This window comes from Cryptomeria japonica, chromosome 7, assembly GCF_030272615.1.
Source record: "Cryptomeria japonica chromosome 7, Sugi_1.0, whole genome shotgun sequence".
Classification (NCBI taxonomy): Eukaryota; Viridiplantae; Streptophyta; class Pinopsida; order Cupressales; family Cupressaceae; genus Cryptomeria; species Cryptomeria japonica.
Window position 1 is genome coordinate 320,064,538 of NC_081411.1, and position 72,089 is coordinate 320,136,626.

At 35.2% G+C, this 72,089-nt stretch overlaps 1 protein-coding gene and 1 long non-coding RNA gene across 2 annotated transcripts; one reads left to right on the forward strand and one right to left on the reverse strand.

Moving 5' to 3' along the window:
* Positions 1-32,235: 32,235 nt before the first annotated feature.
* Positions 32,236-44,309, reverse strand: LOC131051587 (vacuolar iron transporter 1). The gene is made up of 4 exons (XM_057986167.2): positions 43,978-44,309; positions 34,262-34,347; positions 34,063-34,177; positions 32,236-32,589 (listed from the first exon to the last, which is right to left on the reverse strand). Exons 1-4 carry the CDS (start codon positions 44,211-44,213, stop codon positions 32,292-32,294), a joined length of 735 nt encoding a protein of 244 aa, XP_057842150.1. The 5' UTR covers positions 44,214-44,309; the 3' UTR covers positions 32,236-32,291.
* LOC131051588 (uncharacterized) lies at positions 32,586-34,445 on the forward strand. The gene is made up of 2 exons (XR_009107136.2): positions 32,586-33,838; positions 33,943-34,445. It is a non-coding gene; the product is annotated as an uncharacterized LOC131051588 (long non-coding RNA).
* Positions 44,310-72,089: the final 27,780 nt, after the last annotated feature.

Below are 72,089 nucleotides of genomic sequence, written 5' to 3' on the forward strand. Positions count from 1 at the left end.
TGTAACTGAAATATAAAATGTAGTTAGTCTTATTGAATTTTAACTTTGCTCTAAAAGACCAATAAGACATTTTGAAACTTTCCAACCAACCTCTCAAACTCATGCTCAAACTGGAAATTAGTCTCAATCACAATAGCACAAGATAGCACATTTATGCAATCTAATAAAATAGATTTATCACATGGAACTAATCAATCAATTGAAAAGGATATACCATTCAGAATGAAGAACACTTGAAATTTATATTGAAAATAGATAATCAAACCAGTTGATTTCAATATGTATCATCCATCAACTTTGATATTTCTAGAAAACAAACTGCATAAGTGTTGTATAAAATTGTCTTGATAAAATCATAAAATTTGAGGTATCTCCCCCACTTGTTTTAAAAGATCCTCAATTTATAGATGAGGATTCAATTTGAAAGTGAAAGGGAATACCCTTTCATTAATACTAAAACTAACAAAAACTAACTAGAAACTACCTTCCTAAAAATTGTCTTTATTCCAACGCCCGAACCGTCGCACGTACAACATCCTCGTTGATACGGATGCCCTCATTTCCATCAGAATTCCGACGGCTAAACAGTGACGGGGCCATCTGAATTCAGACGCCCGAACCATCGCACATACAACATCCTCATCAATGTGGATGCCTTGGTTATTGTTGGAATTCTGATGACTTATGGAGTTTTACCGACGGCTAGGTAGTGAGCAGGCCATCGGAATTCCAATTTATTTGGATGCCTAAACTGTCAGAACATTACCTGGAAGCCATTGGAATTCCGACGACTTATCAAGTTTTACCAATGGCTAAGCGTAGTCATGGTCATCGCCGGAAGAGTCTTTGATGTCATCGGAATTTCGACAGTCTTGAGCACCGTCGAAATGTCCAACGACAAGTTTTCAACGGCGTTGCTCATTGACAGTCCAGTGAATTGTAGTCAAAATCCCAATGAACTACCGTCAGAATTTAGGCCCAAATGTACTAGTGCCTAAACCCTTTATTGAAATAACCCTTACATAAATATCCTCACATACATAATCTCTCTGATATATTTCACATTATATCACATTCGCATATCCATAATCTCCTATCTGATGTCTATATAAAAATGATCTAATCCAACAGACCTATATACCCTACACAATTTATCATGTCTTATGTCGACTTACAAAAATTTATACAATATCAAATTACATGTCGGCTAGATAACATGAATGCATAAATATGAAGAACAATTGCCAATGTCGGATCCAAGAGATGTTAGCCTCCAATACCAATAACCATATTCTAAACCATGTCGGCCTGCATTGTCAGTAACCAAGGAAATCCTTTTGTCCTGCTGGTGCTAGTGTCAGTGTAGTGTCTATGAAGTGTCTGTCGGTACACAACTGAACCAAAACATGAAGTCCAAATAAGATACCATGTTGCCATCAATGACAACATAGTGAAACCAACCAATTGAGTGTCAATTTCCAACACTCGCAACATCAAAGGTGGGCACACTAAACTTGGATTGACTCATGGAAGCAATTTGTTGTTGTAAGGAAGACACAGTTTGGGCAAGATTGTTGATTGTCATTTCGGTGGAAGAATTCATGTTAGACATAGGTGATTGAGAAGGTGGTGTGATGTTATTGAAAGAAGGCATGGACTGAGAATAAGGTGGTGGGACACTATGATAAGTAGGCATTGGTGATGATTGGGTAGGAAAATGGACAATTAAAGGAGGATTAAAGTTGTTGAAGGAATTTCCCCCTTGTGTCACACTGATTGGTTGAGGAATAGTAGGAACACTTATGGAAGACATAGGTAACGATGGAGGATTAAATGAAGAAGAGGGATTGCCCCCATGACCTATGATTGTAGGAATGACATTTTGAGTTGAAGTAGCCATGATGTTAGGTGTGAATGTAGGAATACTAGTCATAGGATTGGTCAAAAGAAAAGAGGAATTGACTTGTGTTGAAGGTTGTGAGTAACCTAGGGTTTCGGCATAACTCTTGATAGGAATGACATTAGAATCAACAATTGTGCAATGCCATGCAATATACCAATTTCATTCTTATCACTTTGAAGCATGCGCTTAAGACCTTCAATTAATGGAAGAGCTTCACTATTAGGGTATTCTTGGGACATCCATTGTTGAAAGCTATCAAATTCATTATCCAATGTGGAAAATTGATCTAAAAAAACCCTAGTTAAAGCTTCTTCTTCATCATGAGATCCATCAATGGGGTGAATAGGCACATGATTAGGATGAGAAGAATTAGCATGATCCTCATTAAAGAAATCACCCAAATTAGGCTCCATCTCCTCGGTAATTAAACCTTGGGAAGCCTTAATTATAATACTTCATCTAACGAGGATAGGATAGGTAGGACTAATAGTGGTAAAGCTCATGCACTAGAGGGAAAATTTGAATTTTGAATTGTGGAACAAAGCCTACAAAATTGAGTAATGCAAAATGTAAGGAAATAATGATTACACAATTTCAACTTTGTTGGAGGAAGGGAATGACAATTTCCAAAAATGAAAGGAAATTGGATGTTTAAAATTAGGGCCAAATAAATACCACTTAATTTTAAAATTAGAATTTTTAAAACCAAGGCAGACAATAATTAACCTCTTAATTTTTAAAAAAATCTTGAAAGTTGAAATGTTGAGTTTTGAAGGTATTTCTGATTCTAGAGGGTTGAAAAATCGATAAAATCAACCAATCTTATGGATTTAGGATAATAAATACAGTCATAATAGTCTCCTGAAATTTCAAAAAAAAAGCCGAGGAGTGTGGCGGGAACACACCTGGTTCGACCAACTTTTTTCAAAATTTTCAGGGATGGATATTACGATGATTTTAAAGCTAACCCCCCAAAATTGGTAAATTTTACGATCTCTAGATGGGAGAAATGAAGGCACAAAGGTGAAAATAGGACCCTCAAACCTAATGGATAGGGACATCTTGGAAAATGTTTAAGAATCTGAATTTAACTGAAATTGATTTGAAATTCACACAAAATCCAATTAATTTTTAAAATTAGGGTTTGATAACCTAACCACTTAATTTTGAAATTTGAATTTTGGGAAAAGGGGGGAAATTGAAATTTTGAATTGTGGGATTGAAGACAAATCCAAAAATTAAGTTGAAATCCAATTTTTGCACAAGTTCACTATGATGTTTGAAAATTAGGGTTTTAACAAGTAACCTCTTAATTTTGTAAATTTTAATTGCAAATTGAATAAGACAATGAGGAAATTGAATTTGACAAACACAACAATTTTCAGATCTAAGACAAACACAAACATTTTTTACAAATCACAAGTTCAATTTTAAATTTAAAAACAAGGGTTTTAAATGAATTAAGCACTAAGTTTGCATAAAGTTGGAACTTGTAAATGAAAAATATGCAATGTTGTTCAAAGGATAGGATGCAAGACGTCAGGTTCACCAAAATGTAATGGTGGGAAAATGATGAGTGATGGATCAAGAGGAAAACTAACCCTTTCCCTCAAAGAGAGATGAGAGTTTCACTATTGATTATCCTTCAAGCACTTTTCACCATTACATTAGGGAGATAAGGGGTAATTCACTAGATTCAATCTCTACACAAAGATGATAGATTGAATTCTAAATGAATTAAGAATGTTATGATAATCCCCTTATTCCCTTTTGTTTAATTTAGAAAGAAAATTGATTGAATTATGTAGTGCAAAAGTGACAAAGAATCGATTATAACTTGAGATATGAATATAGGATGAAGTTGTGCACCTAGATTTGGCTGTAAAATGTCGAGATGATGTCACCCTATGAATTTGATGAAAAGTTGTCAGAACCGTGGCGGGAATGTACACGGTCCTCCGAAAAATCTGCGAAATGAAAAGGTTTTTTCCGCCTCTACAAATGAAGCCCAAATCCGAAAGTACAGTCGTGCACCTACAACCTACACACATAAAAGAGAGGGAAATGTGTTGGGATTGGCGGTTTGCCTTTAGGTCAAACCCCAGTTTTGGAATTAACCAAGTAATGAAAGAAAATACTTGCAAGTAGATGTAAATGAAAGACTGAATTGTAAATCACCTCAAGGGAGGTTGTAGTAGCAATGTTGATAAAAATGTTTGTGTGGAATTGAATGTTGAAAGCAATCTCCTCTTCAATGGTTGAATCCTTGACTTGAATGCAACACCTAGCCTTGAAGAGAGACTTGAGAATGCTCAATGCTGGAAAAGAATGCTTGAATGCTTGATCGCTTGAACATATCCAACTTCGACCAATCCAACCTATGCAAATGAGAGAGAAAATGCCCCTTAAATACATGTTTAAAGGATTTGAATTTCATCATAGGCCGACATAAGGGAGATTTCCCGCTCACTGTACAACCCACAATGTTTGCACTAGAAATGTCTTGCCCCAAAATAGGGCAAGGACAGGGTCACCATGCCCCTGTCTTGGGAGGACAAGGGCGCCACACCCCTGTCCTACCCCTTCCTCTAGGGCAGAGTGATGCAGACGCCAAGGAAGAAGCAGTTTTCACAGGCTAAGCACTCTTTAGTCTTCAATCAGGCTAGAGGATTTGATTTTGCATGCGTGAGGACCCAAATGCAGTCGTAAATTGCTAGGGTCACAATTTTATGACACTACAATGATATGTAGAAGGTACCTCTTGTATTTCATGGATCCAAGGACGACCCAAGAGTATGTTATATGTCAAGTCTTTGTCTAAGACTTGACAAATTGTGTCCTTCTGCACAGGTCCTACCTAAATGGGTAGCACCACTATTCCTTATGACGACCTTTCTTCATCATCATATGCCTTGATAGTGATTTTATTTTTGGGATCAATAGCTTTCTCTGAGAAGCCCAATGCATGGATAAGTTATAAGGTACATATATTTAGGCCAGCTCCTTCATCTATTAGCACACGTTTTACCTAGTGTTTGTAGACAAGAACTTTGATATGGAGTGGGGTGTTGTGTGGATGACTCAAAGAGACATCATCATGCTCTGAAAAAGGATAGGTTATGAGGTACTGTCATATGTGCCACCATGGCTTGGAATCGACTGACGTCCAGGTTGTTTGGAACTATAGTATCTATAAGAGCTTGTTCCAAAATGTCCTTGTGTTTTGGTGAGATTTTGAGCAACACTAATATCGATATTTGAGCCGACATCTTTTTCAATTGGTCTACCAAGTTGTATTGAGTCATAGGAAGAGTTGTTGCTTTAGATGTGCTCCCCTTCAAGACATATTTTTGTGCCCTTTTTGTCACATTCACCGACACGTGTTCTTGTTTATCCTTGATTTTTATGGCATTCACTTGGTTGTCATATGTCGATATGTGATTAATGGTGTTGTCATAAATGTGGTTTATGTGGGATCCTTTTTTGTTGTTGGATGTTGTTGCTCCTCCCTTTTCATAATTAGGAAGGGTATTTTTGAAGGCCTCTTGGTTACCATTGGTCTTATGGCCATCAATCGTTATATCACCCTTGTTTATCATGTCTTGAACTAGGTTTTTCAACCTTAGGAAATCATTCATGCAATGCCCCTTGTTTCGATGATAGTCACAATAGTGTGAGTCATTCCACCATGGTGGTTTGACTTGGGGTTCAAAATTACCTATGTTTGGCAATGTGATGAGTTTGTTTGCGAAGAGTTCCCGAAATGCAGATTCTAGAGTTTGTCCCAATGGTGTAAACGTTCTTCAATACTGGGGAGGTGGAGTGTTGGTGTTACTCCCTTGATTGTTGATCCCTTGATTGTTGTTGTTCCCTCGATAGGTGTTGTTGTTTCCTTGATAGGTGGTGCGTTGATAGTTGTTAGTATCTTGATTGGTATTTCTTTAATTATTGTTGGGTGGTGCCCCACCTAATAAATTTAGCACTAGTTGCTTGGATTTTACGTTGTTGGCATCAACCACACCATCATTAACAACATTCTTGTTCCTAGTCCAAAACTTGGACTTGTCCAAGTTGTTGTTGTATTGATTGTTATAGGTGTTGTTGTTTAATGAACTAGCACCTTCCTTAGAGAATTTCAAGGTTCCCTTCTTCATTGAGGCTTCTTCCACTTGAATGTCATTCTCAATTAATTTTTGGAAAGTAGGTAAACATTGTATTTTGAGTTGATAACTCATTTTGTCATTCAAGTTATGTATAAAAATTTCCATTTTCTCATTTTTAGGAACATCACATGGGTACCTTGAGACCATGTGCCTCCATCTTTGTAAGAACACCATGAAAGTTTCAGTTTTCTTTTGTTTTGTATTGCATATGTCAAGCATGGTAACCTCATGTTGGATATTATAAGAGTATTGTGAAATCAATTTGTTCACTAACTCATCAAATGACCTAATAGAGGGTGTAAGTTTTGAAAGTCACTCCATTGTTTTTCCTCCCAAACTTCTTGGGAATAGCCTCATCATGTAAGTGTCATTATGGGCAAATTCTAAGCTCATAGTGCAAAATTCCCTTGACTTGATCATGACGATCACTCTTACCATTGTATTTGTCATACTTTGGTATATTTGAGTTTGGTGGAAAGGGCACCATGTTTAGTCTCCTACCAAAAGGATAAGGACAAATGTCCTCTAAAGAGTACCTTGTCGTGAACCCTTGTTGCATATCTTGCATCTGTTGTTGGAGTTCTTGGAGTTGTTGTGTGATGTTGGCTAAGGGAGCATTTTCTTCATTGAACCTTCAATGATGGGCATCCCCTTGTTCACTAATGTTGTCGTAATTACAGGTATCGTCTCGATCGCGGGTGTTGTCTTGGTCATGGGTGACATCTCCTCCCAATTGCTCTTGATTTTGAGTATTAAATGTGTAGGTCCTTGCCCTTGTTCTTGGGATCCTTTCATTGGTATTCCTTGAATTCTCCATGTCAAAATCATTGGGAATTGTGATTCCTTTACTATTTAGCATGAGGAGGTATTTTTGCTTGTCCGATTCTATAAGCCTTTCCATGAGTTTTTGGAAGGTGGCACTTTGTTGGCATTATTGGATGAGCTCCAAGGTGATCTCCTCTTCCCCCATATGCGTGTATTCATCAAAAGGATTGGACTCCCTATGACTCATGCTTGATTCCGATTGTGGGTCCCACTCTTTGTTTCTCTAAGATTGAGTGACAACGGGCATTAATATACTTCTAAATAAGTGAATTCCTCTTCTTTTAGTGGGGTTGATATTTCTTCCTCTCTTGGTGGAGTTGGTGGTTCGGGTCGAGCTTCATTGTAAGTGATGCAAATTTTTGGAAAGAAGTTGGGATTGATTTTTCCCCCTTCATTGAGACTTTGGTTGAATGCTAACTTATGAGTAAAATAACTACTCCACAAAGGCTCTTCGTCAAACTCATTGGATTTTCCTTGAAGATATAATCACATGTGATGTAAGAAGATACGATGTGATACAAAGAGTTGATGATTAATGTAAAGAAACTTTCTCCTCTTGATAATCTCCCTAGGACTAGGTTGTCTCTTCTTCAACTTAGTCTTTTGATGAAGACTTCTTCTCAAAATACGGGGAGTGGTCATACAAATGATCAAAAAGTTGATATTGTTGGTTGATATGGATACTTTGTTTTGATACTCAAGCTTACTAGTCCAAATAAAGGGTTTGTTCGATAGGCCACTATGACAAAGTACGTCAAATGATATGGATCAAGTTTCCCAATATGGAAACCAAATTTGACAAACTTGAATACCTAGCTAGGTATTGTTGTTGAGATAGTTGGATGATAACCTTTGATCACTTGGTTTGATACTCCTCTAATCTTGTTGGATGAAAGTCTTTCCTAAAGATAGTTGAAAAATTGATAACCACCTCAAAAGGTGCTTTGTTGGATTTGAAAATTATAAGAGTTGAGAAATACAACCCCACAATAGCTTGAAGATCTTCTGCAAGCCGAATAACCTGTTACAAGGAGAAGCAATGGAGCAAAATATGAAGAACATACAAAACACAGAAAACTATTCTCAAAAGATAAGAGCTCCAATTTACCAAAAAAGTATTGTGAAAAGATAATATAAATGAAAAGAAAAATTAACCTTTAATAGGAAAATAAACCCTAAAAAGGGAAAACCCTAGGCGTGCACATAATAATTAATTAAAATAATTAATTATATGCACCTAATGTTAGCTTAAGTGTAAAAAGATAATTGAGAACTTAAAGAATTAAACAAATATTGTTTAATTAATCAAGTAAAGACCCAATTACTCTAACACCCCCCCTTAAGCTAGACTTAGGGAGAAGCTAAAACCTAGAACAACTACTGAAAACATGAAAGATGGGTCCCGACAACAAGGCCTAATCAGGTACCTAAATACACATAAATCTCTATGAAACGGAGACAAAGGAGAAAACCCAGTGGGAAAAAACTCCTCTCCAAAAAGAGATAAAAGAACATGCTGAAAGAAGAAGAAGGAAGGAAGGCCTCATAAAGACCCCCTAAGAAAAACTTCCTTCACCCCAAGCATAGAGCGCAACTAAAGATAGTGCGACGATGCAAAAGGTTTCGTGAAGATGTCTACAACCTGCTCGGAAGTGGGAATGTACTCCAGAATGAGAACACCATCCTGAATCAACTGACAGATGAAATGCATGTGAAGCTCAATGTGCTTCGTCCGCTGATGCTCTACCGACTTGCGGGAAATATGAATAGCACTCTGATTGTCACACCAAAGAACAGTGGGACTATCAGGAGGAAAACGAAACTCAGTCATCAACTGTCGAAGCCATAAGATCTCCAAGCACAGCAGCTCAGTACTCAGCCTCTGTAGATGATAATGCATGAGCAGTCTGCTTCTTGCAAGACCATGTGATAGGACTAGAGCCAAGATACAAAACAAAGCCAGAAGTAGACTTCTAATCAGTGACATCACCAGCCCAATCTGAGTCAGTGTAGCCAACAATGTGAGGGTCCCCTGAATGTACTTCAAAATACGTTTGGCAGCTTGTCAATGACTCTCATAAGGATCATGGGAGAATCGAGAGACAAGACCAACTGCAAAGGAAATATCAGGACGGGTGTGAGTCAGGTACAACAAAATGCCAACCAACTTCCTGTAAAGTGTAGAATCGATTGAAGGAGTGGGACAAGTTGTAGTCAAAACAACCCCTGAGTGAAATGGAGTGGGACAAGCTATAGTCAAAACAACCCCTGAGTGAAATGGAGTGGGAGCAGGCTTGCAATCAAGCATGTCAAAGCGCTGAAGCATGTCAAGAGCATACTTCTACTAGTAGAGAGAGATCTCATTAGAAGATTGAATCACCTGAAGACCAAGGAAATAGTACAAAAGACCGAGATCTGTCATCTCAAACTGATCCATCAAGGCATGCTGAATATGCTGAATCATAGAGGATGAGCTACCCTTGATGATAAGATCATCAACATATAGCACAAGAAACATGATGTCACCCTCAAGAAGCTGAATGTACACTGTGTGATTAGAATGACTGCGAGAGAACCCAATGGAGAGCAAGAAAGAGTCCATCTTCTCATACCAAGCCCGATGGGCCTCTTTGAGACCATACAATAAACGTCGAAGTCTGCAAACCAAAAAACTATCCTGCACAAATCCCTGAGGCTATTCCATGTAGATTTCCTCCTGTAAATCCCCATGGAAGAAGACACTCTTCACATCCATCTGAAAAACAGGCCAACGCCGAGAAGCTACAAGAGATAGTACAAAGCGAATGGAATTCATCTTGGCAACAGGGGCAAATGTCTCAAAGTAATCAATACCCTCAACTTGTGAAAACCCCTTCGCAACAAGACAGACTTTGTACTTATCAATGGAACCATCAGTAGCATATTTAGTGTGATACAACCAGCGACACCTAACCATCTTTCTGCCCTTAGGAAGAGGACAAAGATCCCAAGTATGATTCCTCATCAAAGAAGAATACTCCTCCTCCATAGCACAATCCCACTCAGGGTGACCTGTCACCTCAGAAAAATTTTGAGGATCATCTGAAATAGCATGACTCAAAAGACTGGAACCCACTATATGAGAACGAGTGCGACGAGTATCTGAAGGATCACCAACCATGGGACCTGTCGCCTCAATAGTAAGGCAAGCCCACTTGGGCATCTGAGGTGGAGCAGGAGGAGGTGAAGATGGTGGATCAGCAGCACCATCATCAGAATCATCCTCAAAAAGATCCTGAAGAGGTGTAGAGGCCAGAGGAGGCAGAGGAGTAGACACTGGAGTCAGGGTATCCACTGTGGGAAGACGCTCATCAAACTGAACATCTCGTCGAAACAAGACCTCTTTGGAATTAGGATCAAACAACTTGTATGCCTTAACATCCTCACAGTAGCCAACAAAAATAAGTGGTCGGCTCTTCTGCTCCATGGCGTGCCTCTGAGCATCAGGAATAAAAGCCCATGTCTCACTACCAAAAACTCTGAAAAAGGAAACATCAGGCTTGACATGAGATCAAGCCTCCTCAGGATTCATATGTCGAATAGCCTTGTGAGGCATCTGATTCTGAATAAAATTGGCACAATTGACTGCCTCAGCCCAAAAAAATGAATCCATGGACCTGGATTGAATCATACAATTCGCCATCTCTTGTAAAGTTTTGTTCTTGCGTTCAGCGACACCATTCTGCTGAGGGGTGTAGGGAACAGTAAACTGATGCTACAAACCATGCTCAGTGCAAAAATCTCTGAAAGCCTGATTTACATACTCCCCTCCATTATCTGTACGTATCCGTCGAATAAAACAGCCAGACTGCTTCTCTACATATGTCTTGAAGATCTGAAATGAATCAAAGACATCAAACTTATACTTAAGAAAGTACACCCATGTGCATCTGGAGAAGTCATCAATAAACGTGAGTACATACTTGGCCCCTGAAAAAGGAGTGGGAAATGACATGAGGTCACTGTGAATCAACTCCAACGGTGCCAAAGCACGAGAGGCTCTCCCCTTCGAAAAGGGATCTCTGTGATGCTTGCCAAGCACACAACCATGACAAACACCATCAGTGCAAGAAATCTGTGGGAACCCAAGAACAAATGCCTGTATACTCATCTGCTAAAGATATCTATAATTGACATGGTCCAATCGCTCATGCCAAAGCTTACTCACTGAATCTGTATGTGCTATGAGAGATAAACCTGTACCCGAAGAGGGCTCAAATTCATCAAATCTATAGAGACGAGATGCAGAATCCGCACTACCAATAGCCACAACCAAATCAGGGTCATGGAGGTCCCGAATTACCACATCATGTGGTGAGAACTCAACTATCTTACCAGAGCCAGAGTGGCAAATCTGATAAATGGACAAGAGGTTCATCGAGATGTCAGGGACAAACAAAACATCCTATAGAGTACCCCCATCCAAAGAGATAGAACCTGAACCCAAGATGGAAAGTTGAACTGATTCACCCACTGCAATCTGTGAAATACCACAAGAGGCAAAAGAAGTAACCAACTGCTGAGTGTGTGTCATATGGTGAGAAGCACCAGAATCTAGAATCCATGTGGACCCATAGGTCGAAGCTCTAGCAGTGAGAGCATGACCTTTCCCTATGGAAGGAGAAGACGCCTAAGGTGAGGAAATGTGATGTTGTTGCATGGCTTCCTCTAAAGCCTCTAATCGTTTACAACACCTGGAAACTGGATGTCCTTCCTTGCCACAAAAACTGCAAATGTCTGATGATTTCTTCTTAGTTTTGGAGGAAGACTCACCAGACTGTGAAGATTTCCCTTGTTTGGGAGGAAATGGTTTTGAATTAGACTTAGGAGCAGGCTTGGAGGAATTCTCACTACCTGCAGAAGACTTCTTCGGCTTCAGTTTCTGCTTCTGTTTCTCCTTCTCCTTAGAGGATTGAGCAACCAATGCTTTGTTCTTGGAACCTGAGAGTGTATCCAGCTGAAAAAGATGAGACTGCTCACGAGACAATCGCTCACAAAAGACATCAAAGGTAGGCATGTTAAAACGAGTACCCAAGCCATCCATGGTGGAGTAGAAAGCAGAGGCAAAAAACTAAAAGTGACCCCGAAGCTTCGAAAGAATCAAATGAATGCACTTTGTATTAGTCTTGTTCTTTCCACATCCCTGAAGAACAAATCTAGTAGTCTTGAATTTGTTCAAAAAATCCTCAATAGTGGGAAAGGAATCAAGTGACAAAGAAGTCAACTCTGCCTTAATCTGTAATGCTCGAATCTCATTGACCCTCCCGAAGAGAGAATCAAACTTCAACCACATATCCCGATGAGTAAGCAACTCATCAAGGTGAAACAGAAAACTATCGGAGACATGCAAAGAGATCAAACCCATGGCCTCATCCAACTTGTTCCAGTGCATAAGAATCTCATAAGGACGCTACAGTACTGGTTGAACCTCATCCAAAGTATCTCACAACCCTCATGCCCTGAGAAGCCTCATGATGTGGGGCTTCTAGGTGTGATAGTTGTGTGAAGTCAACAACTCAACTGAAGGATCTACCATGAGAATAAAAAAAACTCTGCACTTGCACCTGCTTGTTGATTGTTTTTATTATGTGATCTTTCAGAATAGATAGAAGATGCAGAAGGGTTTGTTTGTTTTGAGAGTTTTGGTGTTCTTGCTTTCTGATATAAATGGCAGAAAACGAGAAAAAAAAACCCCCCCACAATAGATAAACCCAAGCCCTAGTACAAACTGCTGAGAAGGAATTAGTGCATAAGCAAAAAAAATTCAAATTGATATTTCATGTACCTGGTGAAAATTCTGAGAAAAAAGATCACAAATCTGAATAGAGCATGCTAAGAGTTTTCCAATGCCTATTCGTTTTCGAAAAATGGAGTCCGTTTGCCCATTCTACGGCTCCGGAAGTGCAAAAAAGGAAGCCCGACTTTGACTTGTAAAAAATATAGTCAATCAACAGATTCAAGAAAAAAATCCACCACCACGAGATCCGGCTCGAAATCACCTTTCCGATGCCTATTTGTTCGCTAAAATTCGACTCCGGATGCGCAATCTAGGCCCAAAAAACCAACTCCCTCTCAAAAAGACTGAAGAAGGAGAGTTGGTGGTGATCCGGGCGGAGGTGTGGTTCAGGCCGAGCGGAGGTGGTGCGGCCCGGGCTAAGCAGAGTGCTAGCCAGGCGGAGGGGGCAGTGGAGCGGAGAGGCGGCGGCGCTGGGCTGAGCGGAGGGAGCTGTCGGAGCCGATAGGTGAGGGCGCCGAAGTTTGTAGCCGACAGCGGGGGCTGCCGGAGCCAGAGCCGGGGGCCGAAACCTGTAGCCGACGAGGCCGGGGTGACCAGAGGGCCGACGGGGCCGGTGAGGCCGACCTGACTGGCCTGCAGGCGCCATACGGCGCCGGACAGTCAAGTCCGATGCCCAAAAAAATGAAACACAAAAATTTTTTTCGCCCTCCCTTCTGCTGGTTTATTTTTTTTTTGTGCGATTTTTTTTAAAAAAATCAAAAATTCGGCTTGCATGTCGTAAAAAGGCAAAAAAAATTTCTCGATTTGCATGCCAAGGTCGTACAGCCTGGTGGGGAGAAAAAAAAATCACCCAGATGCTCAGGAGTTAAAAATGGACAAATTTTATGACTATAGGAGTTTTTGGGCCTTCTGAGCACGATGGTGAGGTCCGTTTATCCCCAAAGTGCTTAAGAAAAAGAAAATCTTAACCCTAAGCACACAAAAAATGTCTAAAACCCCAGATCTGCTTCAAATGCAAAATTCTCAAAAAACAAGAACAGGTAGCCGCAGATCTGAGCTCTGATACCATATAGGAGTTGAGAAATACAACCCCACAGTAGCCTGAAGATCTTCTGCAAGCCGAATAACCCGTTACAAGGAGAAGCAATGAAGCAAAATCTGAAAAACATAAAAAACATAGAAAACTATTCTCAAAAGATGAGAGCTCCAATTTACCAAAAAGGTATTGTGAAAAGATAATACAATGAAAAGAAAAATTAACCTTTAATAGGTCAATAAACCCTAAAAAGGGAAAACCCTAGGCTTGCACATAATAATTAATTAAAATAATTAATTATATGCACCTAACGTTAGCTTAAGTGTAAAAAGATAATTGGGAACTTAAAGAATTAAGCAAATATTGTTTAATTAATCAAGTAAAGACCCAATTACTCTAAAAAAAATCTCCTCCACTTGTGATTTCTCCTTGTTTGAACTGATTTTTTATTTGGTTGATTTGATATTTTTGCAAGATTTTTAACATTTGTGACAAGAATACATAGCACACATGAAGACAATGGTCATACTAATGCTAAACATTTAGTGTATGTTCTTTGATGATGTGTTCAAATCCCCGATGTTTTCACAGGTTTGGATACAAATAAGACACACCAAGTAGACTCTCTATTCAAGGATCATTGACAATACCATATACCACAGCTCGATACTCCTTCAGCTAAAACAACTGTGTCACTCCCTAGAGGGTGCCCATTTTTTTGCCTTTTTTTTCTAAAAATTAACCCAAAGAGGATTGCTCTTCAATTGAGTAGTTATCTCAGGAGATGTATGGTGAGTGATCTTGGGGGTAGATTCTTCCCCACCCTTGCACTATGATATTGCCAGTATATGGCAACTGACTCCGTTCAAATTTTATACTTCTATGGTTCGTAGTAAAGCTTTCGTTTGGCATGACAAATGGTAAACTCAATAGAGGCTTCCCAACCTTTAGAACAAAGGATTTTCGCATCTCAAGGATACAAGGGGAAGACTATCAAATACACACTTCCGTTGGAGGGGATTTTCATCAGCCTTCACATTTGATTATAGTGGGTTGGTAAACTTGGCTTTAGTCGTTGCCCACTTGGGTTGTACCCTTCTCACTAGCCCCATCAAGACATTCGGGAAGGTAGGCTCTCTAAAGGTTTTAATTTCTTGAAAGTAAATAAAGCATGAAAAGAATGGGTTGACTTTTTGGTCACCCAATTAAGGGGAGAGCATATACCTACCACTCAAGACAAAGAATACAATGTTCTTTTTATCTTTGAAAACAATTGTTTTCTAAGTCCTAATTGGAGTTGTTGCTCCAATCAAACATGATCTTCTTTTTAGTCCCACATAGCAATGATTTTCTAACTAGGAATTGGAAACCCTGGTCAACAAAATGAAAATTGTTGCAATAAAGTAAATCACTTTGCGAAAAGGACAAGTTGATTGTTCTTTTTAACTTGCAAATAAAGATGTTGATTGTTCTTTCTATTCTTGCAAGAAATGAAAGATAGTCTTGTTTTTTTTAGAGCCAAAATAAAATGTGAGATCCTAACTTGCAAAAATGAGAAATTTGAGTTTGTGGTTCTTTTTATCCTTTGCAAGTGTGGTTCTTTTTAAGCCCAAAAGACAAGTTTGATTTATTTTAAAGCACCAAAATGAAATTATGAGGTTCTTTTTACCAAGAAGAAAATATGAGTTCTTTTTAACCAACTTTGAAAAAGCTAAAAAAGAAAATCAAAATCCTAATTTTAACTCCAACCTGCAAGAATTTGTTAGAAACCTGCAAAAAAAAATAAGTTAGTGAAAATTTTAATCACCTTGTGGGCTAGACAAACCTAATTTGCCAAACGGATTACAAATTTTTTGTCTCTATGACACATGCACTAAAACATAGTGCAAATATGCTAGAACGGAGAATAAATGCACAGAATTGTACTGCAAATGCGCTAAATTGTCAGAAGCGAAGAAAGACAGAAGAAGCAAATGCGCTAAAATAGAGTGTAAATGCGCTACACCATACTGCAAATGTGCTAGAACATAGGTCAAAAGCACTAAAATAGAAGTCTAATGCGCTAAATCGTACTGCAAATGTGTTAAAAGACTCTAGAAATTTTCTTGGCCCGACCTGTGCAAAAACATTAAAATTTTGGTCAATTTAGGGGTCAAGCCCCACGGTGGGCGCCAAAAATGTGCACCTAGTTTGTTGGGAGCCTACAAGACAACAACCAAACATCAAATGCACCCATGAAACATTATATCAAGAAATTCAAATGAAGAAAACATGTTCATCAAATCAAATTGCTCAAAATCGTCCGATGGTCCTCTATCTCCAAGGATCTTCAAGATTGAAGGTGGCCCTCACTTGGAAGAGCACTTGATCTTTAAGATGACAACCTAAAGAATGAGATTGAAGGATATGATCTAGGATCAAAATGTATGCAACTAAGATCCTAATGATTAGATGAAAAGCTATTGATATGATTGATAGTTCTAATACTTAATGTTAAGTACAGATGCCAAGCTAATAAGATGAGAGGGGGGGTGAATCATACAACCTTAATCTTCCATAAAAACAACAGATTCAACCTCGGTAACATATACTTCAGTAATATAACCAAAACTGCTAAACATGCAAACTCAAAAGCATATAAACATCATAAAACTCATAACACCAGATTTAACGTAGAAACCTAAATAGGGAAAAACCACTGTGGGATTTCAGACCCACTAAGAGATATACTCTTCTAGAGTATGCTCGGTTAAAAGCAAATCCTATTAAAGATTACAAACACATTGCTAGATGTGACCCGGTTAAGGGATTTTCCTCAGATCTGTTAGGATCTTCACCTTGTTAGAAGTGACCTTGTTAAAGGATTTCAAACACTCAATCAGAATGTCACCTTGCTAGAGGGTTTTACAAATAAGACTGTTAAGTCCACTCGGTTAAGAGATTTTATGTCACTTTACAAAATAACAGTAATAAAAATCTATTTGCAACTTCACATCTAAAATGCTAAAGCAGATTCTTATTTGCTCAATACAATCTAGGACTTATCTTGTCCATCTGTTGGGCTCTATACTATGTTATTCAAACAGGTCTTCAAGCTTCAATGCTCGATAATCACTATGTAGCATCCCTATGCATACACTTGCCCGCATACATTGTTTATCAACAGTTCTTTATTTATAAACAATTCACCAACCGCTTAATCTCCTTGATCACATTTCCCATGATCAATCATAGCCATCAGATCTTAAATCTTGACTAGGTTCAATGTATCCTTCGATCTTAAAACGTTTTACCCCGCCTTGGAACTTTCATACATTTCTTGGAACTTGTGCTAGGGTATTGCGGTTCAATCTGAGCTATAGATCTTCCTGCCGATTTTCCTTTGCCATAGATTCTTTAACAAACTTCATGCACGACATACCAATCATTTAATCAATTCTAGCTCATCAGCTTCCTTTATTAAATAATGCTTTTATTCATTCAATGCATTATGTTACTACTCGGTTGCAACTCGATAAATACTAAACTTTACTCGGTAGACATTCTGCCTTCATTAACCGATAGCGATAACCTTAGAGTTTACCTACTAGGTTCCTTAGGGTTTACCGACTAGGTTCTTTGCTCAGTAACATAGTATAGTATTAACCTTACAATCAATAACATATGTAGGATATCAAAACAATCTAAACATCATGATCTCATCATTGTCTAACTCGGTAATAGTTGCCCATTAAATAACTTATTCCTCCCCTTATTCATCACATTCTTTCTGTGTCTTTTACCGACATCTTTATACTCATCAAATCATACTTCTTAAGATATGGCAACATCATATTGAATTAGAAAATCAATTTCTTGACATCAATGACAAAATAATAATATTAAGATAGTAAACATCCTTGATCACAACCTTCTCAATATCCTTATTGAAATGCCAACAATCTCTCCTTGTCTGTTATAATGCCACCAATGATATGCAAGATGGAGGTGTATTTCCAAATTAAAAGATTAAGTGATCTAATTAAGCTAAGATGAAGATGAGATGTGAGAATGCTATGGAATTGATATGAAATTAAGCTAAATGATAGTCAAAAACATGATATAATCTAAGCTATGATGCAATTAGGATAGCCTAGATGCTTGAAGATGAACAATTGGAGTTCCTTGATAACCTGCACAAAATAACTATAATATGGATGCAAAAGAAGATGGATTCATTGATTGAAGAAAGGGGCTCTATTTATAGAGAAAATAGAGAAATGGATGGTTGAGATTGAGCAATCTCAACAAGGACTAGGATTGAAAGTTATCAATCCATTAGGGGAATTCAATCCAATCTCAAGTTGACAAATGTCACCTTAAGATAGCTTGAGAGGATGCTAAGCAAGCATTAGATGTTAAGTAAGCATTAGGGGTAACCTCAAGAGATGAAATCATTAGATAATGCCATTATCCAAGGGAGTGTGTTATTGTCCAAGAGGTAAACTCTTGTGCAAAGTTGAGGGATGACCAAAGGGACAACCATCATAGGCTAGGATGTTGTCTTGTAAGAGGCATTAAATGCCCTTTGAATACTTTGGAGGTCAACTTGTCGAAAGTTAAATAACCTTACAAGTTTGGAAGACTCAACAAGTTACTTGTTGAAGAGGGTAGAGTCTTCAACACATTTAGAAGACTTTCTTCCAAATTTGGAGAAGTGACTCCCCCAAATTTAAGGATGTGACATGATTAAGGGAATTAGGCTAATTAATGAGGGCTTAGAGGGGTTCTAGAAGAATATTAGCATGCTAATGGAAAATGTAGGAGAATGAAAGTGGAGGAAAATATACTTTTTTAGATAAAATAAAAAATTTATTTTAGCTAAAAGGGGCGCAACTTGCATTTGTAGGATTTTGCAAGTGGGGGGGACTATTCACAAATAAATAATGATTTATTTAAATGCAAAGGGATTTTAATCAATTGTAAATTCAATTAAAAGAAAGAAAGGGGGTTTTAATTAAATAAATAAGATTTATTCAATTAAATGGCTAAAGGGAACTTAATCAAACCTTAGTTTAATTAATATGTTAGGCTAGAATAAATAGATTTTAGTCAAGTGTTCAATTTGATTAATAGGCTAATTGGAAGAATAGGGATATTAACTAAACCTTAGTTTAATTAATAAGCGAATAAATGATGACTAAATGAATAAAATTAATTTATTTAGTTGTGCAAGTTTTAGGTGTCTACAGTTATTATTCTGATTCATTAAATAGTGTAAGTGTTAATTATTGATGTTCTTGTTACGATTACTATAATTAGGATTACTTATTACCATGTTTTGTTTCCATTGTACTTGTTCTTTCTTTCAAATTTCATTATCAATCATAATAGTCTTTAACAATTGTTTTCTTGTACTTTCCTTAACTACAATCTTTGTAGTTAACAGAGGATAATAGCCTAGAATGAGTTCATAATGCACATATTGGGTTTTCCCATTTTAATTTATATGACCCCTAGTTTGACAAGTAAATGCAACCTCTAAACCATGATATATTGCTTAGTTTGGATGATTATCCTTGAGTTGTGGAAAGTCTTTAAGCCATACTCGAATCTCAATTGAAATTAGAAGCCTTGACAACTAATATCTTATCCTACAAGAATAAAGTCAATTCTAGAACAATAACAATAATGACAAAGAAAATCATATGAGCCTACATCACATGGATTTACCTTACAAAGCATAGACTCTCAAATGCTTTCATAGTTCAGATAGCTCAACCCATATCTAATAATACATTTCTGAAATCATAAACCCCACATACCAAGTTAGAAATTTTCTTAACTATAAAAAATTCATTATAAGAACTTATACTAATATTCTTAGCATATAAATCTAACTAAAATCTAACACAGGTGTAGAAATTGTGCACCTAGGAAGTAATCAAATTCCTTGAAACATACAATATGAAATGGACACATAATGCAAAAAACATGAATACTTCTTACATTGATTTACCAAATAGAATTTATAGTACTATAATAGAAATTAGACCTAGAACTAGACAATGATTATATTTAAGTAGTCATTTTTACGATTTTGACACTTTACGAATCTTAGACAATTATAGGTATGAACCTAAGGTTGGATTAAAAATTTCTAGTTGTCTTTCCCCAACACTCAACAACTAACATTTTCAATGACCAAAAATTATAATTTTATGAGAAGGGGGAGAAACCTAGATTGAAAATATTAATGGCATTTGGCACCATCTAGTTATTATTTTTTGCAACTAATTTAGGCATAATAAATATGCAATAAAATCTTCAAACCTCTCCTCTATTTTATCCCCTTCAAGTTGTAAACTTTAACTAACTTGCTCAAACTTTCATTTGCATTCACGTCCAAATTTTTACCCATGTCTAACAATGTTTTCCTAGCTACATTTTCACTTGGCAAGTGAAAAAATAAAACCTCATGAACTTACACTTTGACTTGCAAATGAAAAATGATTACTTGCAAAGAATTTGTCTTATTGAAACTCCTATTTTACCTACATCAACAGGTAAGTGCACCAAGAGGGGAAACCAAAAGGGGGTCCTAATATGCCATTCTTTTTATGAAATCCACAATGTTAGAACTTACATGAGAAATTGAAGATAGTTACACTCAAAATTTGAAGATGAAACAAGAACATGAGTTGTAGCGGTTTGAATCTATTTTTTAAAGTGCTACATTTTTAAAAAAATGGTAGAGATTAAGGGTTTTGAAAAGAGGGGCCACACAAAGTGGACATGTTTTTATCAAAAAAACTTAATATAGCATCTGTTGTGGCCCCCCTAAAATGTTTACATTTTTTAGAATTTTAAAAATCTCTCTAATGAGAAATTGGCTAACACCATGTAGTTTATGCCATATTTTTTGGATCTTTTTTTAATGAATGTGTTTCTTTACTAATTTTTGAAGTGGACACATCTTGAAAAACATAAATTTGAGTGTGCTCCCAAGATCAATTCTTTTTTTTTCAATATGTGTAGAATGGAGTCTAGTTTCTAAAAAGATAATTTGTTTCAAAATTTGATAAATGGTAAAAAAAATATACCCAAAATACCACATGTTGGTTTTTTCCAAAAATCAAACATACTAATAAAATAAATTAAAGACGAAAACCTTAACAAAATGTGAAAAAAAAAAATGGTTAGATAGTTAAGAGAGAGACTAACATCATCATGGTATTTTTTAAACTTTGCATTGGAACACATGCAAACTTGGTGGAGAGAACAACTAAAATTGTGTGAAACTCTTTTATCTTTTAAACAAAACACATCTTTAGTATGAAATAGTCATCCACTTGGGTTGGATACCAAGGTAAAACCAACCCAAAGGGTAAAGGGTTGAAATTTCCTAATGCAAAGCATTTGGTGCTCTCCAAATGGAAATGTATTATTTTGTACATTTTCTAACCCTCCATTTGTCTTCAAGTCAAACACAATGTGTCAACAAGAATATATACATGAAAATATTTAAGTACTTTAAGTTATATTTTATGTATATATTAGCAAGATATTTGAGAGTGATTTCAAATCTCTAGGAGCTATAATATAGATTCTAGGTTTTTAAAGATCATATAAATTTTTAGACAATTAAATTGTTACAGATATGCCCTTCATCTTGTCATTGATGTCAACTCTTTGGTTTGGAAGTAGTCTTGTTGTATATAGAGTAATCTGGTTGAGCATAAACAATGTATATATGAGTTAAATATTGTGTGGATGACCATAATCTATCTGATGGTATTCTGGATGATAAATCATGTTAGCATGATATGTCTTCAAAAGGTATGAGAACTCTATTTGGTTTGGATAGTATCAGAGTTGTGTTCAGATGAGTAAATGTAGAGTTTGTGTTGAGACATGGACCAACTAGGACTCGAACCTAGGACCTTCCATACGCTACTAGAGTGCTCTACCAATGAGCTACTGGCCCCTCTTGGACCAATCCATCGTTGATCTGGGTGTGGCTTATTTCCAACACCAACACCCCCCCTTAAGCCACACCTCTCGTGTGCTTGAGGCTCCTAGCTTGGACCTGGCTCTGATACCATGTTGAGACATGGACCAGCTAGGACTCGAACCTAAGACCTTCCATACGCTACTGGAGTGCTCTACCACTTAGCTACTGGCCCCTCTTGGACCAATCCATCGTCGGTCCGAGTGTGGCTTATTTCCAACACCAACAGTTTGTTTAGGTTCAGGTTGTTGTGGAGGAATGTGTTGCATTCTTATCTTGTCGGTAAGCAAAGAGTATTACACATTCTTGGATCAGTTTCCTAATTCCTATTGTGATGATCCACTTGTCTTAATTTTGGTCTAGATTCAGAATTGGTTCATAATGACCTAACCCTTGGAGATGTTTTGATTGAGTGGTTGTGTGTGGTCTACATGGAATTATTTTTTAAGGATGAGCTACCTCGGGATAGGTCTCTACACACTATTCTTGCCTTTCACATATTTATTGTTTTTGGGTTGATGGTAAAATACATGTTACACCTACTTCTAGTCGACTTTATGAAAAGTGTGTGTGTGTGTGTGTGTGTGTGTGTGTGTGTGTGTGTGTGTGTGTGTGTGTGTGTGTGTGTGTGTGTGTGTGTGTGTGTGTGTGTGTGTGTGTATGACATGGGGATGAGATAGTAACATGTAAAGTGTAAATCTCATGCAAAGTTGAAGCGAAACAGAGATCTGAAAGTGATATAGAGCAATCAAATGAGTTTTAATCAACGAACTGTTATCTGTATTTTGATAGATGTTATTTCTCATGCAATTCAATCTATTTCTCATATTGTATTTGGACAATTGCTTTTGTATCTTGCCCTAAAGAAGTGATCTTCAGTTATGCAAGTCTCTTTCTTGTATCTTGCCTAAGGTTGTGCAACATAGTCTACAAGTCCAAAGTAATGATCTCCCCAACCGATGCCCTAAAACATTGCAAACAGTTAATATATATTGTGAGTTTGTTTCTCACCGTGGTTTTTCCCAATTTTGATTTTCCACGTAAAAATATTGGTGTTCTTGTGTGGATGCATTTGTTGTTTTTGTTATTTACTTCCATGTCTATAATTTTTGGTGGATGTTATGGTTCAAATGTTTTAATGCGATCATGATTTAGTGTATGTTGATTCACCCCCCTCTCAACATCTAGAAGTGTTCAATACAAATTTTAGTAATCAACATTCTCTTTCTCTCTATCTTACTCTATTTATCTCCCCCAAACTCTAGACCTATATCTCTCCCTATTCTCTCTCTCCCTCTTTATCACATCTCTCTACCCTCCCTAGTCATACCCCCATCTCTACCAATGTCTACCTCCCTCTCTCTTCTTCTCCATCCCTCTCTTATTGATTCTCTCCCCTCTCTCATTTCTCTTAATCACTACCTCTCCCTCCCACCCTCTCTCCCTCCATCTATAGGTCCGTCCCTCCCTCCCTCCCTATGTCATTACCCACCTCTCTCTACCCCTTTATCTCCCCCCTAAGTCTCTCACCCCTCTTTCCCCAAGCTCTAGGTCTCCCGGTTCTCTCGCCTTTATATATCTCCTCTCTTTAGTTATTTTCCTCCACCTCCACCACTCTCCCTACCTCCTTAACCCTCTCTCTCTCTCTCTCTCTCTCTCTCTCTCTCTCTCTCACACACACACACACACACACACACACAACTCTCTACCTCTTTCCTCTCTAGGTCTCTTAGTCACTCCATGTTTACCTCTCCCTCCCTCCCTCCTTAACCATCTCTCTTTGTTCTCCTCTATCTCTCCTCTTATCTCTCTCTCCATTATATAGGTCATCACCCCTCCCTCCCTTGTATAGGGTGTATGTAATTTCCCCTACTAGGGACTACCTATTTCCCAATAATAATTATACACTAACATGCCTTAAATTAAATTATTAATACTACGAAACAATTAATATTCATAATACAAGTGATAATTACAATATTTTATACCCTAATCCATGCTTCTTTCCTAATCATCAACCCCAATGGAGGATGGGGAGTTACTTGTTAGGACACTAAGACACCAATCTCCACAAATAGACCCAAGGGATTTAGGAACACTCGTCCATACCACCTCTTGGACTCTCTAAGGGTTTTAAGAACATTAATCCATACCACCTCTTGGGGCTCACCTATTTTGGGATGCAATTATTGCCACTTTTCCCTAACAAAACCAACTTACCCTCATGACGAGAAATATAGGATGACTAAGGATTAGGTCATTAATATTCTAATCTCTTTGGTATTGTGATTATACGTGTAAATGAGTGAAATTAAGTATAATTGTTATATAGATCTAATTGCACTATTACTAACACATATAAATCTATTAATTGTATATTGAAGAATAAATGAAACAAGTTTGTATTAGTGTCCATTTATATGCCCTTATTCATAATAGAATTCAAATAAAATATGACTATAAATAAGCATTTAATTCATAAGTAAGACACAACATACCAATATGTTGTAATAGCAATGATGGCTAGTAATTTTATATTATCTTGAGGTCCATAAATTAATATGATTTGCCAGTAATTTAATAATATATTCATTTGACGCCTTATTGAATGGTTACTGTGTGACGTGAAAAATGATGATGACAAACTATTGCAAAACCACAAAGATCCAACCACAAATAATCCTAGTCCTACAATAAAACATTCACCATACACCAATGAAGATACCTAAGAACATGCAAATCAACAAATTCAACAACAATATCATTCACATGTCAAGTAGGGTTTGATCTCCATTGTCTCCTATCTCCATTGATCTTGTTTGATATATTTGCTCTCAGATTTTGTATGTGCACAAGAGCTCAACAAAGAACGAATTGTGGTTGTGAAGCTGCTTGATCGTAAGAAGACTTGATTGCATAAAGCACCGATTAGTGTTGATAAAGATGAGAGAATCCTCTTATATAGAAGACACTTTAGAAAATGGAGGGATAGGATTAAGAGGTGAAAAAATAAATGGTCAGCTAGGATTAAAGGGTAGGTAGACGAAATAATAAAATAATGAAGGGGGTTAAGTAGAGGAAAATTAAGAGATGAATGACATGTGTCATGGAGAAAAAAGCTAATGAATTAATTAAATAAATAAATATTTAATTAATTAATAGAAGAAGTGGGACCAATTAAATAAATAAAATATTTATTTAATTTAGGGAAAAGATAATTAAATAAATAAAAATATTTATTTAAATAAAGAAAGGGCTAGAAGAGGTTAAATGAATTAATTAAATAAATAAATAATTATTTAATTCATAGAAGACTTTAGAATAAAATAATTAAATAAATAAAAATATTTATTTAATTAAACTAGGACAATTTTAGGTGTCTACAGTTACTATACTTCTTATGTATACCCTTTTTAATTGTGGGAGGGGTGTGTCCATTTCATGGATCACCCTCCTTGTAAAAGTGGCAGCTCTTCTTATGTGACTTTTTCCCTTGATTAACAGTAGTTAAGGGTAATTTTCCATTTGTTATCCTACTAAGTGGGATCGTTGCCTCTTATGAACTAAATTTGTGATTCTTCTCCTTATTTAACATTTGAGGATCTCTCTATTGCCATGTAATTCATCCAGCTCACCAATTGTTGATCTAGGAAGAGATCCTAATGTGTAAAAACTAGTCAGAATAGACACTCAATCAAGATATAAAATGGTTAAGTCTTATTTGTAAGACCCTTTTTATTATTATTGCTCCTATTATGTTGCTTCCTTGTTTGTGTGATGGAGGTATATCAAGGCAGGTCGTCACAGTCATGGCAGCGACATGACAGTTCACCCTTCCCAAGATTGTTGGTTCACAAGCAATTTTGAGTTTAGATGATCAAAGATTTCTTCTCCTTAAATTTGTAGCATAAATTTTTCTTTTTAGATTCTCCTTTACAGTAAGTGTGCCCATGTTCCCAAGGTTCCTTTCATTTGTAGCATAAGTTCTTTTTCTTAAGTTTATCTTTGGAAGAGGGGGGTTTGTGGAATCTATCTTTCTTGTGGAAAGGTTTTGTATGTTCCTTTGTGATTTTGTTACTTGTAGATGATGTTTCTAGTCTCAAGGCCTTTTTCAATGGCATCATTTAGAGTTATTGGATTAAGGACACTTACTAATCCTCAGAGTGAATCTTTTAAACCTTCAACAAATATATAGGTTAGTCTATCTTCATCAACTCATGAAACCCTGACTAATTTTTTTTGGAATTCTATGTAATCCTCTATTGTTCTTTGTTGCTTTAATTGAGTCGGGTCTTTAAAATATTTTTGGGGATTTTTTTGGTCAAATATTTTAATGTTTTTGTGAGAATTCATTATAGGAAGTTACATTTTGGTGCCCTTGGGTGTGGATTCCATGGTGCCACCATTTGTGGGCCAATCCTTCTAAATGTATGATAGCGAATTGGACAACATCTTCTTCTGTTACTGGGCTAAGCATAAAATAGGTGTTTGACTTTTGTAACCATGCATAGGCTATCATTAAACTATCAAATCCATCAAAGTTTGGAAGAGTTACTTTATTTACCTTATGTCTCAAGTCTTTGCTTGGATCTCTCTTTTCTTTTCTAGGTGCCTCATGTTTCTTTGCTTCCAAGAAATCCCTAAATAGTATGGTTCTCCTCACCTCAAGGTCTAAACTTTCATAATCTATAGCAATTTCTTCAATGCTAATTGTGGGTGGATTAATTTATTCTTCCCTCCCCTTGGTATATCTCCCCTAGGTAGGAAAGCAGGTTTTGGTATCCTAGATGTAAAGGATCCATTATTATTTTTTGAATGATTTGAACTTATGTCTCTCTTGTTTAAGGAATTGGTCTTGACATTATTGATTGAATTACCCATGTTTTGTAAGGCCTAGAGAAGTAATTGGGTTGTTTGATCTCATTTTGATCCATTAAAGCTTTGGTTGTCATCTCTATGAATGTTTTCAACTCATTTTCCATTGTTTCCTCATGTTATTGTTTTGAGTGGGGTTAGAATTTTCTACTAGTTTCTTTATTTCCCTTTCTAAGGCTCTTTGTGTCCTTTGACTATGTTGCATTAACTTATCTTTCATAGGATGATAGGATAAAAGCTCTGATATAAAACGTAATATCCCCTGCTAGGGACTGCATGTTTCCCAATAATCATTATAGATCATTATGCCTTAAAGTATATTATTAATAGCAAAGAACAATTAACATTCATAATACAAGTGATAATTACCATATTTTAACCACAAATCCTTACTTCTTTCCTAACCATCAACCCTAATGGAGGATGGGAAATTACTTGTTAGGGCGCTAGGAAACCAATCTCCATAAATAGGCCCAAGGGTTTTAGGAACACCCACCCATACCACCTCTTGGATTCCCTAAGGGTTTCGGGAACATTTGTCAATACCACCTCTTGGGGCTCACCTATTTTGGGATGGAATTATTATCGCCTTTCCCTAACAATTCCAACCTATCCTAATGAGGGGCAATATAGGATGACTAAGGATTAGGTCATTAATATGCTAATATCTTAGGTATTATTATTATATATGTAAATTAATGATATTAAGTATAATTGTTATATATATATTTGATTACACTATTACTAACACATGTATAAATCTATTAAATGTATATATAATTTAATAAATGAAACATGTTTGTATTATAGGCCATGTATATGCCCTTATTACTAATCAAATTCAAATATATTATTACTGTAAATAAATATTTAATTCATAAGTAAGCCACAACATACCATTTTGTTGTACTAGCAATGATGACCATGAATTTTATATTATTTGCCTATAAATTAAAACAATTTGCAGAGAGTATGATCTATTTGTAATTTAATGATCTATTCCTTTGATGCCTTATTGAATGGTTATTATTCTGCTTATATATTCCCCCTTTGTTAGCGAGAGGGGTATGTCCTTTTCACAAGTCACCCTCCTTGTAAAAGTGGCAACTCTTCTTATGCGACTTTTGCCCTTGATTAATAGTAGTTAAGGGTTAACTATCATTCATTCTCCTACTAATTGGAATCGTTGCCTCTTATTAACTTAATTCATGCTTCTCTTCATGTAACATTCATGGATCTATCCACTGCCATGTAATTCATCCATCTCACCAACTATTGATCTAGGACGAGATCCTAATGCATAGAAATTGATCAAAATAAACACTCGATCAAGGCAAAAATTGGTGGTCTTATTTGTAAGATCATTTTCTTATTATTGCTCCTAGTATGCTGGTTCCTTGTTTGTGCAATGGAGGGATATCAAGGCAGAATCATGATAGTCATGATGGGGACATGACAATGTAGGATATAGAGTATACAATTAAGGGTATATGGTACAAGATTGATGGTATAGGGTTTAGAGTACATAGCGTTGAGGGTATTGCTCATATTGATGCTTCCTTCTACCTCCATCTACCTCCCTTTCTTCTCTCTCACACCTCTCTACCGTCTCTAGGTCTCTCTCTTTCTTCATGTCTCCCTTTCTGTTTCCCCCTCCCTCCTTACCCGCATACCCATATCCCTCCCCCACTGTCTTATATATCACTCTCTTATTCTCTCTCTCTCCATTGTCTAGGTCATCACCTCTCCATCCCACCCTCTCCCTCTCCACCTCTCCAAGTTTCCCTCTTCACATCTCTAGCTCTCCATCCATGTCATTACCTACCTCTCTCTATCCCCCCCCTCTCTCTCTCTCTCTCTCCCCCTCTACGTATCTCACGCATCCTCTCTGCCCCTCTCCCTTTATGATCTCTCCTCTTCTCATCTCCTTATCCCCTCAATTCTTTATCTCCTCCTTTCCTAGGTCCCTCACTCCCTCCATCCCGAGCTCTCTCTCCATCCATTCTTTTGTCTATCCTCTTCTTCCCCCTCCTCCTCTATAGGTTGTTACCTCTCCTTCCACTTTATATGGTTTAGGGTAAAGGGTATATAAATTGTTTAGGGTATAGTTTTTAGGGAATAGTGTAGAGGGAGTGAGAGACCTAGGGGAGGAGGAGATAGAGATATTAGGTAAGAGAGGAAGATTATAAGAGAGTTCATAAATGGAGAATGATAAGGGGGAAGGGAGAGAGAGGTGGAGATGGAGGGAGAGAACTATTAAGGGAATATATAGAGAGGTGGGAGACCTAGAGGGGGAGAGAGAATGGGAGACATAGATGGAGTAGAGTTTCTATCTCACTAAGTGAGGAACACCTTAGAGAAAGGGAACCACCAAGTAATAAAATTCATTTGGTCATTTGCCACTAGTAAAGTCTTCAATAAACATCAAAACTTTTCCTTTCTCCTAATAAATAATGTCATTATGTTACTGTAAGTTGACAAGTTTATATGTATACATAATAGAGGTATAGCTTTAAACTTCTTTCAAGTTGTAGAGGTAAGAAGTATATAAATCAAATTTAGTGATTCTTGACAATGATTCCATTATGTTAGAATAAGTTTATTAGATGTAAACTTAATGCACATGTACAAACTAACAATGTTACAAGATTCCTTTTAGGTAGTAGAAGTGTGAAAGATAAGCACCATAGTTAAAATCTCCCTAGCAATGATAAGGTTATGTTACTACTCAAAGTAGTAGGTTTATAAATCTATAAATTTTAGTTATTCCAAAGTATCAAGGGTCTTGAATGTGACTACTTCCCTTAAAATGGTCACATCCATCCAAAAAAGGTATGTGACCTAAGATCCTATATATTGCGATTAACATTCAATAGTCAACCCTTGACATGCCAAGCTATTTGTAGATGGTGTACAATGGATAACAAGAGACTAAACAACTTGGTTTTCTCTAAGAGTAGACTATGAATAGGTATTCAACCTAGAATCAAGTATTTTTATCTCTCTATCTCTTAGTTTTTTTATGTTCCCTGATGAGTTTTTTTTAAATTTTTGCACATATGCTTGTAGGCTTTGGAAATGGATTAGTGATGGATCAATGACTACTAGATTGTGGATTGACAACATTTGTTTCTCAGTGTTTTAACTAGGATTCATTAGTGAAGCATATATCATATTTTTTGTCTCTTCCCTTGCATATGTGTCTTAAAACATTTTAAACCCCTCTTATAGTAATGAGAAATTGTTTATTTATATATCCACTTGGGAAGGAGATCTATATGCTCCCTAAAGATCAATCCCCATGCTTTAGGATATTTCCCATTTTTGATATAGGTAACACCCATGAGAAGACTAGATTGGATTTAAAATAAGTTAAAACCTTCACCAGGCTCTCCTAAAAATCTTCACCATACAAGATGTTTTCAATATAGACCCTAGCAACTCGTGTTGTTATAGGTAATCTTAGTTTTGTCATTTAGAAGATACAAGTTCATTACACTTTACAATTTTGTTTGAACATCAAATATTTATCAATAGACACCTAACAATTTGTTAGAGCATATAGTATGTTTAATTAAAATAAAATTAGTTCACATTTTAATTGTTTATTGTGTACTCCTAAAAATTGTAATTTCATGTATACTCTCCTTTCATGCCAATTGGTGATCTTCAAGACTAGAAGCAATTCCAAGTTTTATTTTTTTAGTTTATTTATTAAATCCCAAATAAGTTGGGTGTGTGTGCTCTTTTTTTTGCATGCTTGCATGATCTTGAGAATTAGGAACACACATTTCTTCTTTTTTGTAGAGGCTTTTCTTGAGGATTTCATCACCTTGGGAGATGTCCTAAGCAAGATAATGGAGATGGTTGGATCTATGACTAATATGATGAAGTACATGTGCTTAGTTGTCTCAACGAGATGCTCCAAATTGTTTGTCAAGGCTTGGGACTACTCGTAAAAAAATGGAGCACCAACCAATGGTTCCACAATCATGCAACAAACACTATTTATTAGGTTAGAATTAAGGTTCATATAAGGTCAGTTTAAAATTATGATTAGGGTTACCCTTATAAGATAAAGCTTGAAAACTTTGGTTAGGGTTAGTATTAGGTTTTAATTAGGATTAGAGTTAGCAGACATAGTCATACCAAATAACAAAATTCAGATTGAAGACTTGAACTATGAAATATTTTGTATTACAAAAATTATTTGCATAGCTTGTCAATTTAAATTATAAGTTGCATCTGTTTATATCCAAAAAGAATTCACATTTCAATATCAACTCAATTGTATTCTAAACAATTACTCCTAACAAAGACAACAGTCATTTATTCCAACTTTTGTCTGCCCTCCAACCATTGCACCTCATTGGGTTGCAAGTGCTAATTATTAAAATTTGACTTTTTCCCAAGACACATTTTATACCAATCTATGACTCTCATCAACTGAAGACATAAATGATCTAAAAAACATGTTCACACATCTCTACTTTTATTCTAATACTATAAAGACAAGTACTTGCCACTACATAACACTTGTTAATAATTATTAATAGAACTCACTCCTACTTCAAAAAGTACCATTTACAAAAATACATCTTTGTATTTTATATATTACCCACGTTCCATATATAATGTGTAGTGTCACTAAAACATGGGAGATAACGTGCAAGTATATAGTTGCGAATATAGCAATTGTGCATATAATATCCAATCTTACCACAAATTTATACTATATATTATAAATAAATAGTCCACATGTAAATAAAAAAATAACCAAATGTTGGTCAAAATAGATCTATACTCGAACAAATAAGAACCTGTAAATGTTATATAAAAAGTACAAATATACATTCATTAACAAGCAAGATAAATAGATTTTTGTTTGAACTAAAATATCATAACTATCCACTATAAGTGTGTCATTTAATAAAATAAGATACTTGCTTAAGCAAGTATTGTTGTCATAGTGAAAAAATCTATGTGTACAACTGTACTGGGGTAGCAATGTATATTCATTGGAGTATTTCATATTAATAATTTGTCCTATCACAAATATAAAAGGTGAGCATAAAAAATGCCTTGTATTTTTCCATGAAATGAGAAGGATTTTCAACAATTTTAGTGTTCAACTATTGGTCCATTTGTATTGGATATAAGTTGTATTTTATATAATAATGTGTTTTTTCTATAACAACAATTTTTTTTTTGTTTGTTCAACTATTAATTCATTGATGTTGGATTTAGAAGTTAGATATAACAATTATGTATGGTTACTAATATGTATTTGGTCCATTTATGTTGCATATAAGTTATACTCTAAATAAAAATAAAATATTTTACTAACAAGAAATGATATATACTTTTTAAATTACTAGACATTTTTAGATTAAGTTTTGGTCGAATCTTTAAAAAATCATGATGAGTCACGCCTTCAAACCTTAGTTGTAGATAGTTAAGTGTCCATTTTACATTTCTTTAAAAAAAGAGAGATCTTACGATATTCCATGCAACAACTACATGTTGACGAAGCTAGCCCTAACGACTACCGGTCCCTCGCCCCTTACCCAACAAATGGATAGTTATGTTTCACCTAGGTGAAAACAAATGCTATGATTACAATAAAACTTAGCTTTTCAAATAAAAAGGCTATATATTAAACGTTAATAGGAAAAAAAAACTGATTGAATTCCAGAAACCTCCCAAAATTTTCTCATATGGATTCATGGCCCTACAGCTCGAGCAATTCCAAAAGCGGTGGCCGAGGCAAGAGCCCCGATTACTGCAGTTTGAATAGCACTACTAGTAGGCTTATTTCCGGTGTAATGGCCCTTGATGTAGCCAAAGAAGAGCAAAGCTATTAATGTAACTATTGCAGATACCATTAGTGCGTTCTTAGCAGTGGGTATGAAGACATAAGGCATTAATGGAATCAAACCTCCAATCACATAAGCTATAGCTATAGTGAATGCACTTTGCAGTCCCCTCTTCGGATCTGGCTTCTCCAAACCCAGTTCAAATCTGAATCCAGACACAAGAAAGAAGATTTATCATATACTCTTCAAGTAAGTAGTGGGTAATTTAACTTATCCTATCTATAAGCCTTCATACAAAGACAGAGTTTATATTATTTTTACATCCTTGAAAATGGGGCACATTAGGGAAACAAATTTAAACTTGATGCTGATGTGATTGATCCAAACTATATTCAATTCAAAGCAAAATAATCTTAAGCTAGGTTTCAAGCCTTCTTTAATTTGTTATATCAAAATTGTAGTAAGATCTATACAAGTAATCGCAATAAGTAGCTGCTTTTGCTTTCTGCATATATGGTTTGTTGTAAGATCGATTGCTTGCATTATGTTGGATGTAAATAATCTAATACTGCTGGAGAGGAATATTTTTCTCGTCTTAGATAATATTGCAATTTCAAAGTTAGTGCCTCTGACCATATCCCTAATGTCAACGTGGGTGTCTCTGACAATGTAAGGATTCAAGGTCTTTAGTACCATAAGTTTTGTTCAGCTCCATGTGAGACTTAAGTTTTCTGTAGACAGCGTAAGAACTCTGAGAGGGTTCAGAAGTCCTCAAAACTTTTTTCTAGTTGGGTTTTTCAGCATCTACCTTTTGGTTTCAGTTTTGTACAGGAGTGTATCCTTACCCTAATATCTAGGTTAAAAGTTTGAATAAGGCACTACTGCCTTAATAGAAGCAGTCTTGGCAATGTGAAACTTTCGATTTACGACGGACTTTATCCTTAACGAGAAGAAATCTTAGCAAGAAGTTATGGATATAGTTGACAAGCTGTTTAATCCTTAGGGTCAAAACAAGAAAGATATGGCTATTGTGGAACGGATGCAAGGCCTTTCTCACCAGCTCACCTGTTGCCCGGCAGGAATAACAAAACTTAAGCATTTTTAATGACTCGACATTTTGCCATTTTGGCCAAGTTGGGTGCCTGCACATATGCAACTAGATGTAATCCCTATCTTCATAATTATGCTGTAAAGAAAAAACTGCACTTAGTCTTGGCTTGTATCGACAGCGGTAGCAGGGAGAGTTGAGATTGTACGAGCTCAGCAATCTGCCATTATTCTAGATAAAGGACGTCATGATTTAGAAAAATGGTAATCCAGAGATTCGGCGTTTGTTTCTTTCAAAATGGATGCCAGTGCTAACGATGCTAAGTTTTAGTTCATAGGTGAGGTGTACTTCACGATGCTGAAACTGGAAGAACCACGAGCCACAATTGCCGTCTCATTTGAGTTAGGTTAATACTAATCTCTTCTTAATTCCATTGAAAGTCTTCATGCTGAAACTACTTCCTATATGAGTAACAAAATTCTGATAGCAAAACATTTAATTTCTAAACAGGTTAAGGCAAACAAATGTGCGTTTAAGTTCTCTGGACTGCACAAAAAAGAAGATAATGAAGCCGGGAGGAAATTCTTGTAGACAAAATGCAAGGGTATTAAACAAGTGCTAACTGCTAACCTCATCATAAATTCACTCCAAGCATCAGGGCGCTTCCGCAGTGCATTGACAACAGGCCAGTATTCATTGGGCTGCAATCCATATTTTGCAAGAATGTCTGCCACCTCAGCTGCCTCTGTGACAACATTATAAAATTTAATGTGAATCAATGATATATCAGATCATGTAAATCTTACTTCTGTAACAACACAACTCTCACCAGTGTCTGGTACAGACATTATTTCTTCTTCCTCACGACTTCGCTCCTGCACATAATGATCAGATTCACTTTTTGCTGCAAGATATCTGCAACTCTCAATAGTAAGAATGATGGAGGCAAGATGAGAAACTAATGTCAGACATTAATGCATGTCAATAGAAACACAGCATATCCCTTGTTCTTCTTTACTTATTAGTTATTCCTTGTAATTTTTCTAAATAGAATGCCTTATCCTCATTGAGGATTTCGCTCCACTTTAATTTTTATGTATGTGTAATATCTATCTATATGCATAGCTATTATGCTTTTTATAAAAAGGCTCTTAAAAGAATCTTAGGCAGGGGTCCCAGGATCTGATATGATCTGATTAGTCTGCCTCAGGTGATACCATGCAACTGCAAAAAAGCAGAAAACAGAAATAACGATGATTTCGCCTGAAAACTTAAGCATTGACTGTCTTGGAAGAAGACTTTCAGAGAAGGCTAAACTTGGGCCTAGGGCTTTTGCAGTTCCTGAGAATAATATGACCCTTACAGATCGAATTGCAACCAATTGAAATTTTTTTATTATTTATTTCAATTCTATTCCTAATGCAGAACTCATAAGTTTTCTTTGTAATCATTGTTCGACCAAATTTTAAAATCTTTATAACCATTTCACTGCAGATGTACTCTACAAGTTATCTCACCAAAACTTTCTGAAAAAAATGTCAGGAATGGCATTAGTTTTTCTAACTACATGCCTCCCATGATTATAATATTTTCTTTCCCATCTAACCTCTAGATCGCTTAAAGTGATTCTGAAATAAATAGTGTACTAATATAATTTCATTCTCAACTTCTGTGTCATTCTTGGGATAGTTTTGCTTCCTAAAATCTATTATCTTGTAGGAAAATAAAAATCACCTCATTCATTGTGATCTTAGCTTGATTAACGGTTTCTTTTTTATACCCTTTTTTAATCATGAGGATTGTGTCATAATCATCTTGGATGGTCCTTAGTTTCTTGGTAAAACAAAGCTCTTCCTTAGAAAATGGAAACTGGGTTTTGATCTTGAAGAAGAGCATATTAACATGATCCTTATCCAGTTTAGGCTTGTAGGCTTATTATTGGAATTCTGGAGGATGAGGTTGTGATGAGTATTGCTAATTATTTCAGGCAGCTCCTTGCCTTTGATGTGGTGACCAAATCTAGAAAATGGCTGCTATTTGCCCAATTCTTTGTGAAGAGAGATGTGGTCAAGAGCTTCTTGACTTCGGTCACCTTGTCCTCAAAATATGGTGATTGAGTGCAGAAGGTCGACTATTAGGATGCCTTGATTGTTTGCCAAATGTACCACTCCTTTACTACTTCCCCAGTCAACAAGAAGCAAAATTTCTGGAGATGGAAACACATGAGATGTCTTCCTAGAAAACAAAGAAGTCCTTGCTATGTAGAAGGCTAAAGTTGTTTTCTAACAGGAGGAAAACAAAGGCGTTGAGGATTGCGCTCTACTGGGTAGGACATGCTCTGAAGAAAACATGGTTTCTTCAGATGTGAGGCTTTCTGAGATGGATAGCAGGTAGAGGGAAGTTATTAGTAGTGTTCCAAAGGGTACTATTTCCTGCCCTTTGTGGGAGGTCCTGGCAACTTTTCACTCACCATCTTCAATCAAAAAGAAAAGAAAATAGAGGATCCTAGCCCAAGAGATCATTCTAAAATAACATTTTCAAAAGTTCCTCCGAAATCTTTTGATTTATGTTCGATGGTTAAAAGGGAAGAATGGTCAGGAAGGAAATCTGCTTCAGCAATTCAGTGGACATGGCTGCTGCTAGTGTTCAGAGCTCCCTGAACCTCTATGGTAGCCATATTTAGGGTGCTATTTCCCCTGCTAATTGTTTTACTCTCATATTATGAGCTATGTTTGGGATATTAATGTAGTGCCAATAGTTTACAACCTTTGTGCTGCTGATCCTTGTAGTTGTTTCATGGTGGTATGTAGGCTTCAATGCTAATTTTTTTTATTAAGGTAAAGGTGAGTTTGTGTCCTTTAAAAAGCCCAACTTAAATAAATAAGTCATCTCCAGTAAACCACCGTGAAAATGTCTGCAGAACCAGAAATTAGGTTTAAAGAAAACTGGTTACTCTAAAGTTGTGATCATTTCAATAGATTGAAGGTGGTTGCATTTTATTAATATTTTGTGGTTATGTGCATCTGCCTAATGGAGATAGATTTGGGAAATTTATATTATATTAGTCTTTTGTGGTTTATATGTCTCTTGTTATGTTATTGGGGAGAATTTTGAAAATACAAAAGGTTAAAGATTGTAGGGAATCAGAGGTGCTGATTTTCAGTTTTTTTTTCTTTTTCTTTTTGTACTGAATCGATGCATAAAAGGATTACAAAGAAAAAGGGCAGTCAATAGGCTGCTACAATACAACACTAATCAGTTTTCAAAACAACAAAACTAGATCTCAAAGAGCAAAAATATTACATGACAAAAACAAGAATACAATTAGTCATAAGTCGAAAGGAGGGACCAATAAGCACAAGGAACATTGCACAGCAGAAGAATACAATATAATCTGAATTTGGACAAACTTTGTAACTGCCTGGAATAAATCATCTCATCTTTGTGACTGGAGAATCTGAAAATTTGAAATTGCAGTTATTAGCTGTTATTCTATTGCATCTGTAAGAAAAACCATTGTATAATTCTATTGTTTATTTCTTCTGCATTCCTAGTATGTAACATTGTGGGTATGACATCTGATAGTTGTTTTTCAAGCATGTAAGATAGAATTCCATAAAATGGCTCAAATAATTTGTGTATGGTGTAGATTCATTTCAAGTAATGCAGATTAGATTGAACAGCTTGGAATGCATATACACAGTCCCTACACCAGGTTTTTGTGTCACTTTATGGAACGTGGTTATGTCATTTTTGCTCCAACATTTCCTAACCTGTTCATGCTTGCTCTTACAGTAAAGTTTCTATTGCAAGTTGCAATTAACCAAAGACGCAATTTTTAACACTTCTATTAGGTGAACAGATATATTGTAGCACACAGACTCATTAAAATCTGCTCAACTAAACTGTACACATTTAATAACAAAAAATGTCATAAAAATAAATTAATGCCAGCATATCAAAAAGAATAAAGTGAACACTTCACATATTGCAGCAGCCCTAGATGTCACAATTTTTAGCACTTAATTTAATGAAGCTACCTTTGGGAGTTTTTTTAATTTAAAAATGCAACAGATATATTATAGGGCACTCAGTTCGAGAAGCCTACATCTTACTATTGACATCGTCAATAGGAAAAAAATGTGCACTCTCCTATATTCTATGATTGAGAGTGAGATTTACAAGGAGGTGGAATATCAAGAGGCATCGACATAACTAAACTAAACATCTTTGATATAAATCCCAGAAAAATGAAACAATGGCAGTATATCAAAAAGAATAAAATCAACACTACACATACTGCAAGGGCTCTAGGAGCCCCAATTTTAACATTTATTTAGATGAAACAGATATATATTATAGGGGCTGACTAAGGGAAACATACTGCTTAACTACTCTTGACATCTTCAACCCAAAAGCACCCCATCCTATATTCTCTAAACTTGGCATCTTCAGTATATAAAAAAGGATCCTGTCCTATGCTCTCAAAATTTGATGGAAAGTGCCCTTACCTAAGCTCTATGATGGACGAAGGATTTTCAAAGATGAATTGATATCAAAAAGCATATAAAATGAATATCATCTCCGAAAAGCATATAGAATTGACATGCATCCCCTGCGAAAAAAAAATTCATAACTATATTTGTATCCTAATTGGTAGATTTTTAATACCTAAACCACATGATGCACACCAATTAAAATGTAACCCAGTGGCTAATGTTTAGAGTAGAGATTTACATTTGCGTAATAAAATACAGAATGACATGAAAACCATACAAATCATGGCAAGGAAATCCACTTACAGGAACAAAATTAGTCACATAGACCCCACAATAAGTGACAAAAATATGTCCCACGCTGGAACAGCAACTTGCATCCAAAAATTACTTTTCAATTGGCAAAGTGTTTGGAATGGGTAAACTAAACTTATAGAGAAATCCTTGCCCTCACTTTCCACAACCTTAAATGTCCTGAAACTATTCTCATTACACATGAATCATGCAGTTAAATTGATCTGAAAAAATGGATCTTGAAGATTATTGAAAGGGCAGCTGTCATCGCTATCAAACAAGAAAGAGTCGAAGAACTTAAAAGACTCAGAAAGTTATGCGGATGGCTGTTTCAGAGCCAACCAGTCTATTCCTCTGTACTGAAGATTACCTTGGGTTGATCCAAAGTATCCCAAGGAACTCAAAGATTCAAGGGAATGATGCACAAACTACAGCATTTTTTCAACAGGCAGTTTCATAAACCTCAAGCAGTTTCTTATTTTCCCCAGTGGTTTTGTAATTGCTGATCTGAAGAAAGTGGTGTTTCATACAATTTGTCTTATAGGGTAGAGCAATGGTTGCAAATGTTGTCTCTTCCTCTTCCAGGCATTTCGTATGAAGAAACCAGCCCAAGCAGACTTGTGGGAGTTATATAAACATATGTAGGTAATTGTAAAGGGGGCTCGTATTCTATTCCTCGTAATTGTTTGTAGAGGGTGTTGCAGCTTATGTACAGATTTTTCATGGAATTGCAGACATGTTGTAGGTGTAAGAGTCAGTTGTTCTTGTTTTCATGAGTTCCTAAATGTCCCAGTGACACTGCACTTAATTGTGAGGGCTGATATATAATGACATGAGAAAGCCCACTCTTACTTGAATATTTTTTCACATTTAAGGGTTTCTTCAGGTGTATATCTTTGTACAGTCTCATTTTCATGCTTGTGGTTACAATCATTTTATGAGTAGTTTTAGTGCTCTTGTCAATTAATCTGATTTCTTGAAGAACTACTCTCTAGTTTACGGATCACCATATCACATGGAGTTTTTGGGACAAGGACATCAAAGGAAAGGGGACACATTTATAGGATGGCTGGGATGGGAGGTCATTTTTTAAGGGACTGGCTGTTAATATATTCATAGAAAATTTCAGTTATTCACATGTAAGGCATTCATCATATAAATTGTAGCATTACTATATAACGTGAGAGTCAACTTACAAATAGAAAAAATATAAAAAGAATTGAAATTCAAATGATAAGTCATTCCCCATATTCATTGCATAACCATATTATAAACTATTAAAATTGAATTAAGAACCAACATAAGTTGACATATAAATTAACAACATTTCAATATATAACCATTTAAATTTACATTACCATCGTGCACATATGATCTCTAGTATGAACTATTAGATACAATCTCTTGAAATTGTAACTTAAATTGCACTGAAAAAATTAAAATACTAATATTCATCTCAAGACGATAGATTCATTTTACAAAGCATACATATCATGATAGACTAATACCAGGAGCCAGACTGAATTATAACTTGGTTGGTTTATAATATTTTCTAGACTATAGATAATAATAATGATTATTGGTAATATTCAAAAACATTTATACGTGCTAGTACATTTATCTTGAAAAATTGTTGTGATCTTAGTCATTTGTCATCAGACAAAATACGTGGTGTATTAGTGGATTTGATGGTCTTGCTGCTTTTAAAAAGATTTTAACAGCTGCAAAGTAGATACCTGCAATGGGAAAAACTCACACCCAGGTTTCTCTTGATTTGAGAAAGGATATGCTTAGCTAGTGACTGTTACAACATTGCTTAAAGACCATTCAGTAACCTTTTAAGCCTGTTGTGTGCAGATTATCTTACCTAAACATTAAATTAGGACATCTTTCTACTATATATGAATTCGTAACATGATAATGTTGACTTTTCAGCATATCAAAAAATTCACAAATGAATTTATATTAAATTTTAATAGCTTCAATGTTAAGTTCATTCAATTGAGCTGGAACATGTTTCATGTTAGTCAATAATCAATTTTTGTTTTACTAAAATTTCAGGATGGGGAGGGTAGGACACAAGGGAATACATTTTCAAAGGTAGAAGATAGGAGGCTTTTTTCAAGGAGTTGTCAAGAAATGAATATTAAAATACCTAAACCACATAATACACACCAATTAAACTGTAATCCAGTGGCTAATGTTTAGAGTTGAGATGTACATTTGTGTAATAAAATACAGAATGACATGAAAACCCATACAATTCATGACAAGGAAATCCACTTACAGTAACAAACTGAGTCACATAGACCCCACAATAAGTGACAAAAATATCTCTCATCGTCAAACAGCAACTTGCATCCAAAAGTTAATTTTCAATAGGCAAAGTGTTTGGAATGCGTAAAACAAGTAGTAGAGAAACCCTCGCTCTCACTTTCCACAACCTTAAATTCCCGAAACTATTCTCACTTACGCATGAAACATGCAGTTAAATTGATCTGACAAATGGATCTTGAAGATGATAGAAAGGGCAGTTGTCATTGCTATCAGCCAAGAAAGAGTTGAAGAACTTCAATGATTCAGAAAACTATGGGGATGACTTTCAGAGCAATCAATCATTCCTCTGTACTGAAGATTACCTTGGGCTGATTCACAGCATCACAATTAAGTCAAAGGTTCAAGGAAATGATGCACAAATTAAAGCATTTTTTTAGTTGGCAGTTTTGTAACCCCCAAGTAGTTAGGGTGACTTCCTCACATACACAAATTGATCCTCTCACTATGGATGAAGCATCTGTTAAGGCTCTCCTATTGAAGATATTACAATTATACCATCCTCTTCTGCAACATCCACAGTGGTAGTAGACTCTTTTGTGTTTTAGTCATTGACAAAATTTATGATATATAATTGTTATTGATATTAAAATTTGAACTTCATATGTATCAGAAGGTTGAACTTGTTTTTTAATCTATGATATGTATTAAAGTCTAATTTTGATTTATATACATGGAAATCAGTAATATGTTCTACATGTTCAATGATATGTGTTTTTCAAGAATATTTTAAAAAATTTATATATTTTCAAATGTTTGATAAATTACCTAGTTTTGCCCAGCCCCAAGTTTTTAAATTTTTTTGACCTGCCAAGTAATTGCCGATCCCAGAAATTTTCAACTATGCTGTGAGGGATGGAGGGATGGACTGTCAAGGACATCTTTAACATCTCCAGCAATGCCTACCACTTCTTAACCATTTTCTAGACATTGAAGGGGTTTAGGATGACCTTGAGATGTTTCTAAGGCATCCCATGCATCCCCAATATGGGGGCACCTGAGAACGGGCGAGGGATGCCTCACTGGTAACATAGATTTTATGTAATGAAAACATTGCTGCAATTTACTTTAAAATATATTTTTTTCAGGCTGGGCTGTAGCCACATTTGGAGACGTCTAAAGCATCCCCTGATAAGCTGTCCTTGATAAGCTATCCCATGCCATGCCTCGTCATTTCTGTGGCATACCGGAGACTTTTTTTGAAGTAAACAGCCCTGAAATCATTTCCTAGACATCCTTGCGTTCCAAAAGCATCCCCTGAAAATATATCATAAACAGTAATTTTTTCGTAAAGTTAAAAAAGAACATTAATAGATACAAAGTGCTCTTCCATTCTCACTAATCTGTGACCTTTACTCTGAATGACTATAAGGCTCCAGTGCATCTCAACAATATTCATGCTTCTCTTATTAGTTATCTCTGAAGGACTACAAGGGTCCAGTGCATCTCAACAATATTCATGCTTCTCTTATTAGTTAGTTATTTATAGGAGTGAGGATTCAGTAGTTGAGTGCGCCTAACTTTACACTCTTCAAATGTTAAGTGGCAATTTAAAATGGTTCAAATTTTAATATATGTTTATTCCTCAAGATCAATGCAGCAAAGGTTTTAAGTACACCTATCCATCTTATCAAAGCATGTTTTGATTGAAATGTAATAAAATACAAAAAAAAAAAAAAAAATCCTTGTAATATTAAAATTGTTTATGGAACAAATCACATTTTATTTAATCACTAGTCCTGCCACATCATTTTATGTTTCTTCCTAAAAATTCTAAATCAATTTTCTAATTTTATGGTAATGTTTAAACTTTAAATCCAATTCTTACTATTTTGAACAACAACAAAATGATTTCTATTGACACGTATTCAAAATAAATATTTAACAATTAATTAGAACACTAACTGTCATCTATAAGTTCTGTTCTTCAAAAAGCTAACAATGGAAAAATTATGCAAACATCTAATTAAATAAATTTTCATTAACTTCATATTTTTCTTTTCAATACATTCGATTTTCTTCTCTGCATTCCAAACAAGAAAAACATAATTGCTTTACAAACTGCCCACTAGAAAACAGCTATTACTAAGCAGCATTGCTTATGTAGACAGACTGTTTTGTAGTGGTTGTTGAAGTGAAGCAACAACACCATGAGATAAAAATCACCATAAGCGCCTGCGTGGGACTATGGGAGTTGTCTCTGCAAATCTTTTGAGTTCTTTCGCTTTTTCTCATCATTTTAATCGCAGATTTTTGGCTTTCCAAGCTTGTCGAAAACTGCAAATCCATGCCGGAGAAACAAATGCATGGGGATAATTGAATTAATGTATGCATGTAATCACATGATGTGCAGGTTAACATACCTTTCTCTTTGCTTCTTATTTGTTTACCCTCATTTTATATGATAATTTACTTTTTTTTAAATCTTCAAACTCTATTTTTACTTGTTTAAGCTTCATTTTATATGATAATTTTTTTGAATATTTAGACCTCATGCTCAATTTTTACTTGTAGGGTCTCTGCCAATCTACATAACCAAAGAAAATATTTATTTACTTTTATTATTTATTTATTTTTTCATGATATTTTTCTAATATACTAAGTGGATTGATAAAGTTTCAAGCGAGATTTGCAGATTGAGTTCTGCCATGAGTACGACACTCCAGTTATAATTTGCCCGTCAGTCAATGAAAACTGCCATCTACTCTGAGCTAAGATTTTTGTTGACTGCCTTCTTCTCTGAACCAATTGATTTTTGTTAGTGCAACTCACACTCACAATTGCAAATTTGCATGTTGTGTACAGATTATATTAGCAGACCCTTTCAAAAGTACTGTTATTGTTTATCTTAAATTTGATAGTGTTTTACATGTCATTTTTAATAATAAATATAATATTTTTAAAATAAGCAGTATATAAAATGTATATAAAATTTATGTTCATGTACATAATAAATAAAAAGTTATGGAAATTTTAATAATGCATAGTTTCTGGTTTAAAAAACTTTTTTTCTTCACACAATCAAAACCAGAAACTATGTGGACTTTCTGCAACTATATCAGTTCTAATAAAGCTGAATGTATAATTGATAGTATTTCCATAACAGTTATAAAGTCACAACCACTAATATTAAATTAAAACACGAAAATTATTTTTAAATACCAAATAAATTCAATTTTTGCAACCATTCAACTACTAAATTTATATAATTTACAAAATTTGAAAAACAATAAAAATTTCAGCAGGCAGATTGCCTGAAAACGAGAGAATCACTTGCTAGTCAAGTCTACATGATGCATTTTCTGGATCGACCTAAAAATTAGATTACTTTACAGTTCTGGGAAAAAAAGGACAGACGAAATGTCTGATCCACAGGCCTTCTGTAAATATAATGAAAAGAAAAGGGAAAGAAATACAGTACCCGCCGAGTCCCATGGAGATTGCGCCCGCAGCGACTTCAGCCAGTCCAGCGGTGACGATGATGGAAGAGGAGGCAGTAGCGGCGGAAAGCCCTGCCGCGAGCGCAAAGGGCACAGTCAAGCCATCGGACATCCCCATTATCACATCGCGCACCACCTCCCCTGCCATAAAATGCTTCTCCCGGTGGAGCAGCGCCTCTTTCATGCCGCTACTATTTGCACCTCTGTCCTCCTCCATAATTCACTTCTCCCGCTCACTCCACTCCACTCTGCTCTTCGCCTTGGCCCTTTCTTATAGGGCCCCTGGTTTACCACTGATTACAGCCCCTGTTTTCCCATTTCCCAAGTCTACGTGGTATAGACTTGGCCGTCCGGAGGCTGTGAGCGGATGACACGTGGCTCGATGGCACGCATCTTCTCGCATGTCAGCACGTTTGGCACGTGTAGTGCACGCTCACCTATAACTTGAGGCCTTATATTTAAATCAATGTACGGGTCCATTAATACGTGTCACTTTATATTTTTTAATCTGAATGTACCGGTCCATTGTATATTTATGTATATAATTTTCTATATAAATTTACCGAGTCTTTCGTAGAATATCGCATCTTCTTATAAGAAATGAAAATGTAGGCTTCACAGCCATAGCTTTCCATTTTGTATGGAAATTAAATATTTTTTTATAAATAATTTAGGTCTAGTTAAAGAAGATAAGATGGTTAGGTTGATACATCCAATTAATATTTAGAATTTAGATGCTTAGGGTATTAAATTTTAAAATTGATGATAACAAATGTTGATGTTACATTGAAATTATTCATCATTATTTATATATTAATGTCATTAGTACGATGAATGTATTAAAAGTCAATATTGTATTAAATGTCATTAGTATGATGAATGTGTTAAAAGTCAATATTGTATTAAAAAGTTTTATGATGTATTTGGGGTCAATCTTACATAGTGAAAATTCGAATTGAGATGTCCATTAGTAGACATGCTTGACTTTGGTGTCCCAATAATTGAGTATTTGAAGGTGTTGTTGAGACACCACTTGACAAATTGTTGTCTTAATATGTGGATGAGTTCTCCTGGATCAACCTCCTTGGTAGGTCAAATTAATGCCAATGAGAAATATCAAGCACAACATTCACTAGCATATAGGTGGCCTATATATGAATGTGAGTATTTGTCTTTTAGAAAATAGAAGTGTGCTCTAGATGTTCCTTTCATTCCCAAAATGTAGCATGTGTGTTAATGTTACAATGAATGTCTTATATGCCAAAACATGACATGTCGCATAAAACATGTACCAACTCAACTCTCATAACAATTAGTAGAAAGGGGCGAGAAAATTGGCATTTGATTTTCAATGTTTAAACCATGGAGCAAAAATATAATCTTGAGGTATGGGATGAATGTATATTTGATAAGTGCAAATGAGGATACATAAATGGTGAATAAGAGTGTAAATAGGGATAAATTGGGTAATAGGGATTAGGCCATGAGCAAAATGAGAACACGCATTTGCCACTTATTGATATGTAATTGCATTTTAAACATTTCAACAAGGTTGAAACAAAACTAAATGGAAAAGTCATAAGCATGCAAATCTCACCATTAAATTTTGCCCCCACTTTGATGTGTGCACAAATCTAATGTAAGCATGCATTTTAACATATATGAGCATTCTTAATTTATCAGAGTAGATGGTGAACAACGTAACTCCCAAAAATACCTACAACCGAAAATCCTATCACATGAAAAGAGAAATAGCCATGATTGTACTATGTAACCTTTAGAAGAAAATTGTTCCAATATGGCTCCATGAATAAGCTTCAATATTGATGATTGAATACTTGAATTGTAGCAAACATTTTTCTTCTAACATGAAAAGTAACTAAAATTTCACTCAATAAAAGTATAAAAAGCTGAATAAATATGTATGTGATTTTTTTTGCATTTTAATAACCTTTCATCATGCAATGATGATGTGCATGTACATCTTTTAGGAATAACTAGAATGCAATGTAATGCTTAAGCAAGTAAATTAAATGTACATATTTTTGAATGTCTTCATCTAATAAATTAAGTAAAGAAATGATATTACATGTAAGAGAGAGAAAGAGTTTAGAGTCTACTGTACTTTGGATGTCAGAACTAAATCACAAGTCTCAATGTGAATCTATGGAGGGAGAGCATCACTTAACCACTTTTGCTCCAACCACAAAACTAGTGGTCTCCTGCACACCTTTCTATTGGAAGTGGCCCTACCCTTCACAAGGCTACAAATATAGGTATGGGTTGAGGTTGCCATTTGAGCTTGGTGTTGTATCCTACAAAGCTCTATCCGGTCACACAACTATGGAGCCCCGCTAACTATGCATGGCCCATGGACTAGACTATGTATTTGGACACGGTGAGTTGACTAAGCGCAACATGGCCAAAGGTTTTTATGTTTAACACTCATTCATGAAGTGCAGTCATTTGCTCACCCACCCTTACTCAACTTGGTATCCCCGACAGTTTATCTAATAAGGTTGACAATGAATCCCTAGTCATACTTTCATGCAATCTCTGACCTTGGCATTTGCCTCTGGTTCTCTTATCAAGGTTATATAAAGGTGTTGTATCACTTTAATATTATTATACTCGACTTCCAAGTTTAATAATGCACATCTTTCACTTCTCACATACTTGTGTCTAAGTGGCTTGCATGTCTTAAACTAGGACTTTTAGGTGGAATTATCAATATATCTAACACTTGTTTAAGTCTAAGCTCTATGAGACCTTTACTGAATTTACAAAATTAGACTCTTCCAGATACCATAATGCTTTATTGTGAACATGAATGATTTATATAGAACATCAGTGGAACACAACTCCCAAGGTTTATAACAGATAAAGGCTACATGAGAAAGGTTTATAACAAATAAAGCTCAAATAAGAGTCATCCTAACCTTAATACAATTGAAATACAAAGTCTCTGGAAGCTGTGAGTAAAGACTTAGTTAAGTTGATACTAGTTTCAATATCTTCGGCCTTGCTCTATTCAAGACTGCTCTCTGGTTTCAAAGTATAATAACAGTGAGAATGGTCACTGTCAGGATGTTACCTCTGTATTGCTCAGGATAACAAAAATTCATTTAGAAATGAAGAAGCTTACACTTCTTGATAGATTTGGTATTGAGAATATGACACAAATCCGTTCCGTTCTAAAAACCGAGCTCTAAGGTTTCCATACAGAAACTTTCTTTACATGCAAGAATAATATAGAACTGAGAATTAAAAGATCATGCCTGTAATGTAATTGGTATGCAAGAATAATAGATATGTAACAAGATTGCTTATTAAAATTAACGAGTCTTTTATATCCAAAGGCCATCAATAGAAGGAAGGAAAATGAGAAGCCATTTCATCGACTTATTGATTGCTTAGTTGATTGTTATGTTGATTAGTTCGGCTATATAATCATAAGAAATTGTTTCCATCAATGGTAAGTTTAAAATCATCTCTTCCTTACTTGACAAAGCATAAGGAGTGTCCAAAGGTTCATCCCAAATTAAATTATCTTGACATCAGTGTGTTGTCATTCCCTATCTATAATCCTCTTTCTAATGATGCTCTCTCTTCCCAGAGGGTGGAGTAGTATGCCCTACAACCAACTTAGAATCACAATTGTAATTAGATTATGAAAACTAACAATTTTCAATCTATTGAAAATCAAAATATTAATCATATTTAATTATCAAAATATTAATCATATTTAATTGATTATTGGGGCTAAAATTTCATTCCATAAAAACTCATTTAAAACAACTAACTGATGCAATCTACATCTATTCATATATTTAATACAAAATCACAATGCAAGTAAGAAAACATTAACAATATCATAAGGAGTGGTGTGACATGAATGATAACAATGCACAATAATGAATTCTTATAAAATAATAAAGAAAACCCTAGATGAAACCCTAGGTGAGGAGTAAGTTAGAACATGGGAGTGTCCTCATCTTATTTTATGAGACAACATGACCTAAATAGAGAAAAAATACTCTTAAGTTTAGCTTAAGTGTAATAAAGTAAAAGGGGGCCTAATTAATTAATGATTGATTAATTAATTATTTAGGCAATTACCTAATTTGCTCTAATACTCTCTTAAGTTTAACTTGGGGAGAAGCTAAAAACATAACAATGAATGCAATGATGGTTGCATGGATGGGTCTTAGCTACAAGGCTTAATGAGGTACCTATGTACAAACAAATGAATCTTTCATAATCGAAGAAAAAAAGAAAACCTCATGGAAAAAAAACCTCTCTTAAAGAAAGAAAATGAAATAAATGCACCAGTGAAAGAAAGATAGAAGGGAGACTTAATATGATGCCCAAAGATTACTTCTATCAAAAAAGTACAATGAATGTCCCTCCAATAGGAGAGATAAAATGAGCATATGAATCCGCCCATAAAGATGAAGCTCCTGTGCCAAAACATGATCTGCTACCTATAAAACAACATTTCTCCCCTTAGGAAGAAATAGATCCGCTGGTGATTGAAAAATCCATTCTCATAAAATGGATGGATAGGGAATCCAAATCAAAATGAAGTGTGCCTCTAATAATTGTTTAAATGTTCACATGTCGTATGAGATGATATCAATGTAGAATCTTGCAAATATTGATGTAGAACAAGCTTCAAATATAAGGATGATGGGCCCACAATAATGATGTGGCTATCAACAAAGAGGAGATGAACGCCATCAAAATAATTCTTCAAATATGCAACACGGGACTCCATAAACAAGGATGATATGACTACAAGATATGAATCTAAAGTAGCTGTATTTGGAATAGGATGAATGTTTCACTACACTTAATCAATAGGGGCCATGGATATGGCGATATCAATCTGATCAAGAACAATAGAAGATGAAGATGAGGTATTGATATGAGTACAAATAAGGAGACAAGTTGTTGAACCATCAAAACATGTTAAGTATTCATCATCAAAGGGTATGCAATGTGCATCATCGAGGGGAATGAAACAATATGCAATATGATTCGTTGAGAATGGGGAGATATAAGGGTCTCCATGGTGTCCAAGCTATGGATGGACTCAATCTCCCAGGACCACATGCAAAACCAAGATCAACCTTCTACATGAGAGCAACAGAGAGGATGAAATGTTGAAATATGGTGCAATAACATAATGATGATATTATCACACTCCAAATGATACAATATGGATCAACACTCCCTTGTACTAATTGAGATGATATGAACTCATGTAAATTTAGGACTATGTCACGTGTCCTCATATAAACCATCCTAATATAACCTAAGTGTGCTTAATAATGTGTAGGAAAAATAAATATTAAAAACCTACACTAACACCCCCCCTTAAGTATAGCTTAGATGGGTGAAAAGATACAACAATGCAAAGATGGGTCCTGACTACAAGGCCATGTTAAGTACCCATGTAGAAAACAATCTCTCATGGGTGGAGTAACGGAGAAAACCCAGTGGGACAAAACTCCTCCCCAAAAGAGAGAAAAGAAACAAGTTTCCCAACATAAGACGAATCTCATGCAAGGAAGAAATACCCTTCGAAATAGAAAGGATAAGAAAGACTATGTAGCCTTCCTCGAAGTAGCCAACTGCACCAATGATTGATGCCTGAAACTGGATGTAAAAGATGGACCACGATCATCGAACAACATTCCTCCCCTTAGGAAGAAACAAAACCAAAGGTGCATGGTGAACATCTTCCCATTCTTGAAAGGGAGATGACGGAATAAGGTGTAAAAGTATAAAGTCTTTAAACTTTGCTCAGGTGCCCCCATGTTGATGCCAAAAGTTGTCATCATCAAATCAGGTGTTCTACCCCACACTGTAGAAGATGACAATCCTGAACCTAGTGGAGATGGATGTAGAACAAAATCCAGAGACAAAGGTATCTCCTCTAAAGACAAAGGTGCCTCCTCCAAATATTGCTCAATAGTGGCCACAATCATGTCAAACTGTGAGGAATGATCATTCATGTCAAACTATGAGGAATGGCCATGTGGGTAATGAACAAGAGGGTCAAAAGGTTCCCCCTCAACATCTGAAGAAGACAAAGTGACTTCATCAAAGAGAAGATGTATGCTCTTAGTTATGTCCTCTAAGTCTGCAAGATAGGACTCACAAAACAAACCTGCAATGTTTGTCAAGTACTCATCCCAAGTAGTTGTGTTTGGAAGACAATGAATGTCTTGTTGCAATGAATCAATATGAGCCATTAATGTAGCAATAATAATATCATCAGAAACAACAGTTGATGCAGGAGATGAAATATCAACACATGTCTCTTGAACCTCAGTTGAAACCCAATCAACACAAGTTTACTTAACCAACTAAAGGAACCCCAATCAAGCAATTGAGGATTGGTAACTTGGTAGGGGGTCTTTATAATTGCTCCCCCTCAATCAAGCCACCTTCTCCCACTCACATGATTACATCCATCACCATGGCAGAGAGGATAAGGATTTACCCAAATAGAGTGCCCTAAGTCTAACCCTCCTAAGCCCAAAGGCAAAGCACCTTCGCCCCCCTTTGGCCTCATGTGAACCCATCCATACATATGAGGTGGCATGCTTAGAGGCGACCCCAACACTGTTCCCCCTACTGGTAAGCTCCCCATCCTCTATCATGGCTGGGAAGCACTTAAATCATAAGAAGATATACACAAGTCTCAAATAGAACAAATTAACTACATAATATCTATAATCAAATTTATATTCAAAACATATTTAAACAATCTTATCAGCAACATATGATTTGTCATATATATGCAAGAGTAGGTATACAATAACATTATGTTATATTAAATAATTATAAGCAATAGTATATATCAATTAGGAGAATGTAGATATAAACATAGTTACTTTATCATGTATGTAAAGCATACCACAACCAAAATTTATGATTACACACTGAGTGTCAATACCTTAGTAATCATCCAGTCTCTATCCTTCAATGGTTGAATGATTGATGAATAATTTCGATTGATTGAATGAATTCCTTTGATTGTATGATTTGAGGTATTGGTAATTGATAATGTAATGAAGGTCAGTTTGATATATTGGTGAATGATGATTGAATGTATGCTGATTTGATAGAATGATTTGCTACTTTTTTTTTTAGATTGCAGGAATTGGGTATCGCACCCCTTATAAACTGCAGTGTGTTGGGTAAACTTTTTAACATGATCAGTGATGTTAGTGCGACACTTCCTCCAGTACCACATGGGCTGGGAGGATACTAGACCTCATGACTTCACACTTTACCATTGGAAGCTATCGCCAATTAAGTTAGGCCCCCAACATAATGATTTGCTACTTTATTGTTGCTTGATTTGAATGATGATTGATAAGTGATCATTGAATAATTGGAATGATCTCTTTTATACTTCATTGTTAAAATAATATGTTCTTTCCCAATTGTTCTCTCCTCCTCCCTTCAAATGATACCTCCTTCCCTTATATTTTTCATTGTGAAGGAGAAGTCACAACCTTTTGCAATCACCACCCTTCGAAAGAGTCACAACCTTTTGCAACCACCATCCTTTGAAATGGTTACAACTTTTCACAATCACCACCCTTCGGAAGAGTCACAACCTTTCATAATTTGTGCCCTCCTTTAGAAGAGTCACTTCCTTATTTACATCTCATTCCTTCCTTCTTCCATTGACTCTTCCTTGATTCAGATGCTCCCTTTTTCTTTTCTCTTCCCTCTCCCCTCTTAAATGAGGTTCTCTTCTCTCTTTTATATCTCATGTTCAAGGGAGTCACAACTTTCATTTTATGCCTTTTGACCATTCATTAACCTAGTTAAATTTTAATTATATTAAATTTTATATTTTAATTATATTATTATTATACATTATTAAATCTTTTTTCAAATTGGGGACATTACATTTCTTTAGAGATTTCTTCTTCATCTCATCAAAGGTTCATTACATCATGCTTGTTATTAACTCAAATATTTTTTACATGTTCATAAAGTGTGCTCTTTTTATATCATCTTTTAATCTTTAATTCAATTGTTCCTTAGTATATTACTATAATTTCCACTCTTTCTTGCAAACTTATTATCACCTTAACTACCTAATACAAATGAAATCTTGAGTTAACTGTTATTTTAATAACTTTTTAAATTTTGATAATTACTCCCTTCTTTTGTAATTCAAAATTTCTATGATTATCTTGTCATTTCATTAAAGGGATTTTATGAATTTATAATTCTGACAAAATTGTTTCTAAAATTATACCCGACTCTTCTCAAGGAGGAAATCATTCTTAAATTGAACAGTTTGGATATCAATACATTCAATAGAATGTAATCAATATATCAATCATCCTAACTAGATGTCTAAATGAAATTTAGGCATTGTTTATCAACGAATGTGTTTTTGTTAGGTTGAACAATTTAATTATGTCCCCTTTTCAATCTTTGACTTATATAATGGTTAGAAAGGGCTATGTAGTCTTGTGAGAAAAGATTATCCTAGGTGTTCAATTTTAATAGATGGATGATTGCAATAGTAGCCAAGTGTTTGCTCCTAAAGGTGATAGAGTGTATCGGTGGTTGGCAAAGGTTCCATTGAATATGTTATTGATCCTACAGATGATATTGATCGACAAGGGGTCAAGGGGTTACTCCAACTAATAAGGCCACTACAATTTCTACAATTTTTTAATATGCTTTTTATTTAACTCGCCTACAAGTATTGTTTTCCAATTTATTTTGATTGGATTTAAGACTTACCCCATGTTCCCATGCAGCTACTTAACTCTTTTTTTTGCTTAAAAATAATCAGAAAAATTTGGAATCTTTTCTTACTTTTGTGAACCAGCAACTGCTTAATAATTGAAAAAGTTAAACATCTATTTAAAAAGGTAGTCAAGGGGCATACCCGGCGAATTTGACCACTGTGCAGAAGAATTACCAGCGGATATGCCAATTGCCATCATATTTTATGTTCTTGGCCTTTTCTTTCTGAAATGTGTTTTTGTCTTTCAAATATCTGGACACTGTATGGTGTAAATTTATTACAAAGAACTTCGAGTGCATGTACACCATTCTAAAGAAAGTTTAAATCAGTTATATGAGTCCCTGTTTCCAAAGAAGAATACTACAGCGTAATCTGTAGAAGGAAAAAAAATTAAATTCAACCATTTTACCTTTTTAGCAAAGCTGCTGATCAATGCTTAAATTTGTCCTTTGAACTGCATTCTCTTATCCAGATGACACGCAAAGAAGTATGTTTTTACTTTGTCACTGAGATGCTACGCAAAGACCTCTATTAGGATGCTATTCCATAGAAGGAACTTCAGCTCTCAATTTGCCAACTGCAACTAGTACAGAATAATAGACCGTTTGCATGAAATGAAGCTTGAAGCTGGCTGAGAAGCTTTTCTATCTCATGGCAGTTTGATTGAAATGAATTTGAAAATTTGAAAAACAATAAGATAATAGACTATTTATTGTGATATAGTAGCTAAAATTTTTAAGTTTGTAAAATTAGTGCACCATCTATTTTAGTATATTATACAAACCACTTTGAAACATTTTTGCATTGAAAGAACTAAAACAATCTATTGGATCATTTAGTTTGCTTGGAAAAGGGTCCTAATTTTTCACGAATTATATTAATATTCCTAAAAGGTTTATTTCCCTTCATTAAATTATAGCCATGATTTATTTTTAAATTTACTTTTCTTTATTGAGATGATATGTAAAGAGTTATTATGGTGAACTTATAAGGCACTGAGAGGGGGTGAATCAGTGATAGTAAAAACAATAGAAATATGAATATCAATTTCACCAATTTAAAACTCAGTAGACATGTAAGAAATAATACCAAATATGCAATCACCACACAAAGCATAAATCACATGACACAAGAGTTTATACGTGGAAAACCCAAATGGAAAAAACCACGGTGGGGGTTAGTACCCACAAGATCCACTATCTGCAGTATAGAGATCTAACCGGTTAAGGTCTACAACACCCGGTTAGGGGCACACCCTGTTAAAAGTGTCTTAAGCCTAGTTAAGAGCTATACAATAAGGCCTGTGAGAACCAGCCCTCCTAGGAGCTACCCAAGTTACTGGGATTTGCAAACACAAGTTAATGTGTCACCTAGTAAGAGGATTTAATGATCAAAACTATTAGGATCTGACTGCACCCTATTAGGAGTGACCTTGTAAAAAGATTCTTGTTGCAACTTTTAGGAAGTTAACAAGTACAAATGATCTCAGTATAACACCTTCTGTGTCTGATAAGATCCGCTTCAAAACATTACAACATTACAAAGACTTCATCTCTCAACTTCTCTGATCTTTGCACTATCAGAAATACACAATTCACTCATCACTTATCACGCTATCAAGCTCATGTAAAAATATATTTTCATACCTCATCACACAATTAAAATTATCATAAGATTAGCTTAGAACCTTATTACAATTTCCTAGGTTTAATGCATCTAGACAATCTTGCATTGCACGCTTTAGTTATGTCGGCCTTTGACATAACAAATCCAATTCTGTGTCGTTTTACCGATCCGAGTGATTTTCATCACTATCGGTTAAGTCTCCATCGACTAATCTATTATGTCAAAAAAATCTCATTCACCTAATCGATTCAACACGTGCGGTCACAAACATATCTTCATCTAACAGTATTCAATGCTGCTGCAAAACCACATCATCTCAATCTTCATGATTTTCATGTACTGGTTGTCCGAATGTAACACTATCTGTCATTTACTGGTTGAAGTCATAATTGTCGGTTCTGATAAAAACTATTTCTGCTTTGTCAGTTAAGTCTAGTCGGTTGAACTGTAGGACTTAGATGACTTAAAGAAACATAGTTTCCATCAATTACAACATACAAAATAGTCATCATACATAAATCTAATCACTATGCACAACAGACATATACCGATTGCATCAAACAAACACACATTACCAGTATAGTACAAATGATCAAATGCCAACATATTATTCGTAAGAGGATTTGCATTCTTATTAGTATGATATTCAAAAATTTCTTAAGAAAGAAAAGAAAAGAAAAGGATATGTGAACTTTGCAATTCATTAAAAATGATTGATGACAAGAATCAATATTGACATAATTAGAGTCATCAATAAAGAATTTGTTAACAATATTCATTTGTTCACCACAAATGATATTGTACATAATAACAACATGAGAGAATTGCATTCATTAAAATCATTTGTTGCAATTTGCACTACAACTAAAAGCAATAATAATGATAAACTTGAGGTAATAAGTAGAAATCATAACTCTCTACCATATAGGATTTTTTCGTACTATTTGGTTATTAATAGGGATAGACACACCAAGGAGGTCACTTGAAATGTGTTGATTAGGGTTTATCAATTTCAACAAAATAGAAATAAAGTCTAAAGTAATAATGTTAAACAATAAACAAAGATCACATGGGGCTTTAGTTAGGTTTTTGAAACAATGAATCAAATTTTCAACTTAGAATATATGTTCCAATACACATTAATATAAAATAAATTGTAATCAATTGGAAGGAGGCAAAAACTTTTGACTCATACTTTGACCTAATATACAATATTAACAATCATCTTATATTAGTTTTATCTTTCATGTTGCTTTTATACTCTATTAATGTGTATGCAGTAAATTCAATGTATAATTTAGTGCATCACCTCCTTTTCATGCAATTTTCTCTTCTTCACCCCCGCTTGTTTCTTTTCTTTCCCAACCCCTAGTACCTTACCTTAGATCAAGGATCATGGGATTTTTTTTTATCTCATCGTTCTCTTCCTTCATTCTTTCATTATTTTTTTATCCTTTTTTTCTTGGAATGTTCCTCCCCTTCTCTCCAGTTCCCTTATGTCTTTCCTTAACCCTTTTGGTATGTTTCTTGTCTTTGCCTTTGCACTGATCAATATGATTCAATGATGGTCTTTTCAAGGATTTCGGTGATGGAGGTAATTGGTTGATGTAATGTCCTTCTGAATAGGAATACTCTCCACATCCTTTATCCTAAATTTGTTGTTGTACGTTAGATGTAGAAGGTTCTAATGTGTCTACTATTATAAAAGATTTAAGCTATGATACAAGTGGAGCTGCTTGGTTTATTGGGACCTAATTTTCTAGGCTCATCTTTTAATTATTGCAATGCTGAAATGGGTTAGGATCTCCCAGTATTGCAATTTCAATGCTGTTAATCAAGAACTTGACACACTGATGAAATGTACACGACACTACCTACATCGCATGTATACATGGTTGGCTTAATAGCATGTTATATGATCTCATTTCTCTAGATCCAAGGCTTGAAATACAGTCTCTGTAGTAATAGGCCCCACTTGTACTGGCAAAGTGACCACTCCCTTCAACGGGTGCTCTTTATCGTCATATGCTTTAATGTTTATCTTTTTGGTAGGATCAATGTGATGTTCTGAATAGCCCAGACCCTTGACTAGGTTCATCAACACTCTCTTAATTCTTTTCTTGTGAACAAAGACTTTGAGATGTAATGGATCATCATGGGATGGTAGTCTTTTGGAATACCTTGTTTTGTGAAAGTAACACGGGGAGCCGCAACTAGGTTTTCAACCATAGCTTGAAAGGTATACTCATCAATATCTCTTGAAACAATAGACTCATGAATTGGGCTTTGTCCAAGATGGCCCTATGAGTTGGGAGATTTGTAGCAACTAAAAAATGGATATTTGTGTAGGAGTTTTCTTCATTTTCTTAATGACATTATAGTTCCTTGTCAATTGAGTAGGATTCAAACGGACCCCTTGAAGTGTGACCTTGGAATGACAAACTTGACTACTGCATAATCAATATTCTTTGGGTTGACAATGATGGTTGCAACCATTTCATCTTCCTGACTAAGGGTATTGATAGAGTAATCATATAGGAGACCCTTGTATAATTTGCCTTATTACCTTGCGAGCCTGAAGTTGAGGCCTTTCATTTGTCACGTTTAACAAATGAGTCATTAAAAATAATGTGATCTATATTAGATGACCCTTTAGTGTTGTCCACAATAATGTCTCCTTGATCAATGAGATCTTGTATTAGGTTCTTGAGCTTATAACAATTAGATGTTTTATGGCCCTTAGTTTGATGGTAATCATAGAAGTCATTATCATTCCACCAAGTCGGTTTAAATGGGCCCAACTCATAAGGTTTTTCTTCAAGTAGTGTTATCAAATTATTTTGGACCAATTTCTTGAGTGTTGATTCTATAGGTTCCCCAAGTGGCATGTAATTTCGTCTCAATGCATTGTTTCTTGGATATTGAGGATTGGTGGATTGTACTACATTTCTGAAAACTATATTGTTGTCCTGGGGTGGATTCATGTTTTGAGTGACAAGTCCTTGCAAAGAAACCATTGGTTGAGCTTTGTTCACCACCCATGCATCAACAATTCCATCTCATGTCACATTCTTGTTCTTTGACCAATATTTAGATCTGTCATTGCTTGTATTACCCTCTTTGTTAATCTTCAAAATTCCTTGCTAAATGAAACCCTTTTCACATTTCAAGCTCTTCTTAGTAACTTGATGGAAGAAACTTAGACATTGCATTTGTAATGGGTACTTGATTTGAGGGATGAGGTTCTCAAAAAATATGTCTACTTGCTCTTTTTTTGGAATGTGAGAATGACATCTTCGAGCAAGAGAGTGCCAATGTTATAGAAAAGAGGCAAAATATTCACCTTCCTTTTATTTCATAGCACTTAAGTCCATCTGTGTAACAAGATTACATTTATATTATGCACAAAGTTTGTGATGAAGAGTTCTATCAACTCTCCCCATGAATTTATCATCAAGGTTAAGTGTGAAAACCATTGTAGAGCCTAACATCTAAGACTTTTAGGGAATATCCGCATCAAATATGTATCCTCGTCAGCCACTTCTATGCAGGCTGTAAAGAATTCTCTGATGTGATCCCACGAGTCACCTTTCCCCCTATATTTATCAAACTTCAGTGTCTCAAAATCTAGAGGAAATAGTGGCATGTATAATGTTCAATCAAATGGATATGGTTGGAGATCTTCCATAGTATAACTCTTCTTCTCATTTTTATTCTGAATATTAGTCATTTGTTTTTGCAAATTCCGGACTTGCTGAACGCGAATGTCTGTTTAGGTCAATGGTACGTTCGATGTATAAGTGTTTCCAATGAAAGGATTAGTGTTCTTATACATCAGAGGTAGTTGAAACGTTGAATAGTTATGAAGTTATGCACTATTGGTTCCACTTGGTGCTAAAATGTATGTAAAGTGTGTACTAACATTGGGTTGGGTTGGAGCAAATTGATTGGTGGATCCTTGATTCAAATTATGACTGTTGTAAGTCGATCCTATAGAGACTAACACCACTAATTGTGAAGTATATGTTGGAGCTAGAATTTGAGAGGTGCTAGTCAAACTCTGAGCTAATGTGCTTGAGATATTTGCAGTTGTTTTTGAGAAGTGATGTTGGCATATGTTTCTGATGTAGTGTTAGAACCTACAGATGTTATGCCAAAAGGTGAACTACTAATGGAATCCATGGTGGATTGGGTTGATGTTGGCTGTGTGTTTTGGTTTGTACCCTGGGTAAAGCTGGAGGATGCAACGTGTGTCTAAGATGGGCCTGATGCTCGATTCATGTTTGGTTTAATATAATCCCAGGGGGTAAGATCGTTGTACCGTAAAATTTAGGTGGTATTTTCTAGCTCCATTTTGCAATAGTAACATTTGAAACATATCTATCTTTGCCATGGTTAAGGAGAGCATTGAGGATTGTATGGACATGTGGATCTTGTTGGGTAGCCTCAAACTCTTTTGTTGTCAAATTTTGTTGAAGTTCGGTCAATGAAGGTAAATTGTTCATGTTTGTTGATAAAGTTGCCCCTCTTCAGGGTTGTCCGTGTGAGTAAGCCGACAAGTTCATGGTGCTCATATGATTAAATGTAGGGTCACTATTTGGATCCATTTGACTCATGGCTCTTTGCGATCAAGTGACGAGCATAAGGACTTCTAGGACAACTTAAGGATACGATATGGACTCTGCGACAAGTTATGACACTCTAAGGACTTGAATGCAAGAGCTTAATGTTGATAACAAACTAAGTATGACTAGACACTCTACTGATGGTTAGGAGGAGGAGGTTGTTGTTGAAGCCTAAGTATCTTGAGTCTTTGTTGAAGGATTTCTCTCTCGGCTTGGGCCTCAATGCGGTGGGCTTTTCTTATTTCATTATCTAGAACAAAATTGATTCCTATATATTGGGGTGTGCTCTTTTTCAACTTCCAAAAAAGATTATTGAAACCAAAAATGATATCTTCCTAATCGTTGTTGGGTCTTAAATCAGGTTACAAAACTGGAAAGATACCCTCACCATGTAACACCATCTAATATAAGACTCTTTTAAATGAATTGAGGATGACTTCTAAGATGAATATGCAAATACTAATGAAGGAAAATCCAAAGGCGAGGTTGGTGACACTACACAAAGAATCTTGGGAATTGTTTTGACTTGATTGAGATTATGATTAAGGGTACCCTATACTATACTTATGAGAAAGGGCACAATGATTAGTTATGATTTATTGACACACTAGTACAAAAACAACAATATATGACTAAAAAAACTACCAAAAATTGTAGATAAATGACTAAATTTGATCACGTGACCACTAGTAGTTTATTGCCAGTCATAAATCAATTTGGTCATGTGACCACTAGTTGTTTTGATTGATCAATTTGGTCATCAATTTGGTCATTGATTTGGTCATTGATTTGGTCATCGATTTGGTCATTGATTTAGTCATATATTTAGTCACTAATTTAGTCATATATTTAGTCACTAATTTATTCATATATTTAATCATTAATTTAGTCATTGATTGTTGTTATTTGATCATTTATTTAGTCATGATAGTCACTAATTTAGTCATATATTTAGTCACTAATTTAGTCATATATTTAATCATTAATTTAGTCATTGATTGTTGTTCTCTGGTCATTTATTTAGTCATATTAGTGATTTATTTAGTCATATAGTTAGTCATTAATTTAGTTATATATTGAGTCATTAATTTAGTTATATATTGAGTCATTAATTTAATCATTGATTGTTGTTAAATGGTCATTTATTTAGTCATCATAGCCATTATTTTAGTCATATATTTAGTCTTTATTTTAGTCATATATTTACATCCATTGGTAGTATATTTAATCATTTTTATTTATTGGTAGTATATTTAATCATTTTATAATACAAAAATAATATAACATTAAACTCGAACTAGATCATAAAAGCAAATAAAAATATTACATATACAAACAAGCTACATGTTAGAATTAAAAGATTGATTGAACATCATGACAAACAAGGTAACCTGCAATAAAAATATATAATGCAAATATATATATATATATATATATATATATATATATATATATATATATATATATATATATATATATATATATATATATATATATATATATATATATATATATATATATATATATATATATATATATATATATATATATATATATATATCAAGTTATAAGATGTCAAATATATCGAAGGGTATATATGTAAATATAATAAAAAATGTCAAAGTTGTCTAAGAGTTTCCAAATCTTTCAAAATATTCAAAGTATTGCATAAAACAATAAGAAACATGATAAACATATTCAACTACATCATTTTCTGCAAATATTTTAATGGCCACCTTGCGAAGGTTCCCTCTTTCTCTTTCAGACAGACGGCTCCATCTATTTTGTCTTCATAAGGAAGAGGTATGTTACTTGTGACCGTTAAAATGTTCACATTTGCATCACCTGTTCCTTTTAAGTTTACTCCATGTAGAATAGATAGGGAGTGAATCATCCCAATGCCAAAAACAACACTATCAAATGGATCCAACAACCTAACTTTATCACCTTCATTGAATTCATCAGTGCACGGTTTATACAAAAAGAAAAAATAACACGTTATATTAATACATATGTAATGATTACCCTTATTTGCATAATAAAACAACCATTAATTTAATAGTACATGTGTTAAAATAACTACAAAAATAAAATTTCAAAAAAATTGCAATGATTCTACAGCTGAAAAAAGGACATCTAGCAGACCAAAGTTATGAATTCACTGTAATAGTCATACAATTATAAGAAATACTGCAATGTCAGTAAAAGTAGTTTTCTGCACACATTTTCTTATATTATTCTGCATAATAGTCTAATTACAGATGTTATTTCATGTCATAGACTTATTTCCAGTCTGAAACCCATTAGGTCAGATGCAGGCATGAATCCACTTCATTTTAGCTTTCGAATCACTTGATTCCATTAAGTATTGGCTAAGATATTCACATTTTAGTGGAAGGTTGTTGAAACCCTCATTAGGGTAACCCAAGAGGCATTAAATTGTAACCAGAAAATCCTTGCAGTGAAAGAGCGATGTCAAGGAAATAACAAAGGCACCCAGCAACACTAAAGTTTCATAAAAAACCCAACATCGATGAAAATAACAACGGTCTTGCCGAAGAAAACTTTTTTGATGAAAGGATGATGTCGGAAGAATCGAATGAACTCTTGGCGAAGGCAAACTTTCATCGAAGTATGTATTGCGATGGAATCATGCCAAATTTCAGTGAAAAGAACTCGTTGATAAAACAAGGGTTTAGATGAATGGGATAAACAACTTATCGAAGCAACATGTTCCATCAAAATGAAAAGAAAGAGAGACAAGCACATCAGCTTCACCCTCAAAGTATCTATCGAAAAACCGAGTTCTATCGAAGTATCCAGTTCGATGAAAATGGGGATGGTCTCATAGAGATGGTCTCGTCGAAGAAAATGACATGTCGATGAAATCCCAAAAGCACCTGCTGAAGCACGAGACTCATCGAAGTGGATATGAAGTGGGGCCCTCTGGCCAGAGTCATAGATCAATTAAATGGAACGAGATCTCATCGAAGTAAAAGGGGTTTCGATGAAAACAAGCTATCGAGTAAAGCATTAGAGTGCATGGCGAAACAAGACCTTTCATCAAAAATCTAATATCGATGAATTCAATAGATAACTCATTGAAATATGGTTGTCGATAGAAAATGCATATCAATAAAAGGTGAAAACACTTGAGCGAAGAGAGAGTTTCATCGAAACAAAGTAAATAGTGTTGGGTCTATACTGAAGATGGGTATCGATGAAAATAGGGCGTTAAAGAACATGAAAAGAAAGTCATTGAAGGGGTATGTTTCATCTAAATAAGAGTCACCTTTGAGAAATGTGGCACGCTCATGCATCGAAAGGCAAAAATCAACAGAAAAACACAATCAATCCGTCGAGAAATATTACATGAATCCAAATGAGTCACATCATCATAAATTCTAAATGCATTTCTTAATGATTGTTGCAGTACCATAAGTAATCAAACTACTCAGATGCCAGAATTGTTCAGGCGGATAAATTCGTCAAGGAAAGAAGGAACTGGTGCAACAGGGGTCACAAAATTCTTCACGGAAAGAAGTAAAAACTATAAGTGATTCTAAGAATTTCTGGTCTTCTTTTGAATTGAACATAAAGACAGAAGCTTCATCATCTAGGAAAGCTAAAACAAAGAAGAACAAAGAGCCTCACCCTCCTAAAACCAAAGAAGAAAAGCCAAAACGACAGAAAAAGGAAGGTCGACCCTTAGACCAGGACCTAATAGACCAATTCCCTCTCTCAAGTCACCGGTTTAGAAAGATTAAGAACGATGATGAGGGATTGGAAGATAGATTTGAAAACATAGGGGACATTTGGACAGAGGTTTAAGGGCATGAATTGTTCATTTTCAGCTATGCTAGAAGGTTTGCAGTAGAACCGATGCACAATATTTGGAAGGTGAATCTAGGGAGACTTGCCATTCTCAATGTCTTTGTGAATGTAGAGCTGATAACAACATTGGTAGACAGGTATGACCCACAAACACAAACCATATGCGACTATAAAGGGAACCGCCTATTGCCGATTAGTAAAGAGTACATTGAGCAAGTTTTCAGTCTGGAATGGGGGCATGAGGATAAAGTTGACGCCAAAAAGTTGGTGGATGAGTATTTAAACATGGAGAGAACGTATAAATGATGGAGACTCCCACCACACAGACTGAAGACCGAAGGAGTTGTGACTTTGTTTGCAGATACTGAGAAAGCCCATTTGATGTTAACTTGTTTTCTCCCTACTTTAAGTTCACCTATTATTGTACTGCACAAGTGTTGGGCATGGAAGCCTCCCCATTAATGGACATTGTTGCTATGGTGATTTGTGTCGACATCCAATCAAAGGACCCAAGGACCTTTGATTATGCTTCTTACTTAGCTCGTTCCATCAACCATGGGTTAGAAAAATTAAAGGGAGACAGGGTTAATGTGAATTTCAGATACTACTCTCACCATATGCATATGTTGCTATACGTTGGTCAAGATATAGGACTGTGGACTCAAGGTCTATCCATTAGGGAGTATGCTAGAGTAGGAATCTGCAAGCCAATGCAATTATGGTTATCAACCTAAGACCAAAGATAAATTAACAACCAATACATGCACTTTGAAGAACATTTTGTGAAACCGTTATACAAATTGCTTGGACATCCATGTGATTTTTCACTTTCCCCTTGGGTTAAGAAATTCCTTCGACCTAAATATTTTGATGAAGAAAGCCACATTACCCATAAATGAGGGAATTGGTAAATTGTTTCTTGGATTACACATAGATTAGGGTGTATGGGTTCGAGGGAGAACCTTACTTATTGCCTATGGCTGTCTTGGACAGAATTGCTTATTTGGAAATTATTAGGCAATTGTCTATAGCCAGTGGCAAAAATCTTACAAATCATGGGAAGAAGTCAATTGTGCCTGGCTTGTTGTCCTTTTATGATTTTCTTGTTTTAGAGTTCAAAAAGTTATGGTTTACTGCAAAATAAGTTAGAATATTTCCACCTTGTGAAAGGAGACCCCAGGCCCAACTTTGATCTAGAAGGATATATGCAGGGGGATAGAATGCCATAGAGATTGAAAGCCATAGAACATGTGTCATTAATGATTGATGACTTCATCAGGAATATAGAAAGGGAGGAAGAAATCAAGAAGAGGTCGATGCATGATAAGGTAGCTAAAGCATATGAATGGAAATTGAGGAGGGGCAAGATCAACAAAGAAATACTGGAAGTAATTGATGACCCTGTGGCCAAAGTAAACAAACTAATGTCTCATGAATTGGAGATTATAGATAATGCAATGCCATTGTATGTCTTTAGAGAAAGGATTAAAGATCCTAGCGAGACTACTCCCATTGCCTGCTTATCCCCTAAATCCACTGCTAAATTTGTTAACATAGAAGAAGATGTGTCACCCGTTGGGTTTGGAATTTATCACCACATGGATCTAGCAATAGGATAACCCTACAAGATGGAAATTGATGATGTCAAAATCCTTGAGCATTAGGAATTTGTTTCAGATCAGGAGTTTGTTAACACTCTTGAGTTTGAAACCTTCTTATATCAATACAAAGGTAGGATGATCAGGAAGCAGATGGGAAACATGACAGAGGAAGACACTCTACGAATGTTGCAGGAGGAAATTAATGCTGAGAAAAGAGAAATGATCCCTGAAAGAGGAAGACAACTCTTCAAGGACGCTGGTGTGATAATTTACTCTAGGTGGGAAATGAAAGCTTATATTATGTTTGATAGCTTCAGAAGAAAGTAACACAATGACAAGCAATTGTTACTAGAGGAGGTTGATACGATCTTTATAGGTTCAAGGTATGATGATCCAGAGAAGGCAGCCTTGGGTCAATGGGCTCTATATCCAAGAGACAAGAGACCCCTGCTGGTAGACACATATGAAGCATTTGGCCACCTCATGATCCATCAAGTTGGAAAAACAGACCCTAGTATCACTGCCCAGTTAAACCTCAATGTTGCAAAGATAAACAAAGAACAAGTTGAGTTCTTGGTGAGGAAAAACCAAATTGTCAATTGCCCTTATGAGAAAGCATTGGAAGAGAAACAATATTGGCAGGATAAGGCAATACAGTCGGAATCGACCCCAAGGATTATAGAGGTTGGAATCAATACATATTAAACTAATAAAGATATACTTGAAACAATCCAAGATGATTTATATTGCAGGTATAAGAGCGAGAAGGGGAATAGCTTGCTCAAAGTTGCACAGGCTCGCACTATCAAGCTTGTTGATAACATAGTTGACGCTCATTTTAAGGTTATGTTAAAGTATTTTGAAGACTTGTGGAAGATGCACAATGGTACCATAAAAGCATACACAAAGTATATGAGGTTACACTAACAGATCTAGGAGATCATGACCACTCATGACTCTATGACTCCAGAGGATAAGAATGAAGCAGATACCCTGTTGAAGGCACACAATGAATTTGGGAACAAGTTGAAAAATGCCATCCAATTCCTGGAGAATGAACAATCGATCCAATTGCCAACCATGTCCCGTGATGGAGAACTTATGTCATTGGGAGACTGGCAACTTCAATTGACAGGTTTCATGAGTAGAGCCAGAGGACGAGCTGATGAGGATGGGGATCTAGCTCCATATGTGATCTAGATGATAGAGAGATCCTATACCATGGAGAGTGCAATGAAGAAATGGACCTCGGACTTCTAGTGTTACCAGGATGATGATTATATCAATCATATTGGCATACTTAATTTGTTTATGTCTAATTTTAACAAACTATAGTTGTTTAGTTCAAAAGGTGTGCACCCCTTCATTTAAAAAGACTCATGATTTTCATATAAATGAGAAGGTTTTGTAATACTAGTCATCATCAGATAGTTTTAGATCTCTGCAAGAATTTATCAAGACTTTGTTAATGCAATACAATAGACTTTTCTTTCTTTTGTGCAAGTTGTAGAACATATTGTCATGGGTATCAATTCCTTGTGATATTATCTACAATAGCTGAATGTAATGCCCCTTCTTATGAATTCTTAAGAATAAGGAATTATTTAATCATAGATGACTTCTTTTTTTAAGTAATTAACTCAAAACCTTCATGAGAACTGATATATACAATAGTAGTTGCCACTTACACTAAGAATGATGGTTATAATCTGCTATATCAATATATTTATCCTTCTAATTGGTACAGTTGATATCTAAAGCGATATATGATCTGCAACTATTATTGGGTTACGATGAAAGTAATACTCAAAACTCATAATGTATGGTCCCTATCAATTTGATAACATATAATATCTTTTCTATGTCTGAAATAACCATGGGGGTTATGCAATGACAATGTTCTGGTTAATACTATGGAAATACCATTTTGTTGTCCCTGATACAACTATAAACTTATGTTATCAGTCTTCTCTTTGTCTCTTATGGGGATGATGGTTAATTCTTGTGTCTAATTATTCCATCAAAGGATGCAAATAATGGTGTTGTTTCTAATTGTTGACTTCTATTCGTGCCACGTGAATATGCAAATGGTAGTTGCTTGCTTTGAGCCGATTTAACCACAGATACGAGTAAAAATAATTAGAAAAAACCTTATTTGTACTGCACAGATCAGTTATTTGTGATCCACCTCATGTATGGAAGCTTATCTAATAGTTAAAAAAGTATATATATATATATATATTATTGTTTATTAAATGGTTCATATAGATTGTCTTTGTTATATGTCAAATGAGCAAACTTAAATACAACATGTCCATTAATTTCTTAGTCATCATGCTCTAGGACTGAGTTGCAAACTTGTGTTGTGCATAGGGGCCAGATATTTTGTAGTGTTTCCTATTCGATTTTGTCATAGTTCAAATTATTTATCAATCATTAAAGAATAAATTATCAATTTATCATACTAGATAATTAATTTTTTCATCCCTAATCCCTAATTCTTAATTCAATGTACCAACCTTTGTTACTACTTCATCTTTAAGGAAGGAGGAGGATATGTATGTTACCAAAGCGCTTAGAGACCAAATACAATAGGTTCCCTCAAATTTTATAGATCCAAACCCTTACCTATCTTGGGTCTATACCCTCAAGGCTTATGGATTATTGATCCCCGCCCTCTTTTGGGACTTAACCTATTGCTTGGATTTTATACTTTCCCTCTTTGGAACATCTCATTCCCATCTTCTTAAGTACTAGAAGTAATAACATGGTTTAGATTATAAGCATACTAATTTATTGTGTATTATGCATATATATTATTATCATTTATTATTAAATTATATTTTAAAGTAGGGACATTGCAGTGAATGTTATCTTTAATTTGATTTTAAATATTCAATTTGATCATCAGAAGTATGTTGGCACAAAAGAAAAAACAAGTACTAAAAGACAAAAGAAAAGTAAAGGCTTCATAGCACTGACCTCAAGTTGGGCACAACTACTACTATGAATATCATTCACATACTTCTTGAATTCATCATCATCACTATCAATATCGACAACTCTATTGGCATCAAGGTCTTTTTGTTTTTTGTTTCTTTGATAAAATTTATCTGTATGTAGTTTAAAAAATTATCCATATGAGGAGTAAATCATTTAAAAAATAGTCAAAAAAAGGCAAAATTTCATAGATTCACTATTCTATATATGATCAAAATACATTTGCATACATATTCAAAATACAATATAAAGATGATATAGGTGAGAATCAAAATATTGAGGGATAGACTCTTACATGATCTGAATCCATGGAATCATGGTCATTCCATGCAGAAATTATAGGCTTAACAGAGGTAGCCAACTGCGAAACTTTCTCAATGAGATTGTGTAAGCAACTCATTATATCTTGTAACCCTTGATTTGAGTTGACATGATTTTGTGAGGCTCTTAGTGGGCGTTCAATAGATGGATGTGAAATCTCTATGGATGAACTAGATTTGCACTTCATACTACCTGCTTCTCTATTACTATTTTCCACCTAAAATACAATGTCAATTTTAACATATAGTCAATCCAAAAACATTTTAATTAAATAACACAATGTAGATTGAACCAAAAAGCCATACACTTACTCCTCATTTGTCCATTTTGACTTGCAACCCGCCTTGGCCAAAGGACATATTCAACACTCACATTATCCCTTGCTCTCTTTCCTTTGTGACTCATTGTCAAATATTCTACAGAACTCATGCTTTCTTTCAATGCCTCCCACTGTTTTGGAGATACAGTGGAGTATTCAAACCTCTCTTTTTCCTCCATGATTGCTTTTCTACAATTGTATCTAAAATTGTTCATCAAAAGTCTCATCTTGTTTTTATAATATTTTCTTGAGATTTGTCCACCAATAGTGTCAAAGGCATTTTCCATTTTTTGAATAACATTTTCCACACTTTGTGGATCTTGGTCTGCAAAATTTAATTTACATATATCCAAATGAGTCATTGAATCTAACCTTGTTGAGCACTCCTCCAACATTGAACACTACATTTTCCTAGGTTTCACATAAGTCCTAGTTGAAGAATATGGCTTTTTTAAGAGAAATCTAAACGAATTTGTCCTAATATAAACCATCTCACCATCCTTAATAATCATCATGGGTGAATCATTAACTTTTCCTAGCATCCTCTATGAAATTCTCTTAGAACTAGCCAACTTTCTATTTTACATTTTGTATACACCTTAAAATGGTCTAAAGATAATTAATTAAATACACAATTATTTAATTAATAACCCTTCCCAATTAATTGAATTCACAAATAGTTTGATTATGTATATACATAAAAATGGCTATGAGCGATTAAATAAATATTTATATTTATTCTTCTATTAAATAGTTAATTTGAAAAGATTAATTCATTTAATTCATTTCGTGTCTTTCTATTAATTAATTTAATTCAAATATTTTATTAATTCATCTATCCTATTCCTCTAATTAATTAAATATCCAATATTTAATTATTCTTCCGATCAATTAATTGAATATCTAAATATTTAATTATTTCCTTCAATCATTTGAATATCTAATATCTAATGATTATTCTTCTATCCTATAGTCTCAAATATTAAATAATTTCTAAATTATTTAATCCCTTATCCAACTCATCTTCCATCTTCACTTCATCTTCCCTTTGCCAACTCATCAAAAATGTGGCTAAAGATATTAATATTTCTAAACATTAATTCATCATTTATCTCCAACCTCCAAATTTAATGAAATATTGTGTACGTACACATATTTCCTAACCTTCTTCTATATTCCCTCCAACATCCCTACATCTTAGGAAGGACTTGAATCCACTTGTCTTCTCATGCCTAAACCTTTTCCAACCATCCCTAGATTCCCTTAGTCAGCAACCCAGTCAAGGTGAGATGAGTGACACTTCTCTTCTCCTTCCCCCTTTCTCTCAACCTTCACCTTTGTCCACAGTCATCCAAATCTGCAGATCTGATCATGACCGTTGATCTGGGCCACATCATCTTATCCTCTCAAAGTCTATAAAAGTAGGAGTTTGAGTTGAGAAAGAGTTACTCTTCAAGTGAGGTTTCAAGCTAATCATTTGTGAAAACTTATCCATCCGTGAGTTTTAATCTTGAAGCAAATAGCATAATCATTTAGCATTGTATATCATAGTATCAGTTAACTATCAGTTATCAGTCCATTCTTCATATGTCATCTTGGAATCTATCAGTGCTTGTCTAAGAGCACACCATCTGCAACCAGGAACAGTGGAGTTAGGACACAATGAGACTTAAATCATGAAGGTAAAAATAGTGTTTTTATTTTAAAATTCATTTCATGTAGTTTCATTGGTTGAGTTTGGATTTCTTGTAGCATTTCCTTTGTATTTTGTGAAACTAACATGTTGCAGGTAGTATTTTGATGATGAAACTCAAGTCAACACAGATTAATTTCCCCATTCACCTACTTATAAATAAATCTAAGGATTTACTCATTTCAGTTCATTTCATATCCCCCCTTTAATTAATTAATTCCTTCCATTTAATTCATTCTTCTAATCTCATAATTAGTTAAAACAAATCAAATAATGATTTATTGAAATTAATTATCTTTTCTTAATTATTTGAATTTCTAAATTCAAATGACCACATGGCTCCTAACTTATAACCACTTAACCTAATCACCCCCTAGCCTAACTCATTCTATCTAATCTTGGGTTTAACTAACCCTATCCTATCTTGCACATCCTAACCTCTTTTATCCTAACCTCCTGTGGGTTGGATTTTCTCCCTTTGAGACACATGGCACTTTTGCCACATGTCTCCTCCCTTGGACACTTGCCCTCTCATGAGCAAGGTTCCTTGACACTTGTCACCACAGAGATGACAAGTGCCCCTTCCTCCAACCTCTTCTCCAACTTCCCCAATCTTAGCCCTTGATATCTTTAGATCAAATCTAGACAGTCGATTCCTGCCACCTCAGCTTTGGCCTTGGAATTCCTATAAATACCCCTTATTTAGGAGCAATAAAAATCCTTGCATCCTATATTTTAGCATCATTACTATAGGCATTTTCATTTCAATCAACTAGCATAATTAGCATTTTTTATTAATCATGCATACAATCATGCATCTCATATCATTTTAGGTTAATCTAGCTTAATTTGCTTAATCTTGAATTCATTTAGTTTGTATTCATATAGATTAAATCCTCCGTCTTCGTGTAGGCAAATTACTGGTATTGCTTAGATAAATGTGAGAGAAAATCTATACTCGCATCTTTTAGGAGACAATAAGTCGATTTGTCATGGTTTTTACATTTATTTATTTTGATCAACTAACCATGCATGTAATGATTTATTGAGTGTTTGTGTTGCAGATACAGATTCCAAATTTCACACATATCAATTGGTGCACACCGTGGGGCCAAAAACTCAAATTTTCGGCCAAATTCTCATCTTTCGGATTATGTCCGCACATTCTTTGCAAAATATCATACGACATTATATTCACTATAGTACGATATTATATCTTCTATCGTATGAGTAGGTGAGAATTCTTGTATAGGCAGGTGAGAAAGTTCATACAATTTTATGCTTTCTCGCATGAAAAAACAGAGTACTCTTTAGGGGTTTTTCTAATTTGATTTTTATGGCACTAATGCTAACCCTAATCTTTTTTCTATTTATCTAAGTGATTTCATAACCTAACAATTTTTTGCAGAACGTTTGTCCAAGAACACGCCTATATCGTTAAAAAACTATATGATTATTGATTTGTTGTTTTTGTAGGTTGCCTAAGGAGATTCAAGCAAACTTTGTGTATTCTTAATTGTTTTCTAGGCACCTAAATTGTGATATTGTAGATAAACAAATCTATTTTTCGTGTTTGAGAAAAGTCTAAAAGGTAGGAGAGTATGCTCTTGTCTGCACAAACAATCAGAAATATAGACCCTTGAAGCTTTTCTAGTTTGAGATTTGTGTTCTTTTAGCAGGCTTGTCACAGTGGGAAAAATTAATCACCCTGTGAGAATGACCCAAGTGACTACAACTAGACCCAAGCATTTTGACTCGCTATTATAAATAGGCCTCTTTGAGATTAAAGTCTCGAAGGATGGAGTTATTTGAGATTTCTCATATTGCAAATTTTGTAGGGCCTCACAGTCTCAATCACGCTTGTGTGACTACATTTTTTTGGTACCTTCTCTGACTATAGGCCTTAATTGTGCTAGCACGACTTCAAGGGGTAACTTCTAATAGAAACCATTAATAAGAACTCTAGGATAGAAGCTACCTGAATCACCTTCGAAAGGGAGATAATCTTTCTGCAAGAGAGATAGTAACTCTCCCAAGATACTTGCCATATCACGCCTCGATTAGCATTTCGAGTCGACTAATACAGTGTTGAGAATCCATTGCATCAGACTCAGTGGTTGTATTCTGATTAGGTATTGGGTGTGTACTTAAGTATGCAAGAAATTTTTTTCTCTCTCAGCCAACTTCCTTAGGATTAGCATGTTGTGCTTGAATTCACTTTACATCTTGCGTGTCTACTATATCTTTATCCTTGAAATATCTGAAACTATCACTGAACAA

What these genes read in the sequence shown, in the direction of transcription:
- LOC131051587 (XM_057986167.2), bottom strand. Translation starts at nt 44,213, where the DNA reads ATGGAGGAGGACAGAGGTGCAAATAGTAGCGGCATGAAAGAGGCGCTG. An exon ending in AATGTCTGTACCAGACACTG is followed by an intron (nt 34,178 to 34,261) that starts GTGAGAGTTGTG and finishes ATGTTGTCACAG; the next exon opens with AGGCAGCTGAGGTGGCAGAC. An exon ending in TGGAGTGAATTTATGATGAG is followed by an intron (nt 32,590 to 34,062) that starts GTTAGCAGTTAG and finishes GTCTGGATTCAG; the next exon opens with ATTTGAACTGGGTTTGGAGA.